Genomic DNA, 70,229 nt, shown 5'->3' with positions numbered 1-70,229 from the left:
CCTCTGAGTGTTGACTCTTCTGAAGAGGCAGACGGAGGGGGCTGTGACCCTCTGCCTGCCCCCCAGCTCTGCCCCTCCAGTTTCTGCACCTCCCTTGGCTTCCACAGCTTCTCCCTGCTCTACCTGCCGCCTCACCCTCCCTCCTTTCCTCCCCAGGCCTCTCCCCTCCTCCTTCTGGCCTCAGCTCAAGGGTGTCCTCAGAGAGGCCTTCTCCAACAGCCCATCCCAAACTGAAAGGAGTTTCCCATGTAGGTATATGCTCTTGGAGCACCTTAGTCTTTCCCTTCACAGGAACTCGAAAAAGTTTTGAATGGAATCTTATATTTATTTGTGAGATTATTTGTTTAAAACGAGTCCATCTCTTCCGTTACAGAAAGCCCCACAAGGCTGCAAACCTGGTCATGGTTGCTTCTTGTCCTTAGTGCCTGCCAGGTGCATGATATATTCAAGGGGCGCCGCCAGAATCCCCAGGATAGGATGAACAAACTGAGCCCCTTGTTCTGTAAATGTGGTCCCAGGACCAGTAGCGACAGCAGCCCTGAACACTTGTCAGAAATGGAAATTATCTGCCCTTGAGTGTGGGACGTAGCAATGGCGGGCTTGAAGCAACTGCCCGGGGCATCGTGGGGCACGGTGAAGTCTGAGAACCACTGGTTAGTCCAGCCCAGGAAGCAAGTCCCCTGCTCTTCCATCGGCGTGCACGTGGCTAGCGGCGGCAGCGGGGACCGCCTGTGAGCGGAACGGGGCCACGTGTTCAAAGGCCGCCCAAGGGGCAGCCCTAGTCAGAGGAGGCGGGCCGCGGGTGGACGCGGGCCCCGCGCGTCGTTCGGCGGGCTGGCCACTGGAGGGCAGTGCGGCCACGTTCACGGCGCCCCCGCGAAGGCTGCGGGCGGGAGCCGGAGCAGCCCTCGGAGGCCAGCCCGGGACCAGCTGGGGCGGCTTCAGCCCAGAGCCGGGGAAAGGCGGCAGGGGAGCCAGCGGCCTCGCTCCCGCCGCCCCCACCGGTGTCCTTTCGAGCGAGGGGCGCAGCCGCGCGCCCCCCTGACCCCTGTCTCCCCGACGGCCCTCCCTGCCTCGCCGTCCAAGGCCGGCCCGGTGGCCAGTCTGGCTCGCCTTGGAGCTGGAAGGTTCGGCGGGACTGCAGGACGCGCAGGGGAGGAGATACCGTCAGGCCGCCTGGGGCACCGCGCCAGAGAGGGCGGCGGGACCTTGACAGCCTCCCCAAGGCAAAGGGCAGCCTCCCGCGTGACCCCTCCGAAGTGCAAAACAAGTCGGCCATCTTGGCGGCCGCTTAACCCCCTCGTGGCCTCGGGCGGTGGCGGTGGCTCAGCCTGGGGTGGGGGGGCGGTGTTCCGGGGTTCGGGGGCTGGGCGGGGCGGGGGAGGGGGGGACCTGGGGGCCGGAGGCCCCCCCCCCCCCCCCCGTGCCAGGGGAAGGGGGAGGGAGACCCTGGCAGCTTCCCCAGGGGTGTTTGGAGTCCCATCCATTAGCTAGAAGGAAAACCCGAGTTTTTGGAAGTGAACCGGGTTTGTTGCCGGGCACCCCCTTTCTTGCCCGGTGCTCCAAGAGCATAGAGTCAGAGGCCGTAAAGTGGCTCCTCCTGGGCATCGGGCGTTGGTCCGGAGTCAGGATCTGAGACGAGTGTGTATCCAAGTGTGGTATCTTGTTTCTCACAGCATGAAGTGCTACTCCTTCCCAGGCCACACCGGTGTCCAAGCCAAGGGTCAAGGACTGGCAGCCAAGCGCTGCGTCTGAGTGGCAGTTTCCTCTCAGTCCTCTTCACCATGAGGACTTTCAGTGCCATTCTGAATGCCACTTGAGGAGCCACAGGCCCGTCAGGCCACACCACGCCTGTTGTAGTCTGTCTGACCTGGTCACATATCCATACTGTCTCTCTGTCATTTGGTACTTTCCAGCTTCTAGAATATTCTTAATATTGCCAGTCCTTCAAGATCCAGCTTAAATATCACCTCCAGCAGTAAGCCTTCCTCAGTTTCCTTCCCTTTGTTGCCAGCAGACTCTGTCTCTCCCCTCCTCTGCTCACCTATGGTACCACTAGCCTTTGCTAACAGGACTCTCCTGTTTTCCTCTGTGTCTTCCCCCACTGACTCGTGCGCACCGGGAGGGGAGGGGCCATGAGATGGTGGTCTTTATTTTCCCATTGGCGCCTCACACATGTAGGTCATTCAGGAAAGGGTTGTTGAGAGTCATGAAATTATCAAATGGGTTTTGGTGTTGGAAACAAAATTCCCAAACATTCTGAACCTTGGGCAAAGGGACAACATATAATGGTGTTTTCTTAAGCCCTGTAATGGAATCCTTTGGTGTTTCTAATTGCTTTAAGTTATTTTTAGTAGAAATGTCAGGGTGCCATAAGAATGAATGCCATGGGTCCGAGCTTGACCAAGAAGACTAACCACTGAGTCCTGGGATGCTGCTCCCTCTGTGTGGCCTTGGGGTGGGAGCCTGTGATGAGGGATGCCAGTCTGCAGAAGAGATCCTAGGGACCAGCCAAGGAAGGTCTAAGCTGGACTTGAGGTCATGATTTCAGGCTGAGATCTCCAGAGGAGGCAGAAAAGAAGGTGCCTGGAGAGTCTTGGAGGAGGCTGGAGCCAAAGGAAGAATCCTTTTTCCTTTTAGAAAGAATAAACCAAAGTGCTTCATGAAGGGCTCCAGAAAACCCCTTTCATGCCTCACCCACAGATGATTTGCTGAATGCTCATTAAGGGGAAAACAAAGAGGTGGTTTTGTTTATTTATTTAAGAGGAAAAATGAATGAGCTGTGACAAAACAATTTGAAACCAGGCCCCTCTGAGACCTGGGCTTTCACTTCCTTGATGGGAAGTAAAACAGAGAATCGAATCCCCCTCCAAATAAAAGTGAAGTTAATAATCAGACAGCTCGAGCCCTGGCCACATCCTGTGTCAGCTCCCTCCCTCCCTTGGCTCACTGTTGATAGCAGAGCACCCTCCCGAAGCCAAGTTGGTTTAACTCTTTCCTTCCCATTCCAGGGAAGCCCAACCCTCTGGCGCAGGTCTGGCCTCGGCAAGGCTGGCTCTCCCCAGGCCTGTCCATGGGGGCCTGTCCCCAACAGGGCAGCCAGCCTGCCTCTTGGGCTCTGGCTGATCAGGTTAACAATCCCTGCCTCGAGGTGACTGATGTCTTCTGCTTGTCCAGCACGGAAGCCCAAGTGGCCGCAGGAGGGCTGCACCCCCAGGCCGCATTCCTTTCCTTCTTTACCCTTCCAGCACAAGGCTAGGTATCATGTCTACTCCAGCCTCAGGGCCTCTGCTCCCTGCAGCCTCTGGAGTCTGGCGGTCTCCAGTAGGCACATTCTGATGGAAGGAAGCACAGACATTTAGGACTTCTGACTGGCGTTGAGAACCATACTCTGTGCATGTCCCAAGCTGCTTTTTATGAAGACTTCAGGCTTCCTTCAAATACCTTCCCACCTCGTATCACAGTTATTTCTTCCAGGGGACGTGGGATTGTTAGTAGTGCCTCCCCAGTGGGCTGAGGAAGAACCCTCGCTAATATTTACTGAGGATGGTTTCTGTTTGGCCATCATTGCAAGCCCCAGCTCTGCCCTAGAGACCCACTTGTTATCCTCATTTCACAGAGAAGACCGAGGCCTGGAAGGCTAAGCACGGTGTCCATTGTTATGGCGCTTGTAAGAAGTGGAGCTGGGATTCGAACTAAGGCATCGTGGCTCTGAAGCCTATGCTCTCAGCCCTGGCCCTCGAGGTCTCCCAATGGAGATTGCTCTTTTCTCTGGAGCAGGGGCACCCTCAGAGAGCTTAGAATAATCCCGTGAACGCATTTCAATATTTCCAAAGCCCAACAATCTTTTGAGAGTGTTCAAATTTTGTGTAGAGATGCCTCCCTCTGTTCTGTTCCTTCTTAGGGGAGAAGGGGCAAAGGACATGCAGCTGGTGGACGCCCGGCGGTGTGAAGGAGAGGTGAGGGCGTGGAGCAGGTTGGGATGGGACAAACACTTCCATCGCTTGGCAAGAGGCATAGAGCAAGAATCTAAACACTTGGGGTGGCTGTTTCTGAGCCACAGGACTGCCTTCTGCTGTGTCCCTGTGAGCCACCAGGCTCTCCTGGGATCCGAGCCTTCGGATGCCATGGCTACTTAGATTTGTCCTTGGGAAGGGGTCAGTGGTCCACTCCCCTTGCCCAGACATTTAGCACCTCATCCCTGTCCCTCTTCACGTGGGAGTGTGTGTTCTGCTGCCCCCTGGGGGTCTGGAGGCCTTTATGACCCCTTGCCTGTAACTCAGCTGGAGAAGGCTCCAGAAGCTCCCTGTAGGGGAGTGCTGCTAAGCACAGGGCCTGCTGTCCATCTGTGCACCCTGAACTCCTTGCCCCTGTCTTTGGGAATGAGAGGATCTGCTGAACATCTGCTTTCTTAGGATGCCGTTTGCCATTCGAAGCCCCGGCCTGAGTGGAGAGTGCCCTATTTCTCATTTTTCAACTCATTCTTCAACTAGAGAGAAAGTGGGGGCTCCATCCAAAGTGGCCTGTTCTTCCCGGAGCAGGGTGGCCCTTCTGGAGAGGGAGAGGACAGTAGTGGCTTCTGTGACACCCAGGAAGATTCCTGGCCCAAAGAGGTCTCAGAGTATGTGTACCTTGACTTTTATCTAATTTCGATGTTTACGTGAGGCTGCTGCCATTCAAACAGAACACCTAAGATGGGGTGCCTCCACTGTGGCCCCGAGAGGCTAAGGGGCTGATGTTTGCCGACAGCCCCTCAACTCAGACCCATCCTTTATCAGCGCTCACTTGTGCTAAAACACTTCATGTACCTTAATCTCATTTAGCCTCACATTCTAGGAAACGGAGCACGTGTGGTAGTCCCCATTTTCCATTTGAGGTTAGAGAGGTTGCCCACTCTGCTATAATCTCTCTCTGCTGGAAAAAATAATTCACTTTACTTCAAAATACACTGGAACCAACTTAAGGATCATTTTCACTGAGTTTAAAAGCAGTGCCAAATGAACACCAGTCTCTTCGACTGTTTCTCCCCAGCCTGTGAGGCCCTGGGGGACGGGATGGCAGGCACTCTTGGTTCTCATGTGTGTGGGGGGAGGAGGGTTTGGGGCACTTTCCTGCCTCCTGGGTGGTGGTCTTCCCGCCTCTTCTCCAGCTCTCCCCACTCCTGGCAGGTGTCCCACAGCTTCGTCTCCTGTCCAAGAGCGCATGTCCTCAGGAAGTAAATATCATGTTATAAGAACAATAAGACGCAAATCTCCGAGTTAAAAACATTTCAGCTTTTATGAACTTCAGACATTTGATTATGGAAAATTTCAAACATATACAGGAGGAGACATAGGAGTACGATGAAGCCTCACGTACCCATCACCAACGTCACCAACTCTTGGCCAAGCTTGTCCACTGACACCACCAACTGCCTCCCCACCTCCCACATCACATTGAAGTAAATCCTGTATCACAGGGCATACCGTCTCATCTGCAGCATTTCATCACGTATCTCTAAGAAAAGGGGGGGAGCTTGTTAAATTTAGCCACACTGTCTTTATTTCACCTAAAAATTAACAATACCCCTTACATGTTAACAAGATTGAGTGTTCCCATTTCTAGAACATTTTTGAACTCTTTGCTTTTCTACTTTAAGAAAGAAAATTGGCCCTGAAATAAGAATTTCTCAGCATTTGGTCATATCCTTACACTCTAGCTCCTAAAAGGACAGATCTCTGAACTTGGATGGAAATGCCCAGTTAGTAAGTTTCTGAGGCTCGTGATCCCCGCGTAAGCTTGCTCCCCCTGCCACCCTCGGCCTGGCCGGGGCTGTGCACGTAGTGGGTGCCAGGTAACTACGTGCTGGGGTTCACGGAAGGATGAACACATGCAAGGGTGGGGATGTAGCCGAGTTGAGCTAATGCGGGAGGACTGGAGCACAGCCCCCTGCGTCCTCCCACCCACGCTGTGAGTGGCTGTCCTTGGCTCTCTGCGCAGTGCTCCACCCGCCAGCTGCCTGGGCCTCCTCTGGGACCCTCTCCTCTCTTGCTCAGGATACTTGACTGTGTTCCAGTGACTCCGTGGAACCCCACTTTGTGGGGCCTCCGGCCTTCTTCCTTGGTCTTGCCAATTTGCTGCTGAACACACAGCAACAGTTGACTAGGGGTGCTTTTAGGGAGGGGGAGCTGGTCACATGTGCCAAGCGCCTTGCTCATCTGTCCTCGTGGCCACAGCCCCAGGAGATGGGGGTTGCTGTCCCTGCCATTTCCTAGCGGAGGAGACCACAGGAGACAGGTAAGTCCCTTGTTTGCCTAGGCAGTGACAGTGCTGGGATTTGACTGCGGTCAACCTTGAACCTGGGCTACTCTTCATTGGTTCCCAAGTGTTAAGACTGGTTTGGCAGACTGCTCAGTTGTGTGGCCCAGGACCAGGCACTTACCCTTTTGAGGGCAAATCTCAACAGGTTGGGACCTTCAATCACCGTGTACTTTTCCCTGCCATGTTCACATCTTCCAGAGATAGAGCCTGACTTCTCACTATACACACCCTTCTCAGGAGATTAGCTCAGTTGAATGGAATAAATTTTAAGTCATTCAGCCTCTAGTTTCCTGGTTTGTCTTTTTTCATGGTTAAATAATAGTTTGAGTCATAGATTGTTTGACTGTGGCAGGTTGGAAGATGAAGAGGGATGAGAAGAAATCGGGTTGAGTTTCCAAGGCTATAACCTAGATGTGATCCCTGCTCTATGTGTGGCCACATCTCTCAGTTTTTGATAGAAGAAAAATGTGACTTTTGGAATGTAGAGAAACCGGGGTCAAGTACTTAAGAATTCTTGGGGAGAAGAGCCAGAGTGGGCATAGTTTCCTTTGGCCCAATCAATCAGAGCTCGGCCAGCGTGGTTTCCCCTTGGCTGAATTTTGGGGGAATCAGTTTTAGGTGGCCTGGTGAGCTCGGGGCCCTGTCCACCAGCAGCCCTCCCCACCCACGGCAGACGGCCTGGACATGCCAACACTGGGCACTGTACCAAACTCACGTTTTTACTTCCTTTACTTCTTGATTTTGCCTTGGTTTGCTTCAGCTCACTCCCCGAGGCCTGCGGCCCTAGGGAAATGGACGTGGGGGCAGAGGTAGGTGTGATTAAGTAAGGGAAATGAACGGCCTAGGCAGACACAGAGGAGAGACACTGGCTGACTCACAGAGAAAAAGAGGGGCAAGAGAAGGCTGAAAGGCCCAGCAGACAAAGGGAGAGGAACCAGCGTCTTCTGCAAGAGTTCCTGGGATTTATAAGGGGAATATAAGGCATTGAAGGTGAACTCAAGAAACTAAGCTGTTTGCCACCCTAGCAATGAGAAAACTGTAGCTATCTTTATGTCCTGTTGGGAATGCCTGGAAACAATTTTAAATCATCTAAGTTGTTTCTAAAAGTTGCATTTGCTGGGACTCCTCGGGCTCTGCACAGAGGCCTGCAAGCCGGCTTCCAGGCACCCCTGCTGTGTCTGAGGGCTGGGTTAGCCCTGGTCCACAGAGAGGTGTCTGGGAAGAGCCCCCCCCCAGGAGAGGAAAAGCTCATGGTACAGCTGCATCACACCCAGTGCTTCTCCGTCACCAGGCTCCTCCTGCTCGGATCCCCCAGTGGGCCCTGCAGAGGGCACCATGATGGAAGCCACCAGACTCAAGCGCGACCTGCAATGGATTTTGGCCTCACCCTGGGAAGACGAGCTCTCCCCATGAAAAAGACCGATGGTGGGGGTGAGCTGGGGAATTGTAGGACAAACAAGAGCCTGCAAGAAAGCTTGCTTTTCTGGGACTGTCCTCCGCTCAGTGTTAGAAGTGTCTGAAGTCACAAAATGCACGAAGGCTCAGAGAGTTACCCAGTGCGGTTGGTTGAGGGTCGAAGCAGTTTTAAACTCATTGCTGCCTCTCTTTCCCTCCTGGGTCTCTATTTTGTTTTTCTGGTGTTGTTTGCTTTCCCATTCTTCTCTTCTCAGAATATTTATAACTGCCCTCCTCTTCTTTTTCCTTCTCAAGTCCCTTCCCCACCCGACTCTGCCTTTTTAGCATAATTTTTCTTTTCTCTTTTGGCTTTCCTTGTTTTACATCTGGATTCCCGGATGGTTTATTTTGTCTGTTTCCTGAGTTCCCCCCCTCTCCTCTTTCTTGTCGCTTTTCCCCTCCTTTTCCTTCAGCGTCCATGCGTTCCCCTCAAGCTTTCCTTGGGCCACACAGGTTTAGGCTTTATTCTTGCTCATTTCTTTCAGCCGAGCTGGCAAGAAGGAGGCCACAGCCGGCAGGCAGAGCCACGGTGGCACAAGATGACCTGAGCATCAGAAGATTCTCCCGCAGCCCTGGTGTCCCTGGAAGAAGAGCCCCCTTCTGGAGGGGGGCGGCGCTGGGGACAGGGTTCCTCTTCCTGCTGCGAGGGTTCACATGGGCTGCCAGGCTGGAGCTGAAGGTTGGGGCAGATGGTGTTTCCTCCACGGTGTGTGGGCCTGGGCCCCATTGCTCAGGGAGGCTGTGGAATCCGTCCCTCTTGGAGTGGACAGGTGGGGGATTCACCAGGATCCCCCTAAAGGTGGGCGCTCTGGGGAGGTGCATGGGGAATGCATTTCTAGCAAAGCTCTGTGCTGTGGGTGGGAAGACTTGCAGTATGGGGGGCTGCCTCTTGGGGGAGTCTGGGTGTCCTTTGATAGTTGCTCTCTGGCTGAAGACCCCCTCCCAACACCACCAGCCCAGCCCAGCCAGGGGGCGTTTTCGGGGCTCCAGGAGAATGGAAGTAGTGGCTGATCATCTCAAGGTGTCTTAAAGGTGGCTGGCCACTGAGGAGCAACACAGACCCCACCTGTGGGAGGCCCTGAGGCTCAGCCTCAAACTGATAGAAGCAGGTGGCACTTCTCGAAGGGTGCGGTGGCAGAGAAACCCTAGAAGTCGCAGCCACACTCCTCCCATGTGGAGTGACAGAGAGGCTCGTCCTTGCTCTGCTCCCCAGCTGTCTGAGGCAGAGCGACTGGAGTCCATCTGGCCATTCCCCACCCTCCCCACCCCCGACCCATGCTTGCCTCCCACCCCGGGCTCTCGATGCCACTGCGGCCTGGCTGAGCTCTGGGGTGGGCCTGGCTGAGAAGCGACTTTGTCAATGCATACCTGGGATGCTGGGGCCCCAGAGCCCCCATTGGATGTCCATCCGGCTGCACCATCCTCTCCTGGACCCCATGGGGATGGTGGCCACGTGCTGCTCCGCGAGTGCCATCAAGGTCTCCCTTGCCTTCTCTACCCCTGGCTCGCCTGCCTGGTCGCCTCCGTGCCTCATCATCCTTATCAATGTCCAACGTTCTGCTACTTTGGACAAATATCATTGATTATATATAGAAGCTGGAGAAAGAGCTTTGCTTATTTTATAGTTTGCTTCTGTTTGCTAAGCCTTCAACCTTAGAGTCCAACTCTTGGCATCCAGCATCCTCTCAGACTCCTAGAACCAGAAGGTCCAGGAGCCCACAAGTCCTCACGCCTGGGCCCCGCGGCCCCACTTTGTCTCTGGTTGAAGGCAGAGCCTCCCTCACTGCAGAGAGGCCCACCCTAGTCCGGAGGGACATTCAGAGGACTTAAAGGAAGGATGGGGAACTTGCTTCTAAGTTCCCCTCTCAACTCTGGCAGGAAGGCTGGGGGCAAAGACCGGCCTCTTGGATGTAGGAATTTGGCGGGGGGGGCGCTGGGAGGGGAGCTAGGGGCCTAGCAGCCTCTCGCCCTTCCCACCTGAGCCCGAAGAGCAGGCCCCCACACCCTGCGGTCTCAGTGCCCCTCATTCCTGCCACCTCCCTCTGTCTTCCCTCTTCCCACATACCACGTTGTATAAATATTTAAACCCCCAGGCTGGCAGGAATCTTTCTCTAGCCGCTTCCACGGTCTCTGGGAGAGCTTGTTCTCTCCCTGAACAGCTGCAGCAGATCTGGTTGCCTTTGGTCAGACGAGGGCAGGCCCTGGTTTGGGGGCCCATGGCCCCCGCAGGGTGGAGGGTTTAGTTGGCAGGAGAAATTCAGCTTGGGAGAAGTCACAGGGTGGTGGCAGAGTTCCATCCTCTCTCCGGCTGCCTATGTGCCGACCCTCCAAGAGTTGTCAGCTCCCTGCTCTGGCTGGGGGGGTGGATCCTGCTTCTCGAGGAAGAGCTCCCCAGGGTGGGGTTGGTCCCTTTCCGGGTTGGGCTTTGCAGGAGAGGCCAGAGGATAATTCCAAAGCAAAGGGGCTGGGGCTAGGACCAAAGAGAAACTTAGTTTACTTGTGAGCACTTCACAGCTTCTAAGTATGCCTGCGTCCTTTATTCTCCCTGAAGCAGCCACCCTAGTTGGGAGCAAGAATTCCCTGGAGAATCTTCCTGTCAGGCCTCTCTGGGCCTCCTGCCCCAGGCCACCTTCCCTCCCACCAGTCCCCGTTCAGTCCTTCTACCCCGGGGGGTGAGGAGTGGAGAGGACGATGCTCCTTTTCCCATCTTCCCTGGTGACCCGGGAAGCAGGAGTTTTGCCAAGGAACAAGACTGGCATTTCCTGGGTTCTCAGGGGCCGAGCAGTGTGTGAGGCACTTCGCCATATTCTCATGTAATTATTGGAGTCATAAGCCCAGCAGATTTTTAGCTTCCTTGTTTGTCTCCTCTTTCTGTCTTCAGAGAGCACCAAGTTCCCAGACACAGGGCCCTGTCTTTCTCTGGTCCTTTCGGGTTTAGTGGGTACCTCTGAGAGCCAGCCGGTGGACACAGAGCTCACACCCCCTTCCTGTGCCTCAGTTTCTCCCACAGAGAGGCGATTAACCTGTGTTCTATAAAGCGTTCCAAATTCAGCACAAGAGCAGGTTTTTAGGAAGCCACATGGTGGTTTCATTTAAACCCTTTTCCTACGTATGGGGGTGTGTGTGACATGAGGGACGGTTCCGGTATTAGGCACAGAGAAAAATGTGTGTTCGGTGCTTGGGGGAGGCTGAGGAGAAGGAAGACAGGATTAAAAAGGCCTAGATTTCATATCCAAAAAACCCCCAAATTCAAACAGTAGAGCCACTGATGATAGGGGTATGGGATGTTCATGGGGCAAGGTACAAAGACACCCACACTTTGTGCTAGAAGGCAAGCAGCCAGGTTCAATCTCTCACTCTCTCGGGAGGCTCAGACCCCTTCCAGGAGTGGGCCAAGAGCAGAGGTCAAAGGTGCCTGGATGAGACTGCTTGGTGTTCAGAGGGTAGAGAGGCCCCCTAAGGGGGCCGGGTGTGGCCTGCCGGGGAAGACACCAGGAGGAAGGTCGGAGAACACAGCTCAGAAGCCGTGCAGCTGCGAGATGCTCCTGCTTGCCGCCTGCGTCACCACCCCCCAAAGGTGAAACAAAACCCAAATAAAAGCCTGCCCCGGCAGACAGTAATACTCCAGAGCCAGGGCTGGTGTGCAAGCAGCCCTCCCCCCCGCACCCGCCTTCCCCCTTGTGTTTCTATAAGCGGCTGAAATAAATTTAGCAAAACAACCCCACCCGTCTGAGGGCCCAAGATTTCAGAGCAGTGTGACTCTTTACCCTGAAAGCCCCTGTTTTTCAGAGCTGAGAGCTTTTTGCTTAAGTTCCCTTTGGGAATGGAATGCTCTCAATCTGGAAGAATCATGGTCCTGCAATCCTCTAGTTCTCATCGATGACTAGGACTTCCCCACACTAGGGCTTGCTAAAAGCCGATCTGCACATGGGCTGCAGCTTCAAGTGGTCAAGGCGATGGGGCTGAGACCTCGTTGGAGCCACTGGGGCATTTATTGTAAGATTATTCTTCATGATGTCTGAATGTTCAGCCAGGTCCCTCTGCTGTCTGGCATAAGGGCAGCGGCTATGGCTGGCTAAGTCATTAAGTAGAGAATCACTTCTGGAGAGCCTACTGTGTGTTTGGTCCTGTTCTAGGCACTGCAGGGGGAGTTGAGAACAGAGAGACTGCTCTCTCATGGAGCATAATCCTCGTGGGAAGGGAGATGTCCAAAAGGGAAGTGACTATTAAAAAAAATAAAAACACTTGCAACTAAGGTTGCACTTAATAGTCAAAGACTGAATGCTTTCCCCTAAGATTGGGATCAGGTGAGGGTATCCACTCCCATTATGCCCATCCAATATTATACCATAAGTTCTGGATGGGGCAATAAGGCAAGAAAAAGAAATGGAATGGATGTGATCGGAGAGGAAGAAATTAAGCTGTTCCTACTTGCGGATAACATAATTGTCTATGTTAAAAAAAAAACAAACACACACATAGGGGCACCTGGATGGCTCAGTCGGTTGGGTGTCCAACTCTTGATTTCTGCTCAATCATGACCTTAAAGCTCTGTGCAGGGTGTGGAGACTGCTTAAGATTCTCTCTATCCCTCTCCCTCTGCCTCAGCCCCCGCTCACGTGCATGCTTTTGCTCTCTCTCTCTCTCAAAACAAACACATAAAAAAGCAAAACTCAAGGTATCTACCAAAAAACCCACAAAACAACCTTACAACTGAAGTGACTTCTCTAAGATCAAAGGATACAAGGCCAATACACACAAAACTGTCTTCCTATAAGCTAGTAATGAAGAATTAGAAACTGAAATTAAGAGAAATATTATAATAGTTTCTCCAAAGGGGGAAATACTAGGTATAAATCTAACAAAACATGTATAGGACTTCTATGTTAAAAACTACAGAACACCAATTAAAGAAATCAAAGACTGCAATAAATAGACATACCATGTATGAGGATTAGAAGACTACACAGAAAAGACATCATTTTTTCCTGAATTGATCTATAGATTTTAACATAATTCTGATAAAATTCCCAGCATGACTTTTTTTGTAGATACAGACAAGCTAATTCTGAAACTTATATGAAAATGCACGCAGCTAGAGTAGGTAAGACAATTTTGAAAAATGCAAATCAACTGGGAGGAATTACATCACCTGATTTTAGGACTTACCATAAAGCTACAATAACCAAGACAGTGTAACACTGGCAAAGGAATGAACACACAGATCAATCGAACAGAATCAAGAGACCCATATAACCATGGCAAATTGATTTTTGGACAGGCACAAACAATTCAATGGAGAAATGATTGTCTCTTTCATAAACAGTGTTGGGATTGGACATGCAAAGGCAAAAAAATGAATCTCAACCTAAATTTCCCATCGTTTATAAAAATTAACTCCAAATAGATCATAGATCTAAGATCTAAGTGTAAAACATAAAACTATTAAACTTCAGAAGACAGACTCTTAATGATATACGATCAGGCAATGAGTCTTGGACGGGCCACTAAAAGCGTCATCCACAAAAGATAAAACTGAAAAACTAAACTTCATTGAAATGAAAAATTTCTGTTCTCTAAAAGATATTTTGCTCAGAGAATGAAAAAATAAGGTGTAGAATAAAGAACATATTTGCAAATCACCTATCCCACAAAGCAACTGATGCCAGAATATATAAAGAACTCTCAAAATTCAACAATAAGAAAACAAATGACCCAGTTAGAAAATGGACAAATGGACTTGAACAGATACTTTACCAAAGAGGAAATACAGATGGCAAATAAACACAGGAAAAGATATTTAACATCCTTAGTCAGGAATGAAATGCAAACTAATACCACTACGTACCTATTGGAATGACTGACACTTAGAAGTGTTGGTGAGGATGCAAACCAATTGGAAACTGTCACGTATTGCTGTTGGAGATGCATAACGTATATCCACTGGCAAACAGTTTGGCAATTGTTTATAAACTTCCACATACACTTACCATTTGGCCCAGCAGTCCCATTCCTACTTATTTACCCTAGAGAAATAGGCACTGTGTTCACACAAAAATCTATACACAAATGTTTCCTGCAGCTCTATTCATAATGGCCCCAAACTGGAAATAATCCAGTGTTCTTCAACAGGTGAATGGATAAACAATGGTGTACCCAAACAGTGAAACAGTAGTCTTCAATAAAATGGAATGAACTCTTGATACATGTGAAAACATGGATAAATCTGGAAGGCATCATGTTGGGTGAAATCGTACATACTATGCGATTGTACTTACATGGCATTCTGGAAGAGATGAAATGACAGTATAGGGAATAGATCAATAGTTGGGGACTAAAGGATGGGGAAGAGCATGACTACAAGGGGATAGCATGAGGGAGGTTTTTGGGGGTGATAGAACTGTTCTGTTTCCTATCACAGTGGTGTTTCCATGAATCTATTGATGCTATAAGTCTGTACACCAAATATAGGTCAGTTTTTCTGAATGTTAAATTAAAAAGTAAAAAAATATATGTTATAGTAATGATTATATACTCATAAACTGATACAACTACTCTGAAGGGAATGAACATGGCAATGAGGACATAAGAGAGAAGATACCTTGCCTTGTTGGGGGCAGGCAGATGTCAAGAATGGTTGAGGAAGTGATGATTGAGCTGGATTCTAAAGGATGATTTAGAACTTACTTGGGCCTAAGGAAGGTCAATTCAGATAGAAGAAATAGCAAGTGTCAAGGCCCTGGGGCAGAAGGAAGTATCTTTCATTTTCATCTGAAACTAACCAGAACATGGGGAGTGCCCTGAGGGGTGGGAGAGGCAGTGATGGGGAGGGAGTGGTATGAAAGCCCAGGCTGGAACCGTAAGGAGGTCAGATTCTGCTAGACTGAGGGTAGTTTTATTTTAAAAGGATGGGCAGCCAAGGGTTTTAGAAAGTGTAACACAAGATTAGATCTAGGTTTTGAAAAAGATCACCAGGGTGCCCTAAGGAGGCGGGGGTGGGGGGGGAGGTTGGAGGGAGAGCAGGGATAGAGCCTAACTAAGTACATAGGAATCTTGGCATTGAAAAGAACCTCTAAAACTAGCTTTCCCAGTTTGGGTACTATTCACATTTTGGGCCAGATACATTTTGTTGGGGGGCTACTGTGTGGATATTTAGCAGGATATCTGAACTTTACCTTCTAGATGCCTTCCTTCCCCCAACAGTGACAACCAAAAATGTATCCAGATACTGCCAAATGTTTACTGGGGTGGGCGAAATCATTCCTGGTTGGGAACTACTGCTCTAAAATAAACAAATCCAGTGTTTCTGGCTTCATAATAGAATCATCAGGGGAGCTTTGAAGATATGGACGCTGGGCCTCACCCCACAACAACTTAGTGGAATCTTCGGAGCTGGGGTGGGATGGGGTGGGACAGGGCTTCTGTATAGTTTTAAAAGCTCCCCAGATAATTCTGCTCAGATTGATGTTTGAACACCACCTGTCCAGTCCAACACCCTCCATCTACAGAGCAGAACAGGGAAGCCCAGAGTAGAGAATGACCTACTGAATGAAGAAAAGGAGCTCTAGAATCCGAGAGTCCTGACTCCTAGACCAGTACTCATTCCATTAGACTCTGTCCCCTCTAAACAGCTGCACAGAACATTCCCTGGGTGAGCTGCAGAAGCCCAGCCTCCCTGAATGACCAGGTCTGGCCATCGGAGCCTCCCAGTGCTAAGGCTGCCGTGTCCCCTTGCGGCGGAGCCCAAGCCATCCCTTTCTGCCACTGCTGGAACCTCTGCAATCCTTCTTCTACTCCCACTGCCAAGTGTCAATAGCAAGGTTCAGTAATGACTGAAAAATGTATTGTGTACCTACTTAGGATCTACTCCTGGGGCCCAAGTAATAGAGCTGCCCTCATCCTCAAGGAGTTTCTAGTCCAGTGGGAATAAATAGATTAATTCCCATAAAATGCAGCTGAAGTCTGAAGTGGCACCACTGGGAGAGAGAGTCACTTTGCCTGCTCAAGGAGCTGCCTGAAGTCCCAGCAGAAGGAACCTCTTGAGCAAAGCCCCAGGGAGAGGTGTGCAGCAACCACCAGCAACTGCCCCAGTTGGGAGGACTCGAGGGCCAGGGGCTGTCTGAGCTAAGCACTGGCTGGGAGAGTGTAGCCTTCCCCACCATCCCAGAGGCTAAGGGACCTGCTCTTGGTTGTGCAACTGGTGACTGGCCAGCATAGTTGGGCTTCCCATCAAAGTTTAGGTGGCTCAGAACTCATGGGCTTGCTTGTGTCCCCAGGCAGGCCCAGGCAAGAGAGCAGGAGGTGAAGCAGTGGTCAAAGGTGTTAGCTGACCATTTCATGGATGTTTATATGGAAGAATTTTTTTTGCAAAGGAAATACTCCCCCAAATGGGTTTTGTGGTGTAGTGAGGAACCAAGAATGGTTTAGTTTACATACAATGGCTAGGCATATAAAAGGGTTCTGGTAGGCCTGAAACTAAGCACTTTATCTGCCAATTTTAGGCAGTATTATTATCCGTATTCTAGAGATGAGAAAACAGAGGATTTGGTCATGGTCTTGAAAAGTCACACAGCTAGAAAATGGCAGAGCCAAGATTTGGATCCAGATGGCCCAACTTCAAAGTCTTGGACCACTGATTCTCAAACCTTAACGTCTGAGTCACTAGCAGGAAATTACTAAAAATGCAGATTCCTGACCCCACCCCAGAGCATCTGATTCACTGGGCCCCGGGCCAAGCCAAGGAATATGCATTCCACAGGTACTACTGGTGAACTCTAAACCAGGTAACTCTCAGGCCACACTTGGCCATGCTCCCTCTCTCTCTAATCCAGAGACCTTGCAACTGTCCCAGGGTTTCAGGCAGCAGAAGCTGGGGGGTGGAGGGCACCCAATCCGATGAATCTGGGGCTTGTACAAATGACCTGAAGCCGAAGGGCTCTAGGATGGCAGGTTCTGTGTTGCAACCAGAGCCAGGAGGGGATCCCAGGGAGCGGTGCCTTGAAGGGCAGTGGTGACAGTGACCAAGGCCTGGCCCACTAGGGGCCCGGTACCCAACTCTCACCTGCTGCGGGGTGTGCCCACTGTCCAGACTGGCCCATGAATATGTCTGTCGCCCTTCCCTCATTCCGAGGACTTTCACTTTTCTCCTTGAACGAAACCTAACACCCCCAAGCCAAAAGTACCTGGCTAGGCCTTCCTCGCGAGGATATCGGCTGCAAGGGAGCCAGGAGGGCCCGGAAGTCGGGCCTGGGACGGAGGACCCGGGCGACCGCCTCCCGGTCGGAAGCGGCAGTGCAGGTGAAGGGGCGGCCTCTCCAGACCCCGCGCAAGTTAGGAACCCGAGCGCCTACTGCCTCGCGAAGGAGGCGGGGAGGGCGGCGCACGGCTCTCGCAGGGCTTCCTGCCGCGGTAGGGGCTGGCAGTCATCCTCGCCGCCTTCGGGCACCTGCAGAGCACGTCCGGCCGGAGCGGGCCGACTCCGGTCCTCGGACTCCCAGCCCACCTCGGCCCGGCTGGACGCGGCTCGTCGGCCCGCCGGGTCAGCGAAGGGTTAAGGAGGCTCGCTCCCTCTCCGCGGCTCCCTCACCCTTGGAAAGTCCCCGAAATGACGTTTCAACCCGACAATTAAAAAAGAGTTTAATTATAGAGACAGGCTCTGGGAGCTGGAACAAACTCGGTGGGTCGGCGGGGCCGGTAAACAACTCCGGAGCGAGCGGGCCAGGCCGCCGCCCCGCCGAGCCCGCGCCCCGGGAGCGGGGGAGGGGAGCGGCGGCCGGGAGTTGGAAAAGCGGAGAAAATTCGAGGAATCGGCGTTTTCTTTGGGGGTGGGATGGGGGTGGGGGGAGAAAAACGAATAAAGACTTTTTCGCTAGCTTGCGGCGCCGGGGCAGCGTGACGATACTTCTGGCTGGTCCTGCAGCCGCGGAAGGACAGCGGGTGCGGGCTGGGCCTGGGGCCGGGAAGACGGCCCCACCGGCTCCGGGGCCCCCTTCTCCCTCGCTTCTCCACCCCTCCTCCGTTCCCCCCAGCAGAGCTTCGCGAACCCTCCAGAGTTAAAGACCAATGGGCCTTTTTTGGTGATGGGAGGGGGAGGGAGATAAAAAGACAAAATAGCTTCACATCAGGACGCAGACTAACCTTGTGGTTTTAACGCGCAGCCTGCTCTGTCCTGAAATCTGGAACTCATTACCTCATCACCAAGAAACTGCACGACGCCCCCCGCCCCGACTTGGAGGGGGAGCATGGGGAAAGGAGCGAGCAAACACTCCTTTAAGAAAGAAACTTACACTTGAATGATTTAAATTAAGGTGGATGGAAGTTATTTCCCTTTCTGGCGCTTGCCAGATTTCAAGAAAAGCTGAAAAATGGGAACGGGGCGGGGTGGGGGGAAGCAACAGGAGGCTGGACAGCAGCAGAAGGAAAGGCGAGGGGCAGCAGCCAGGTTAAAAATGGGGGCCGTCATCAGTTTAAGTCAGAGGGGCCATATAACAGCAGACCGGGCTGGGATCGCGTAGATTCGTGGCTGCAGCAGAAGTTGTGTGTTTCTGAAAGATGAAAAACAACCGGTTCCTTTCGTTGTGATTTGGAAGGTTCCCTGGGTCCGCTCGGAGGTTGACGAATACATCAGAAATGTAATAAAAATGCGTGTGTGGGTGGGTGGGTGGGTGGGTGGTGGTGGTGAGAGCGCGACTCGAGCGCTCTGCTCCGCCCGCCCTGTCCTTTCCAAAGAAACGTGCTCATAATGGGGTGACCTAATTACATCGCAATGGAACCCGCTCTTAGCCACTCAGCGCTCGGGGTTTCATAACAGACCCGGCGGCCTCGAGTGCTGGGAAGAAACGTGCGAGGGCTGAGGAGGCGGCCGGCACGCGGGGAAATAGGAAAGAAACATAGCCCCGCGATTTCCGCCTGGGTCTTCGCTCCAGCACCGGGGAGGGGGCCGTGGGCGACACGTTAACAACTTTGTATTTGGGTGGATGGAGAGGCATGCGAACCTAACAGTAAATATATAACAGTCTTAAAAGGAGTAATCTATTGGGGAGGGGGCTTTCGGTTTCGAGGATCTGCTACCCTCCTCCCCCCACCCCGCCAAAACAGCGCAGCGTGACAAGCCATATGTTCCGTTCCCGTGGGGGCGGGGGAGAAGCAACAAGAAGTTAAAAGTGTTGCCTCCCCCATTTCTTTACCTTCATTCTTGCCAGAGTAACTTTTTTTCATTGTTCAAGTGTCTAGGGGTGTGTGTGTATGTGTGTGCCCCCTAGTTCAGAGCGCGCGTGGAAATTGGTGCGTTATTTTTTTTTAATTGGGCGGGAGGGGGGCGGACTGGAAAGGGCATTCATGAGGGTGCGGGTTTTCTTTATGAAAAACTTTAAGGTTGGGTGCGTGAAATAAATCCCACTCCCAAGCCTGTTAAACAAACAAGCAATCCTCCCGGGTGGTGGGCTTTTCCGCGGCTCCCCCTCCCGCCGTCCTGCTGCAAAGCGCAGGAGAGTGTAGACGCGTGCGGCGCGCGAAATCTTGCGGCGCTCGCCCGGCTGGGCCGGATCCTTCCCCCGGAAAAAGTCTCCCTAGTTTCCCCCACCACTCTACCTCCGCCACGTCCAGCTGAGGACAAAAACAAAACAAAACAAAAAAACCCACCCCGAAACCCCTAGACCTGAATGCTTTGTGCGTCCCAAATTCCCGATCTCCTGGCCCTGCCGGGTTGGGGAAGACAGCCGAATGAGGACGAGAACTCGGGAAACGAGTAAGTTATGGGGGGCACTTGGAGAAGTTTCGGGGGAGATCTGCTCAAGATGGAAACCGCAGCCCGGGCTCTAAGGACGGCCCTTCTGCTCCCGCTTGCAAAAAGAGAAAGTCGAGCCCGCCTTCCTGCCCGACAAAAAAAACAACACAACAACAAGAACCCCGAAGAGGGTGGAATGAGTGATGTCACAGAGCCGCGCTCGCAGCCTGACAAAGGGGGGGCGCGCCCCTCCCCCTCACGCCGCGCGGCCCCAGAGAGGGGCGCCCCAAGCGCGGGGTAGCCGAGCGAGCGGACTCGAAACTTTTCCTCTTTAAGAAAAAAAAGTTGTGTGCGACTCCCAGTCGGGTTTTTTTTTTTTTCCCCCTTGGGCTTCTTTCCTTGATTCCCCTCCCCCTTCTTCCTTTTGAAAGTTTTTTTTTTTTTTTCCCCCGAGTTTGACCGCATGGCTGATTCAACTTCAGTGTCAATCAACTTTTTTTTCCCTCCTCTTCCTCATTTAAATAAGTTTAAAGCTCCTCCTCCCCCGGCCCACCAAATCTGAACTTTATAAATTGGGCTTCGCGCGCCGCGGCGGGGAGAGTCAGAAAGGCGAGGGGCGCCGGGAGCAGGAGTGTGGGACTCCAGACCGGAGAGCCGGAGGCTGCGCCTTCCCCGCACCGAGACCTTCGCGACACACCAGATCCCGTCCCTGCCCCCGTGCGAGCGCCCAGGATGACCACCACCCTCGTGTCTGCCACCATCTTCGACTTGAGCGAAGTTTTATGCAAGGTAGAGTGGGGCGGAGGATTTGCTTCTCAAAGTTTTCTTTTTTCTTTTTTGCTTAAAGAACTCCTAAAAGTTCAGGTCTTGGTAGGCAGGGAAGAGAGGAGGGGAGGCGCGATGGGTCTTTTTTCTGCCTCGTTTCCCCCCCCAGTTTAAAGGAATTTGGCTCTCTCCTTTCCACCTTGAGTTTCATCAGGTCTTCCCGGCGACTGCATAGGAATTTGGAGACCAGAGATTTGGGCGAAGTTGGAGTGGCGGGGCTGCCCGGGGGGCGCGGGGCATTGGCGGACTGGGGCAGTCTTGGGGTGGTTCTGTCGTCCCTAATGGGCTGCTTGAACCGGGTTTCGCTGATCTGCTCGGGTCGCGCTCTGGGTCTCGCCGCCGCCGGAAGGGGGTTCGAGTCTCTCCAGCCACACTGTCAGCCTGTGGGGTCAGCAGGGGCGCCCTTTGGGGAAGTTGAGTCTCGGGAGGACGTTTTGCTGGGAGATTTCCCCCTCTGATGTGGAAGGGCTGGGAATGTGCGAGAAAAAGGCCAAGAGTTGTGATTCAAAAGGATTTTGCAAAACGGGTTTGCAGTGGGGCTTCAGTTTGCCCCAGCGCGGTCAGGCTTCCTTCTGTGATAGCCTTTGGGGTGCTGAAAACTTTGGGGTGAAAATGGGACTGGGGTTGACCCGCTTACCTGTTTTCCGAGGGAGTGGGGGGACTCGACAACAAAATGCCGGCCTGATGAGCTCAAGGGGCTCTGTGAGGAAGGATTTAATGGGGCCTCCTTAAGTGGTATAGCTTGCCAGCCGGTGTGGGGAGGGAAAAATAGCTGGTTTTAAACAGTAAATGTTCCAGGAGTGCGGTTTAAGTGAATATAGCAAAAGCCTATGGATGTTAAATTATTTTTGCCCCCTCTCCCCAATTTGAAAGCAGGGAGCTGCTAGGCTACTTTTAATTGCTAAAGTGTTTTGCCTTCTTTTAAACACGTCGGGTCATGTCGCTCTCTTTTCTCAGCTTGCTTCTCCAGTCGGCCCAGCTGCCAGGGCCCCAGGGCTGCAGGGCTGGGGTGCAGGGACGCCGAGGAGCTGAAGAGCAACATCAAAAAAGTTTGAATTTCAGCTTCCTTCCCTCCTTGCGCTTTCCCAGACTCCAGTTGCCCTGGCGGCTCCCTGAGCTTTCCAGCACTTCCTTCTTTTCCCGGCTTTCTCGCTCTTTGATCTATTTCTTTTTTTTCTCGCCTTTTGCAACCCCCCTCCCCGCAGGACTTTTTAAATGAACCTTATTGTTGGGAACCGGCTCTCAACTTGGTTCCTGTAATCCGCTCGGTGGGGTGGTTGCTGTTACAGATTCCCGATCCCCTGCAGCTGATCCTAAGGGACCAACTTTAGAATTTGTACAATGACACCCACATGGGCTGGGAGCCAAATCCCAGATCCCCAGCTTGCACCCTTTCCAAATCTTGGGTATAGATTGGGCAGGTGACCCGGGGCCCATTGGAACAGAAACCTGTTTGTGGTGGCTCTGCTTCCCTCCCCCCAAATCCACTATTGACTAGGAGGCGGGTGGGGGGATGTGGTGCCTTCCTTTTCCTTCCCACCTGCAGCTTTGCGTTAAAGATTAAACACTGGCGCTCTTATCCACGCCTGCCCTTGCAGCCAGAAGACTAACTGCAAAGGCATCTTCCCAGTGGAGGGGGTGGGGTGGGGTGGGCTGAGAATGGTGGGGAGATCATTGTAGAAGACACCCCTTCCCAAGCATGGGGCAGTGAATTTTGTTTTAGGAAACCCATCGTTCTCCTGGCGGGGACCCCACACCCCTGACCTAGGATTTTTCCTGCCCGCTTCCTCTCCCCCTCCTCTCAGCAAGATAAAGCAAAGGCAGTCTGGAAACCTGTTGCCAAAGGAAGGGAACACTTCTGAAGAAGGAAGTTGAAAGTCTTAGGCCAGGTCGTGTGTGTGTGTGTGTGTGTGTGTGTGTGTGTGTGTGTGTGGTGTAGTGTCTAGTGTCAGTGAAGGAGGGATTGATTAAAAGGGAGGTACTCCTAGTGTCTTGAGGTTTACCTGTTAGGGGGAAGGGGAGTCTAGAGAAGTCTGAGTTGTGTGAGATATTTTGAGCTGAGGAATCTATTTGGGAGGTAAAGAAGTTAGATTTTGTGGATCAGCATGGTACCTTTGTGGACAGGATACGGGGGCACGTTCCAGGGGTGTGCAGGGAGTAGGGTGCGTGTGTAACAATTTCATAGTGGTCGCGATTTTGTGGTTTCTTCTGTATGGGACCAAAGTAAAGGTAGGTGGCTGGTCTGTGGGAGGAAGAGTGGGAGGGGCTTGCTAGGACAGAGTTAGCAATGGTTCCTTAGAGACACTAGGGGCATTTCTGCTGGTGGAGGGTGATGCCCTTAGCGGTCCCTTTCTCGCCCTGGTGGATGGCCTTTGTCACTGACCACACTCTCTCTCCCCTCTCTTCCCTCCAGGGTAACAAGATGCTCAACTACAGTACTCCCAGTGCAGGGGGCTGCCTGCTGGACAGGAAGGCGGTGGGCACCCCTGCCGGCGGGGGCTTCCCCCGGAGGCACTCGGTCACTCTGCCCAGCTCCAAGTTCCACCAGAACCAGCTCCTCAGCAGCCTCAAGGGCGAGCCAGCCCCAGCTCTGAGCTCTCGGGACAGCCGTTTCCGAGACCGCTCTTTCTCAGAAGGGGGCGAGCGGCTGCTGCCCACCCAGAAGCAGCCGGGGAGCGGCCAGGTCAACTCCAGCCGCTACAAGACGGAGCTGTGCCGTCCCTTCGAGGAGAACGGCGCCTGTAAGTACGGGGACAAGTGCCAGTTCGCTCATGGCATCCACGAGCTCCGAAGTCTGACCCGTCACCCCAAGTACAAGACGGAGCTGTGCCGCACCTTCCACACCATCGGCTTTTGCCCATATGGGCCCCGCTGCCACTTCATCCACAACGCCGAGGAGCGCCGCGCCCTGGCCGGGGCCCGGGACCTCTCCGCTGACCGTCCCCGCCTCCAGCATAGCTTTAGCTTTGCTGGGTTTCCCAGTGCCGCTGCCACCGCCGCTGCCACGGGGCTGCTGGACAGCCCCACGTCCATCACCCCACCCCCCATCCTGAGCGCCGATGACCTCCTGGGCTCACCCACCCTGCCAGATGGCACCAATAACCCCTTTGCTTTCTCCAGCCAGGAGCTGGCGAGCCTCTTTGCCCCTAGCATGGGGCTGCCTGGGGGTGGCTCCCCAACCACCTTCCTCTTCCGGCCCATGTCCGAGTCCCCTCACATGTTTGACTCTCCCCCCAGCCCTCAGGATTCTCTCTCGGACCAGGAGGGCTATCAGAGCAGCTCCAGCAGCAGCCACAGTGGCTCTGATTCCCCCACCTTGGACAACTCAAGACGCCTGCCCATTTTCAGCAGACTTTCCATCTCAGATGACTAAACCAGGGTAGGGAGGGACCCCCTGCCTACTCCACCCCGCCCATCCTTCTTCCCATCACCTCCCTACCCATCTGATTCCCTACAACCCCTGCATTAACAAGGTTAAGCTCAACCCCTTTTCCCCAGAACCTTGGAATGCCCCCCTCCCCCACTCCTAACCCTCCCCCCTAACATAAGGACAAGTCAATTTGTCGGTAGCTTCCTCTGGCTTGAAACCCCCCTCTCCTCGATTTTATAGCCCACTTACCACGCATAACAGACAAGTCCCATATTTGTCAGTAGATGCCTTTTCCCCCTCGGCTTAAGCCTTAAGTGCCAAATCACAAAAGAAAAAGCAGTAACAGTTTACAGAAGCAATTTAGTGCCTTGTAATCTAACTTTGTCACTGTGACTACATTACCTCTTCAGCGCCAGAGGGCACCCGTGGGCCTCCCGGAGCCTCTGCCCATGGGGAGGGGGAGGGGACCCAGAACCAGCAGCTCCCTCCACTGGCGGCCCAACTGCACCTTCCCTTACTTCAGCCTCCCACACACTTCCTCCTCCCTCTCCCCATGACCCCCACACCCCTTTTGGGAGAGTTGTTGCCAGACTCGGGTTTTTGGGGAAACCTATCTTGACATTCAAAACCTTTTTCTTCCCGACCTGAACCTCTGTTGACTAATCTTGCCTGGGTTCGTGTAGGTCTACAGGAAGGAAGACTGAAAAAGTGGATGAAGATTGTGATATAAGTGGGACTTTGTGATTTAATTGTTTTCTTTTTTTTTTCTTTTTTTTTTTAAGTGGGGAGGATGGGGAAGCTAGATGGACTATGAGAGACTTGATTTTGGTGCTAAAGTTCCCCAGTTCATATGTGACATCTTTAAACAAAAAAATAACAAAAAAAATGAGAGAAAAGCTAAAAAAACATGTAAGGGGTGAGCAGTTAATGGTATTCATTCCACATACAATATCTGTGTAAAACGATTTCCTGTAGAAGTAGCTTTAATGGTTTTTGCTCTAGAATACCGTAGGTCTATCCTTAGAGCACTCACGCCATGCTTTTTTCCCTGGGTTTTAAACTTCATATAACTTTCAGAAATTGGAGAGCAAAAATTTTGCTTGTCACTGCACATCAATATAAAAAAGCTTATTTAACTTATCAAAACGTATTTATTGCCAAAACTATGCTTTTTTTTTTGTTAATTTTGTTCATATTTATCGGGATGACAAATCCATAGAATATATTCTTTTATGTTAAATTATGATCTTCATATTAATCTTAAAATTTTGTGACGTGTCTTTTTCCTTTTTTTTCCACAGTTTTAATATATTATTCTTCAACGACATTTTTTGTAACTTTACACTTTTTTTGGTTATTTTATTTTAAAAAAATGAAAAATTAATTTAAAAAAATGCAAAAAACTGTTGGATTATTTATTTTAGAAATTTCCCCCCTTTGTGTTGGACTGCAAATTGAGTTTCTTCTTCTTTAGGCCTTTTCACAGCTAGGACTGAGAATGTATGTCAAAGTTCTGTGAACAGTACAGAAGGAAAACAACTTTTAGGTATGGCTTCTAAAAGGGAAAAAAAAAAAAAGAAACCCTTTGACTTCCACGTGCCCATCTCAAGACATTCCGACTGCAGATTTGAGGTTCTGGATTCCAGGTTTGGAGTTTCCAAGGTTAATGCAAACAGAACTGGCACACACATTAAGATGAATGTAATTATTATTCCTCTTGCTGGTCACTACCGTCGCTTTCTATTTCTTTCTTTGTGTGAATTTATTTAAAAGAAAAAAAAACTTTTTGTAACGACTATTTGCAGTTTAAAAATCAATAAACCCCGTTTTTTTTCAAGAAACACGAATGGTGAAGCTGGTTTTACTCTCTGGTTTTACTTTGCCTGTAGGTTTGTCCTATGTATGGGATGCAGGTGCTCGGGAGGAGGAGGGCCCCTGGTTGCTTTTTTTCTTCCTCCTCAGAGCTCAACCTATGCCTGTTGATCCGGGGAGTTTCAGCGGAGAGGGGATGGGAGGGAAATTTATTGCAAAGGAGCCCAAATTTCTCTATTAGTCTCCTGGTGTATTGGTTCTTGACAGGGGCCAGCCTTGGAGGGTTGCATTGGAGGGCCTCAGAAAAGCTTGAGGCCCATGCTTCTCCAGTCTTCACCAGTCTGTGGTCTTCATTCCTTGGGTGGTGCCTGGAGTGCCAAAATGGTGCAGGGGGAACCTAGCACATGGGACTCCAGCCAGTTTGTGTTTGAGTGAGTTCTTTTGAGTGTTTCTAGGCTCATTTCCCCCACATGAAATTGACTCAAGGCTCTCAACACCTATGGGGCGGTGGGGGGGCATGAGGAAGTACTGTGGGCTTGGAGAGGAGCATCTGGGATGGTCGGGGGCCCAAAGCAGAGGCCTGGGGATGGGGGAGGTTCTCCCAGGAGCTGACATGCAATTCTGTATTTGGAGGGGGAAGTGGCTGTTAAACCCATCAATCATAACAGGAAGTCCTCAGGAGTTCCCACCATCTGAGTCTTGTTACACCCCTGATACTGTACAGAATAGGTGGTTTGTCATCTTGGGGAGAGCAGGGTCCCCTTGGCTAGAAGCACTGCAGCCAAGGCCAGAGGACCACGTTGAAGGGGATGTTTTGCCTGCAGCTGGGCTGGATCCTAACGAAGACCCTGAGTCTGGTTCTTATTTTTTTTTTTCTTTTTTTAAAGATTTTATTTATTTGTCAGAGAGAGAGGGAGAGAGAGCGAGCACAGGCAGGCAGAATGGCAGGCAGAGGCAGAGGGAGAAGCAGGCTCCCCGATGAGCAAGGATCCTGATGTGGGACTCGATCCCAGGATGCTGGGATCATGACCTGAGCCGAAGGCAGCTTCTGAGCCACCCAGGCGTCCCCTGAGTCTGGTTCTTAAGAACAGTTCTTTTTGGAGAGGCAGGGATGGATTTTGCTTTTGGAGGCAGCCTTTGGTTCCTTGCACTCAGTAAGTGGTGAGGGTGGGGGAAAGTAAGTTGAATTTCCTCTTTGACCCCACCTGGCCTCTCCCAAAGGCAGTTGGGTCTGCTGCAGACATTGGCTGGGCTGTCCTTGAGGCTTGGGATGACCTACCTTACCTACCCTGTCAACTTTGCTTTCCTGGCGAGCAGGCTCCTGCTGGGGAGCAGATGCATGAGGGAGAAAAAAGGTCAGTTACCTTTCCTAGGGCCCAGGATCCTGGTGGAGGTAGGGGGAAAGCAGCCCTCCTTGGGACTAGAGTGAATCTAGGCTGCTTGTCCCTGAAGGAGGGAACAAGGATATGTGTGTGTGTGTGTTGGGTGGTGATGGTGATGGTTGGGGCATGTGATCTCACTGACTAAAGGCAAAAAGATACTTAATTGTTTACCTTGAACTCATTCCCGGGAGGCATAGATGAGCATATGGCAGACATCTTTCTATTTCTTCAGCTCATGGTGACACTGGTTGGGTTCCCGGGAGCAAAGAATACCCACCAACCTCCCTAGAATGGCTTCTGTTGGAGTCGGTCCCTTAAGTGATACCAGTGGTAGAAGCATTGACTCCTGGAGAGTAAGGATTGTCTGTACAGGAAAGGGGAGGCTCCCAGGGCTTTGGGAAGCACCCCATTCCCAAGACTTGACCCTTTACCCCACCTAAGCGTCTCTGTGGGAAACACACAGTCTGGGATTGCAGCTGCTCAGGCCTATACATGGTTATCACCACAATGTTGGGTGCTTTTTGCCATCTAGGTCTTTAAGGTAGAGGAGGAGATAGGCTCAAATCTATGTGGGAAAGGAACTGTCAGGAACACTTTGGGCCCTTTCTTCCAGGCTGTTAGAAGATGGGGGGGGGCCTTAGCAACAAGCCTGTGCTGTAGGCTGGTGGGGGTCCAGGAAGGTGTGAGCCCAGAGCTGGCATGAGACCTCCATCCCTGAGCTCCTCCACAGCGGGGAGGACAGGAGCCAGGTAGGGGTGGCTGGAGGTAAGGCCTTTGCCAAGGGAAGTGGAGTAGGAAAGGCCAGTCTGCCTTTGTCAGCAAAGTTCTTGAGCACAAGGACTACCTCCCCACCTGCTGTTCCCAACTTTGGGGCATTTCTGGTTTGGGGGCCCACATCAGGGCAGGGCCTCCATGGCTGTTGACCTGGCAACCCATGGTCTGATGCTTGGGTACAGGTCTTCCCTTGGAGCAGCAAAAGGCTGCTGAGCAATGACTTACTTCTCTGGGCCAGGAAGCCTCATTTTCAGGGGGAAGGTTGGGGGGTACATGCAGCTCATCAGCATTCTGCTGAGAGGAGGGCCTTTGAGAGAGCAGGGAGCAGACATGAGAGAGGTTTTACAGCCCATTGGATCATGAAGCCCTGGTTGCCAAGGGGGCAGAGAGAGTCATGGCAGGAGGAAGTTTCCATGGCATGAAGGACGAGAGGAGATGGAAACCTTTAACCTGGGTTTGAATCCAACCTCCCTTGGTGTCAGCTGTGCCTTGGGCGGGTGACTCAACCTTGGATTTCTCATCTGTGCCTCAGAGGTGACTGATGATCAAGTGAACAGGGACAAGTTAGCAGGATCGAGTTAGCAGGGACAGCTCTTCATAAATGTCAGGTAGTCTGAGAATTTCGTGTGTGTGAGCTCATTAAGTGCTCACAGGACCCCATGGAGGAGGCACGTCTCTCATTTTCCATATGGAGAAATTGGGGTGCAGAGAAGTTCGCCAGTTGGTCACACAACTCGCAGCGCTGGGATCTGAACACAGGCAGGCCAGCACCCTGCTTGCCTTTCACCATGTCACCGCCTGCCGTTCCGAGTACGTTTGGCACAGTCCCTGGCACATAGTAACTGCAAATCGACCAGTGTCAGTTCCCATCTCCCCGGGCCCCTGCAGACTCTGTAGAGGCACAAGAAGCATCCAGTCAGATTAGATGACTCTGCACACACCCCTTCAGTGTCATGATCTCATGTCGCACGCGGCCTGGGGTTGGCATGTTTGGAGGACAATGCTTGGGAGGAGAGGCAGGCCACCCCCTTGGACTTTCCCCTTCTCTGCCTGCCATGGGGTGGCTTCTGTTAATGATCAACAGAGCAAAGGGTGCCCTAGGGCCACCTGGGGAGTTGGCCCTGTGCCCTTCTTCCCCTGGGATCTCACTCCCCTGCACGTAGCCAACCATTTAATCACGTCTGGCTGGACTGCCTGAAACAGCACCTGAGTTCAGAAGGGGAGGGGACAGGGGAGACTACCCAGGCTCCTCACTTCCCTGGCTGCCTTGCGGATGGGCCTTCTCAGGCCGGTTTCTGGTCTGCTGGGCACAAGCAGGGACCCCGAGAGTTGGGAAACAGGCCAAAACCTTGGCCTTTTCTTGAGGTCAAGGCAGCACTAGAAGTCCCTGCATTGACCCATGTTTTGATGGGTAAAGCTTGAATTACAGAAAATCTTCTGGCCTAAGGGCCTACCATGCTTTTGGAGGAGTCACAAAGGGTGACATCTGAGTTACTGTCGTGGGAACCTAGTCTCTGAGCAGCCAGGGCAGGGCTGTCCCCATGCCAGGCCAGGTTCCCTCCTCCTGCCCGCGACAGCCAGCTGCTGGTCAGGGGATGAGGATGCTTCCACCACATTTAGCCTGTTTGCAGTTATTCCGACATGTTGGCGAGGGCCAGGTCTCAAGGGACAGAGCTGGGAGTGACAACCGTACCTGCACCATCAGCTCGAAGCACAGTGAAAATAAATATTGGCAATGGCCAAATCTGAGGCAATTTTCTCACCACCTGGGGCCAATCGTGTAGCTGCCCCCTGACTCCCACTTATACCTCAGGGAGAAGGAGCTTATGACCACATGGGACCGAGTTCAAGTCTACCCACCCCTGTGCTGTAGGGGGATGGGAGGCTCTGCTGCCCACCCCCTCTGTGAGGAGCTGGTTTTGGTGTCAGAGGGCCATGGGTTCAAATCCCTGCTCAGAGTCAACCTCACTCTGTGACCTCTGGCTAAAAACAGAGCAAGCAGCTTAGAGACCCAGCTTCCTCATTTGCAAGATGGGATGAGGACAATGAGATGATGGTAATAACATCCAGTTCAACGGGTGAGCTGTGGTGTAGTCACACAACAGAATACTTTACAGCTGCATAAAAAACAAATGACTCATAAACACAGCAACAAACATGAATGACAAAAACATAAAGTTAAGTTGGGGGGCACCTGGGTGGCTCAGTCAGTTAAGCATCCAACTCTGGATTTCGGCTCAGGTCACCATCTCAAGGTCGTGGGATCAAGCCCTGTGTCTTAATCTGCTTGTCCCCCTCCCTCTGCTTGCTCTATCTCTCTCTCTCTCTCTCTCTCAAAAAGAAAGAAAGAAAGAAAGAAAATCTCTTATTAAAAAAAATGTAAAAACCCCATAAGGTTAAGAGAAAGAAGTTAGTCCAAAAGAGGGCATGTGGTGTAAGCCCATTTATATGAAGTCATAAGCAGGTGAAAGTGATCTACAATGGTGAAGATTCCATTAGAAGGCAGACTGCATACACACCGGAGCTCAAGGAGCTGCGTGCTGAAGATCTACACACTTCACTGTGTGTACGTCACACGTAAATGTCAACACCTATAGCATTGCTCTAAGTGTTCCTACAGATTCGGGAAAAGTGAAATTCACCAAAAAAATGAAAAAAAAAAAAAAGAGAAATGAAATGAACACCTGGCCCATTACAGGCACTCAGTCTGTTGCGGCTGGGTTTTGTAATAGCCACGACCTGAGGACATCAGTCTGGTTCCCGTTTCCTTTTCATAGAAGGAGGGAATGGGTTTTGGAGCAGTTGAGCAACTTGCCTGCGTGAAGTGGGATTTGGACTCGGGCACATGGGCTATTAAGCCCACACACCTGCCCGCTACCCCGGACGCCCCTCAGGGCACAGATATCCCTTCCTGAGAAAAGCTTGATACACAATCATCCAGACACAAGCAAGTGAATGAGTAAATTTAAAAACTTTAATTAGTAAATATAATCATCTGCATTTAAGAATGAGTTTCTCACACCACATATTCCAAAATTAATCTCCTGTGGCTAACTGGTACCTCCCACACTTTGTGTGAGGAGGAGGGAGACCAAGTTGGAGCCTGGCTAAGCTCTGTCAGAGGGGCTGAAGAGAGGAGAGCATGGCTGGGCAGGCCAGCATCCCTGTCCTGGGATTCACCCACGTGGCCTGCTTGTCCAGGCCCATCTCTCCCTAAGGCTGATGGGGGCTGTGAGGCCTCCGAGGGGCCTGCCTGGCCCAGCCGGTCTTCCCTGGCCCTCAGGCTCAAGGGTGCCTGGAAGCCTCACGTGGCCATCAGGGCACCACCTTTGACCTCTGTTCCATTCCACTCTTTTGGGACTTGGTTCCAGTATTAAGGCTTTGGGAGAATGTTCTTGGGTCCTGCTTGAGGGAGCTACCCAGCTCGGCCAACAGATCTGTCCCCCCGAACCTCTGGCGGCAGGTTCTCTAAGGGCAGGTTCTCAGTGCTCTGGGAAGGGCCCAAGGCGTGGTGGGCTCAGGCAGCTGGACAGAATGTCAGAAGTTCACTCAGGGTGGTCCAAGTGAGCACCTCCTTAAACCTGGCACTCTTGGCACCTCACTCGCCTTCCTCTCATTGTAGCCCTGTCCGGCAAGGCCTGAATGTGGAGCCCTGCTCAGGCACATACAAGTTGTGTGACCTTGGGCAAGTCACAACCTCTCTGGGACTCATTTTCCTCCTCTAACCATGGGTCTGGAGACACCCTGCCCACTTTATGGGGCCGCGCTGAGGATCAGATGCGGTGGAGAGGAAGGAGTTTTAGGGATGCAAGCCGCTGGACAAAGGCAGCATTGAGAGTGTGGCGTAGCTTGTGGCCCTCTGGAGGGAAAAATCCCCTCCTCCCCGGGTGTTTTCATGTCATAACTGGGTGCACCTTATGGATGGGGCCCACTTTCTAGGGGTTCTGCCTTGAATTCATGTGCGGTGTGTCTGTTGTAAGTGATTCTTCAAAATGTACACAATAAACATAAGAACACTGCTCAGGGTTTGTGGAGACGTACTATGCACCCCAAGTGCTGGCTTCGGCTCTCCCTCACACGGTCTCACTTGACAGTATGTATCAGCAAGCACCATTACTAGACCCATTTTCCAGATGGGGAAAGCCGGGCTCAGGAAGATGTCAGCATTCCGTACATGACTGAGCTGCAACTGGCCTCCACCCCACCACACAAGCTCTCAGCCCCCACACTCCAATGCAGAGACAGACGTTAGATATTAGATCTGGGTTCTAATATTCACTCTCCCCTGGGGACCCACAGGCATGGAAGATAATGTCTCCCCTCAGCCTGTCCTTTCTTGAGATGTTGCCCATCCCATCTGGTTACTCTCTCCACAGCCCAGGGAGTCAGGGTGGGGAGCTGAGAGTGGGCTTATTTTCTGCCTCTTCTATAAATGGGGGAACTGAGGCGGGGAGTAGAGGCGGGGAGTGCCCTGGGATCATCCTCAGGTGCAGCAGCTGTCTTGAAAACCAAGTGCCCATGTCGGCTGTGCTGCAGCCTGGCTGGTGGTGGTGGGGAAATATTTCACTGCTCAGAGTGGGGGTGTCGTCCTGCCTAATGAGTGATAGGGGAATCCTGGCTCCTCCTGGAGCCTCCTCAGGGCTAAGGTGATGACTCTAAGCGGCCTCACTGTCCACCTGAACGTGGGACCTGGGGGGCGTCCTCTAGAAGGCAGTGGCTGGTTGCTGGAGTTCCGTTCCATCTTCTGGTGCTTTCTCTTCTGAGAGCTGCTGCCTGTAATCATTTAGTCGCATTCCAGCATTCCCCATCCACCCAAGAAAGTAATTTATTCCTGCTAATGCAGGGCTCAGACGGGGAAAACGGTAGGTTCTTGAGCTGCAGCCAGTCCCTGAAGCTGGTGAGGGCAAGGGAAGGAAGCCCTGCTCACCAGCGCCCGGGCCCTCCTCCTAACCTCTCCCATCCGCTGCAAGCTGGGGGCAGGAGGGCAGGGCTCGGGGCTCTTCACGGATTGGCTCCAAAAGGCCTTGTTTCCGCAGGCCGCTTTCTTCCTGTGTTCCTGACCATTTTACTGCCCAGCCTGGAGTGCCCTGAGGCATTGTGGGCAGCCAGGCAGCTGGTTTGGACTCGAGCAAAAGCCAAAATATTTTTGGTTTCTGTGTTGTCCTTGCCTCTGCTTCTTTTCCTTCTCTCTTGCAGCTTTGGGTTTGGTCTGGAGCTGGAGCTGAGTCTCCCTGCACGGTGGACGGCCCCTCGTGAACCGAATGATGCGCATCAAAGCCGAATAGGAGGCCTGGCCTCTTCGGTGCCTCGTCAGATGTACATGAGGATTCCTGGACTGCAGGTCCTCACGCGGTGGGGGTTAGGGAGCTGGGCTTTCTCTTCTTAAACTCAATGTTAAAAATCACCAGAGGATCGGAAGCCCACGCCAGCATGAAAGCGAACCTGGGATTGTGTATTAGTACCACTGCCCAATTGTGCCGCGTCTGGCTGGGAGGCTGGAGGGGACAAGTCCCACCCTGGCCATCATTTGCTGATGAACCTGAGTGGCCACTTCTTATTTCCAGCCTTGTCTTTGAAATAAGGGAGTTGGACCATTTGAGTTCTTAGTTTTGTGATTCCGTGAATATCTTAGAAAGCAAAACGCACAGAGCCAAACTTCCTTCGCCATGCCGAGTGATGGGACAATGGAGCCAGCACTGTCAGCCCTCGACCCTCAAAAGCCCCAGAGAGAGTTCTAGACAGAAGGGAGTTGCTGTGGCATGTGAATGATGTCAGGTGACTCACGTGGACGAGTCTGGCCCTCTAGAAGTTGATTGTCTGAACCTCCTTTGAAGTGGTGGTTTGAAGCACTTTTACGAACTGGAGGTTGAATGAGAACATGTAAGTCATCTCCTTGGTATGTTGTATTTTCCCAAACACACCATTTAAAATCAAAACATTGAAACAACTGTCTTATTTTAGGATTCTGCTTTGCATTTGAACACACTGCTTAACATCGTTAGCTGACCGGTTTCTGCGACTCGGAGAATGAGTGGCTCCTCCCAGGGAGGTAGATTTCAGCTCATTTCAGGAAAGAGCTTTTTAACAAGCCCAGCTGGCCTTTCAAGGTAGGGAATTTCCCATCTCTGGTAATGTTCAAACCAACGCTAGGGGCTTACCAGTCTCTCTCCCAGGCTCTCCATGCTCTCCCGCCCACCAGTCAGGGGATGGCAGAGTGATTCCCTGACACCTTCCCCAAAGTGGTCCCCTCCTCCTTACCCTTTTGCACCATTCTGGTTTACTTTTTAGTACTTATCAGTCTCTGAAAGTGTCACGCTCATTCATTATTTTTTTTCTAGGTCACCATCTTGCCAAACTCCAAGGTCAATCTGGAGACGCAGGCAGCCGGACCCTTGTTCCCTGTTCTGTCCCCAGTACTCCTTCTCTTGGCACTTAGCAGATGCCCAGCACGTACTGAATGGGTACAATTTTGCTCTTGGTATAGGCTTTCTAGCATCTGAGGCTCTGAGCCCCTCATCCTCCAGGATTAGGCCCCTCAGGAGTGCGGTTGCAGATGCTGGAAGGAGCTGAGGGAGAGTAGAGCGAGCCCTGGGGATCAGGCGGGCAGAGACGCTCTCGCTCGCCATATTCTTGGGGATGTCCCCCAACCATTTTGGGTCTTGGTTGCTTCATCTGTAAAAGGAGAGGGCTGGATTCAGTTGTCTCAAGGCTCTTTCCAGCTGGACCACCTTGTGATTTGTATGTTTGTACTCACTCCTCTGTTCCCAAACTGTTTGTTCAACTTCCTTTTATTGGGGGTTCTAGGACTATTAAAACAGGAGAAAAAAAAAACCCAACCCCAACTAAGTAGCCTTGAAAAGTGAAGGGTAAACACAAGTGTAAATGGATTATTTTATTCCACAGGACAAATTACAAGGACCGCAGGTAGTCCCCAAGGTAACTACTAAATTAAATAATCCCCAGGTTAAATATAGATAGTCCAACCCGGTCACAGATTAACGACTGAGGATGTTTTCCCTTGATACACTTTAGCCATCTAACAATGCGCTCAGCTTCAACACACCTAATAATCTCTGATTTGAAATATACTTTATAAAGAGGTTTGTACATTCTTCCTTCTCTTTGGTCTCTCTAGGAGATGGTGAGTACACTTGGATGATTCCATTTTACTGGTGAGAAAATTAAAAATAAGCTTTTAAAAAAATTATTTATTTATTTGAGAGAGAGAGACAGAGATAGCGAAAGAGAGCATAAGCAGGGAGGAGAGGGAAAAGCAGGCTCCTTACTGAGCAGGAAGCCCCACACAGGGCTTGATCCCAGGACCCTGAGATCATGACCTGAGCTGAAGACAGACACTTTATTGACTGAGCCACCCAGGCACCCCAAAAATAAGATACTCTTCACGACACCATGAAAGCAGCCCCCTGAGGCTATTACTGGCTGCTAGCGTGTGCTGACAAGCAAGGCCAGGGATGCTAATTTTTTGTTGGTAGATAAATTTGGGTCTGGCCACTGTATATTCCTCTTTCTTCCCTACATAGTCCTCTTTCTTTGTGTTTCTGGCAGAGCTTTCTTCTGTATCCTGAAGTGTTAGCCCACATGCTGCCCACAACAGCCACGAATTCAGAATTACATCTGTGCCAAATTTGTCACCACACAGATAGGTACTGGGCATTAACACAGTGTGAAAGGTGCTCAGGTGCTCTAATGGTTCGAAAAGACAGAAAGTGTGATCTTTGTTCATAAAGAGTTTGCATTTCATTTGGCTCGTGATACTCTGCAGATTGGGTGGGACACTGGGTGCCAATGAGTCAGAGGAGGGAGAAGCTGGCAAGGACCAGTGTCTGTCTGCACCACACTGGCCTGGCTTTAGGGGTCCTGGAGGGACCCTACAACTTCTCCAAGCCATCCATCTCAGGGAACTGAGTGTGAATGGTGCCCCCTGGAACGATGTATCATCATGGCCCTGTATGATGAGCAGCTCACACGGCAGAGACATAGTCAAAGGATGGAGAGCTCTCGAGGTCCCTGTCCACGGTTCGAGTCAGCCCTTGGGCCGGGAAAATGTACTGTGCCTTATACAATATTTCTAAATATTTTGAGCCCACATTTAAAAATCAAGAGATTTAAAAAAATAATAACCCAGTTTTCCAGCATCTTTTGAAACCTTGGTGTATCGATTGACGTGTCAGTCACAGATCTAAGTAGTGTCCTTTAAGACAGGGCCTGTGCTGTCTGGCTTGTCCCTGTCCCCACCCCTCCCCATAAATCCCCAGGACCTTCTACACCTTTTTCTCCAATGGCACTCACATCTCTATTAAGAGTATGAAAAATAAAAGCCCAAGAGGGCTGTGTGGTTTAAAAAAAAAAAAAAAAGGAATAGGGAAAAGCCCAGGTCTTCATAGAAACGAAGAAACGTGCAAAGGGCAGTGCTGTTGGAGGAACTTAGCCCACCGGGCTCACTCCTGTATGTTACTGCTGGGCCCTGTGCCAGCGGCGTTTGTGGGAACCATGGCAGATTGTATAACAGAAGGTACCGCCTTGAGAATAGCCCTAATAGCTGAGGTTTATTAAGGGCTTATAGATGTCGGGGGTTACCTCATTTAACCTTTCCAGCAGCCCTGCGAGATAGGTACTGCCGCTACCCCCGTCTCAGAGTGGGGAAACAGAGAGGTTCACCAACGTGCCCAAGGTCACACAGCTACTTGAGGGTGGAGACAAGATCTGGATACAGGTCCGCCTGACCCCAGAGCCATTCCTGCTTCTGCTTCCTCTGTGCTAGGGGGCTCTAAGGCAGATACCACCCTGCCCCTGCCCTCCTGCCCGGGGTGATAGAGACCTGGCATGCACGTGCTTATACGCATGCGCTGTATCTCAGCGCCCTGAGCCGTCTTGGCAGCTAAGAGGTTCTCGCTAAATATGTTTGAATGTGTGCTCTGGGCAGTCAGCCTCTGAGTACCGGCGACTAAACTTCTTCTTCTGAGTACGACATACTGCTGGGGGCTCAGCTGGGGCCTTTTGCCAGATCTGGGCAAGGTAAGCCAGGCGGGATAGCCCCGCCTGCTCCACACCTTTCTGTTCGAAGACTGGCTCTTCCTCATCTCTGTCTCCCGGTCTTTCCTCCTCCGCCCACCCTCACCCTGTAGACCTCGAGATGAGACAGTTGGTGGCTGGCGGAGTGAAGGGCAGAGCAGCAACTGTTGGCAAAGGCAGCTGGTACAGGAGATGGTTCTTCAAGCCACGAAGGCCCTGTGAGGGGCTGTCCCCGAGTGTGTGTGCACAGGGGCCGTGGGGGTGAGGGCGGGGGCAGTGTCTATGCAGCTGGCTCCCCGACTGGAGTGCGGGAAGCAGTGGGAGCAGAGGTAAGAGGCTGAGGGCCCCGGTGAGTCTGTGTGGAAGCCCCAGCTCGGTGCCCACTGGTCTCAGTGGCTTAGTAGTAAACGCCAAGATAAGGATCTGAGTGCTGGTCGCTAATTTGAGAGGTAATCCCAGGAAGCCCCAATAGGAGAGTGGGGAAGTGAGTCGGAGAAGGCAAGGCAGCCAGTAAAGGGTTTGTTTTCAAGTTAGTTATCCCAGGGTCAGCTGGACCTTGATCTTGTTGGGTCAGTCTAGGAACCAGTAAAGGACACAGGCCTTACAGAAGCACCCAAGGGTTAAGGGAGATGGGTCTTCATACACCAATCCCTCAGTCACGGGTTGAGGGTCACTTGGGCCTTCTGGCCTGCTGTGAGGGTGGGCAGGTGGGGCGCTCTAGTGGCCAAAGAGAGCCCCCAGGCGGAGATACAGGTGCTATAGTGGGCTGTTGGACAAGGATGCACTGAAATGGGGAGGGCGGGGTGGCAGATGAACCCTCCCCACGCCCCTCCTGTCCATGTAGGTGGAGCATTATGTCTGGAGCTTGGGATGTTCACAGAGGCTCTACACCTGTCCCCTATCAATTAGCTTTTGCTACATAATAGACCTCCCCCTAACTCAGTGGCTTAAAATAGCAATCATTTATTCAACTCACAACTGGGTGGGTGGGCAATTTGGGCTGGGCTTAGTGGGGTCATCCTGGTCTCAGCTGTGCTCAGTTGTGTCTCTGTGGCCAGCTGGAGGATGGGTTGGGGGCTGGCCGGTCCAAGACAGTGTCTCGTCCCATGGCAGGCTAGCTGCGGCTTGCTCTCACGGCTGTGGCATCACTCCAAGAGAATGAGCGTAGGCAGGCCAGGGCTCTGGAAGCCCAGGCTTGGAACAGACATAGCATCACTTCCACCGCATTCTGTGGGCCAGAGCAAGTCATCAGGCTTGCCCCGATTCAAGGGATTGGCCAAAAGACTCTGCCTCTCGGTGGGAGGAGCCGCAAAGTCACGTTGAGGAGGATAGGAACATTTGTAGCCCTTTTTACAAATGATCTATCACATGTCCCATGCCTGTAGGCATCTTGTGGTCTGGTGGACAATCAAAACCAGTGTTTGTTCTACTCTTTCAGACATAGTAGGAGTCAGAAGCTGTCTGGATCAAGTGTGGGAACGTCTCTGTCCTATAATATCTCCTCCACTGATGCTTTCTATTAAGCGATGTCCTTTCTTTGGTTATCTTTAAGAAAGCAATGATTTCTGAGGGATAGCACATTAAGCCTCTGTTTACAGAGGCAGTGGTGCTATGTGGGTGAGGGAAGCAGCTGAGTGGCGGTAGAGAATGTAAACCACGTTTGCTTCTCTTTTGGCCACTGTCTGAAGATTTCCCCATTCAGGAGCGCCTACCTTCCTAGTCCTACGGGGTGGCAGCAGAGCCCGCCCCTTTAGAAGATGGAGTACCGTGTCTTCCCTCTCCTAGGTTCCCTTTGCAGCCAGGCTGTGGGCGAATGACCCGGGCTTTGCCCATCCAACTTGCTTGCCCCTGTGTTCAGCATAGGAGCTGGAGATGCGAAGAAGTGGGGGTCAGTAAAGTCTGCCTGGAAATGGTGGGAGTTCCGGGAGCGGCTCTGGCTGTGGGGCTGGGAGCCGGGTCCGGTGCCCGTGGCAGCAGTGTCCTCAGTAGACAAGTCCTGGGGTGTGTGTTGGGGGACAGATTCTGGCTGTCGAGTCTCCAACTTGGTTCTTTAGCTCTTCCCCATATTATGTGAAGTATGAAGTATCCTTTTAGTGAATTTCTGTTTTGCTGGAATCAGCCAGAACCTATTTCTGTTGCTTGCAGATAAGAAACTCTAACTTATATGGTGGGGGTGGGGAGGGAGGAATACAGAAAGAGCAGGGTTGGGGGGGAAGTTGACAGAAAGAAGAAACGGGTTCTATGTCACAATTTTGCCTGATGAGGTCCCGTTAGGAACTGAAAAAGAAAACCAGCTGTTTTTGAAAACATATGATAGTTTATTAGTTTAAAAAAATTTTTGGAAGATAAAAGATTTGCCCCTTTAAGAAGCCCCTTGAGGGGTGGGTGCCTGGGTGGCTCAGTTGGTTAAGCATCTGCCTTCAGCTCAGGTCATGATCCCAGGGTCTTGGGATCAAACCTTGCATGGGGCTTCTTGCTCAGCAGGGAGCCTGCTTCTCACTCTCCCTCTGCTGCTCCCCCTGCTTGTGCTCGCTCGCTCTCTCTCTCAAACAAATAAATAAAATCTTAAAAAAAAAAAAAAAAAGAATATGTATTTTTTAAGGACTGGTACTTGCTTGGCTAATAAGCAAAATGTTTTCCTTAATAGAAGATACTTTCGTAGAAAAGACATAGGTGAGTGGATCATGTAGGGTGTTGCTGCTTCTTTTGGTTTACCATCCCTTAAGGAAAGTTTACTTTTGAGCTTGGGGAAATTTGGCAGCTACTTCAAACGTAGGTGACATCACCAGGCAGTATGAATTCCCCTCCCTACGTAAAATGCAGAAGAAATACAAGTCCAAAAGGCAAGTCAAAGAGCATCTGAACAGTGCACAACACAGCTCTGCTGTTTCTCTTGAGTGGTTGATAGTTCTTGTCCAGTCATGGTGGGGTGGGGGTGCAGAGGACAGGTGCCTAACAGGAGTATTTCTTGGGCTGTCTGGGGTCATACCGTCACCTTTGGGTGCCCACCTCCCTACCATCGCACAGCTAAAGTGCCTCCCGCAGGCCCCTGGCTGCTTCTCTCCACCACACTGCTCTTCCTAAATTTACCTGAGCTGCCATGTAGAACCCTGTTGTGTTCCTGCAGCACCATCTAGCTCAGAAGAGAGCAAATTCAGGTGTTGTCCCAAGGGCTGGGTCCACAGAACTGAGTGGGCAGGGAGGAGAGAGACCGCAGGCCAACTCCCCTTGAGAAGGAGACGATCCAGCCTGGAGAGCTAGACTTCTGTGTGAAGAAAGGTTGAGAGGCTCTGGCCCATCCCTGTTCACGGGTGGTGGGGGTCTGCTGAAGGGTGTGGAACATCTTCGATATTAAGACATCTGATCTAGGGCACCTGGGTGGCTCAGAGAGTTAAGCCTCTGCCTTCGGCTCAGGTAATGGTCTCAGGGTCCTGGGATCGAGCCCCGCATCGGGCTCTCTGCTCAGCAGGGAGCCTGCTTCCCCCCTCCCTCTGCCTGCCTCTCTGCCTACTTGTGATCTCTCTCTCTCTGTCAAATAAATAAATAAAATCTTAAAAAAGAAAAAAAAAAGACATCTGATCTGCAGTAGTTCTAGTGGAAGCCCCTCCTTCTACCCCAGGAAGCCGGACTGTTCTGACAATATCTCCACGCTGGACCAGCCAGGGGGTGCTGGGTGTGACCTGAGCATGCTCAGTTCAAATACTCATGGGTCAGGAGAGTCCGTGAGTGGTTCTCACCTGCAGTTCTCACTGTGCCTCCTGGAAGCTGAAGAAGACCTTCTTCTTGGCCCTTGGTGCCACTGACTGGGGATACTCAGTCAACCAGCTGTAGCCTTTGCGGACAGTTACGGAGAAACTCTCCGCCTTGACGGGCTCTCCTTCCACCTGTTCTTCACCTCAGCCCAAGTTTTACGGAGACTGTAAAACAGGTTTCTAGGGATCAAATGGTTTGCCTGTATACGAAGGTAGTCAGGAGTGGAAATCAAGTCATTTAATTTCAAATACAATGCTCTTAATACCGCTCTATTAATCTTGAATTTGCACTGAAGAGAAAGGCTTTAAAGTAGAGCTTAGTTAGTAGTCTTCCTTCGGATGTAACACACTTTAGGAATGTTCCAGTCACCTTTTTATGGCATCACCTCTGTGGGGATTAATTTTATGTGTCAGCTTGACTGGGCTAAGAGATGCTCACACAGCTGGGAAAACATGATTTCTGAGTGTGTCTGTGTGGGTGTTTCTCGAAGAGATTCGTATTTGAATTGGTAGACCCAGGAAAGAAGAGTGCCCTCCGCAGAGCTGGTGCCCATCATGATTTTCAGTGATGGCCTGATCAGAACAAAAGGTGGAGGAAGGGAGAATTTGCTCTTTGAGTTGGACTGGCCATCTTCTCTTGCCCTTAGACGTCGGTGCTCCTGCTCTCAGGCCTTCAGATTAGCGCTGGGATTTACACGATTGGCTCCCCAGTCCTCAGGCCTTTGGACTCTGACTAGGACCAGAACTTCCACTATAGGCTCCCCTGGTTCAGACCTTTGGGATGGACTAGAACTACACCACTGACTTTCCTGGCCTTATGCTTGCAGGTGACAGATGGTGGGACTTCTCAGACTCCATAATCCTGTGAGCCAATCCCTGATAATAAATCCCTTTCTATGTGTCTCCATGTATCCTATTGATTCTGTTTCTCTGGAGACCCTCAACAAACCTCAGTTCCCCTTCCCCACATGCTCTGCAAACACACTCTTCTCATTGCCTCCCGCCCACACTGCCTTTCCTTCTTCTGATGGGTACGGCCAGTGTCTCAGTACCTTCCCTCATCCCATGGCTGGCTCTAGGTAGTTGGTACACAGTGGGGTGTCAAAGACCTTGGTAGACCATGGGTCAATAGGCCTGTCTTCCACTGATGTCAACTTTACTGGAAAAGTGTTGGGGGGGAATAACACTACCACATGTATCTACCTAGGCAGGAGGAAGTATACTTTGAGGAAGAGCATTTTTTTATCATTCTAATTAAGGCAAAGAAATTCTTGCTTGCGGCAACTGTTTCCAGAGATAGCCCTGGACCTTCTCGAGACAGCTCAGTCTCCTCAGCAGGCCATGGGCGTTATTTGCTGAAATACCACCCTCATTATCTGAAAGGCTTGTTGGGTGTCTACCATATGCCCCAGGACGATGTACTGAGTTCTTGTGTTTCTCGTGTGTTGTTGGATGACTCTTTCAGTCCACTTTGAAGCTTTTGTAGTAGTAAGAGCGAGTCCCTACTATGTGCAAGAGTAGGGTTGGGACGAGGGAGAGGCGAGCAAGGCACCTAGGACATAAAACTTAAGGGTGCACCTGATGCCAACCTTGCATTAGCATAACCCAGAGAGAGAGAGAGAGAGAGAGAGAGAGAGAGAGACAGAGCGCCTTGTTGAATTTTGCACCATACACTCCTCCCCTCTCCTCGGTCCTGCCCTGGTTCTTCAAATCTGTTTTCTCATATGCTTTGTCACAACAGCCTCATTTAATGGGTGGGGAAAATCCGAAGCCCACGGTGGTTAAGAAACTTGCCCGGGATCCCACAGCTGGTCCCAGCACACTGTTGCCTGATGTGACGTTACCTCCTTTACTCTTCCCACAGCCCTGAGACGTAATGGGCACAGATAGTATTGGTTCAAAAGGACGGGCTGCTAAATTTCCAGGAATTCTATGAGTCAGCTGTTAAACACAGCCATTATTAAGTAACAAACGAGACAACCGTAAGTAATGAAATAAATTCTATCAGAAGTGAGTGTACTAAGTAACCTCAACCCATCACTTTCTAGTTCTGGTTCCCGAGGGTCAGGAGGGACTCCTGCCTCTGTGAAGACGATGGAGTGAGGGGCTCTCCGGAGAGTGGAAGGGGAGCGGGGAGAATGAGACCCTTGGATTCAAGTTTCAGCTTCCTTCATTCCAGCTCTCAGTGTCCGTTTTCTCATCCACCGTTCGGAAGCAACGGACAGATGTCACATTGCCGCCAGTGGCGATGTCTGTGGTGTCTGTCACATGCTGTTGAACACAGCTCTTAAATGCTTTCTGACCACTCGGTATGTGCCAAGCATTGTTCTAAGGCCCTTGCTTATATTTTCTTATTAGTGTTCCAGCAACCCACTGAGATAAGGATTGTTTTTCTCCCGTTTTTAGATGGGGAAATAGCCTCGGCACAATGGAGTACCTTTCCCAAGGTCACACAGCTGGTACGTGGCAAAGGCAGGAGTCCCTCTTGGACAATCCCTGGGACCTAGGAGATGCTCAGTGACCCTCACTGATCAGCTCCCGTGGCCCCCCATCCAGGAGATGTCTTGGGCCCCAGGGTCATTTTCCCTGGGAGCTTCCAGGTCAAGTGTCAGAAAGCATAAAGAAAGGCCCATCATCTTTTCAGATGGTGGGTCCCAAAGCTGGCCCAACCCCCGAGCAGGCAGGGGACAGAATCCAGCCCTCTGCACCCAAACCCTCCTGTCCTCCCTGTCCAAGGGCACCTCCAAGGCAGCTGCAGCTGCTGCTTTGGAGCAAAAAATCCCTCCTCTGTAGGGCGGGAAGAGGCCGGCTCCTCCCTGAGCTAGCCGGATGCCACTTCTTCCGGTCATTCTCCAGGGCGGATCCATTGTAGGAATCAGCCAGGCTGGCCACAAGGAAGAAAAACACCCGCTTCCCATACTCCCAGCACCAGTGGTGGAAAGCTCCAGGCTTGAGCTCCCTGAGACCTCTCCCTGGGTCCCGGGAGAAGTCATCAGCCCCACTGGGGTGACATGCCTCCGTAGCCCACAGGCCAGGAGGGGCTGACAACAGAGGCTGAGGAAGCCGTGGGCCTCAGTGAAGGAGCGTGGCTCTGCGTACCAGGCAAGCCTGGGTTTGAATCTCGCCTCTGCCTCTTACAAGCTGGGTGTCCCTGGCTAACTTCTCTGAACTTCAGTTTTTCCTTCCACAAAATGGGAGAATACCCAACTTAGGGCGTCTTACAGAGTTATGGTTTAAAAGTCAAAGAAATGTGTACCGAGTACCTGAGACATGAATGGTAGAAGGAATGGAATAAATGGTAAGTGAGCGAATCCTCGCAGCAGTTGCATGCCAGGCGCTGCGCTAGGCAAGGAAAGTCCACACAGGCGCAGACACAAGCACAGGACAGACAGAGAAACCAGGAAAGAAGGTGCCAGGGTGGTGGAGTTGGGGAAGGGCAGGGAACACAGGTGGGGCCTAACTTGCCCCGTCCAGGAGCTCCCTGAGTTATTGCTGTGGCCTCCTATGTGCCTGGGGGTATCATGGGGAATCCCTCTATGGGTACAACCCAGCCCTTCCCTCTCAGACACAACACTCACATGCACAGAAAATTCAAGGACAGTACAGGCGATAAAAGTCTTAGAGACTGGGGCTCTCGGCCGGCTCAGTCGGAGGAGTGTGCAACTCTTGGTCTTGGAGTCATGAGTTCGAGTCCCACATTGGGTGTAGAGATTACTTATGAAAATTAAATAAATGAGAAAAGCCTGAGAGACCAAGGTGCGAGGAATCAGAGTGAGAAATGCCGTGCACCTGAGAGGGATGAAGGACCCTTGTTCAGACTTGCAGAAGAGACCTGCCCGTGAGGGGAGGCCTGAGTTCTACCCTATCTTGTTTAACAAGGTGCAGGACAGAGGAGGGCCCTGGCCAGAGCTTGCTTTCCTCTGCTCCAGCAGTCCTTCCCCCAGTGCCCCTGCTCTGCCTCTACTGCTTGGGCCCAGGGCTGAAGCACCGCAGGAACTGTCTCTATGGGACCTCGAAGCCAAGCTGGGAACCTGACTCGCTAGCCTGTCCCCACTCACATCCTGCAGGAGTACTGGTGCCACGCAGGGAGAGGGAGTGTGGAGCTCAGGAAACAAAGCCACTTGCAAGTCCCTTGTGGGCTGGGGAGATTGGGATCGGAGCTGGCCCCTTGTCCCGGATCTGTTTCTCCCTCTTTGGCTCCTTCTTGTACGACTTGGTCTCGGCTGAGTTCAGTGGACCTTCCTGGATTGAAGAGACAGTTCCAGAAAGAGTATGGAGGTCATGCGAGGGAGGCAAGTTGGAAGATGAGGCCCTCCCCAAACTTCCCCTGCCAGACCCCAGCAGGCGTGGCCTCCTCCCTTTCCTGGAGGCCCAAGTGTGCTCCTGCAGCTCCCTGCCCTCCTTTTGTCGGAGGTGAGTTTTCTCTTATAGCACACTGTCTTTGCGACAGCATGCTGGTGTCTGGGGACACAGCCTCCTAGTATGTGCGTGCCCTTGTGTTTTACCAAGAGGCTGCCTTTCTCCTCACCCAGTAACAGTGAACCCTTAATAAGCACTAAAGAAGACAGCGTGGTGATAGCCCACTCCGTGCTCCATGCCCATGTGACATTAAAAAGGGATCTGTTTTTAAAAATTAGGGGAGCAGATGAAATGCCGAGTCCACTTAATCGTGTGGGGCGCGGGGCTGCCCGGTGTCTGTGCTAGCCGAGCTCGCACCTGTGTCGGCGGCAGCACTGTCCTGTGACGCCTGCCAGGGTGTGTGTGTTTCCCCCAAGTGCATTTTCGTGTTCCAGATCACATTACTCTCAGAGAAGGTGACTCTTTTTGGAAGAAATAGGCTGTCTCTCTGCTCCTTATGTGGGGGGTGGGAAGGGAGGCCGTAAGAATCGGTGATTACAAGAGTGGGCTCCGGGGGCGCCTGGGTGGCTCAGTCGGTTCAGAGTCTGCCTTTGGCTCAGGTCATGATCCCGGGGTCCTGGATAGGGTTAGGGAATCCAGCCCCTGCCCAGGGGAGAGCCTGCCTCTCCCTCTTCCCCACTTCCTGCTCCTGCTTTCTTTTGCTATCTCACTCTCTCTCAAATAAATAAAACCTTTCAAAAACAAAACAAACAAACAAAAACCACAAGTGGGCTCAGAAGATGGAAAGCCAGGAGTCTGGTCCTGACTTTGGTCTCTTGCTCCTTGTGTAACCTTAGGGAAGGCGCTTGACCTCTTGGAGCCTCAGTATCCTCATCAGTGCAGAGCCCAAGAGTGTCCTCACAGAGAGCTCGGGTGCATTAGGTGGGGTCCTGTGGGAGTGACTGTGCAGGAGGTCCATGTCAGGGCTTTGGGGCCACTTCTTGCTGTGTGATTCCGGGAAGAGCACCAGCGTCCTGAGGTTTGCTCACGTCTGCAGTGGGGGCTACGTGTCTGACCCATTTTACACAGTTGCTGTGAGTTAGGGGAGGGTCAGATGAGGTCTCTACACCGTGAGGGGCATGCGGTAAGTGCTCAGTAAACAATGGCCTGTGACAGGCTGGCGTGAGGGGCTAGGAAAGGACAGGAAGATGACATCCTTTCCCACTTGGCTCTTTCTGTGTTTCTCTTCGGAAGCCCGGTTCTGGGCCTTGGGGCAGTGAGCAGCCAGCCGCTGCCCAGCAGGGGGGAGGGGCACCCTCCCTGCTCCTTTGCTTGCCCCGGCCTGGCTTTCGGTGGCTCTGGGTAGGTCCACGTCCGGCCACGACAAGAACCACGCTCATTTGCAGCGTCCTTACTGTGGAGGCTTAAATTCAATGGCTCTGGGACCGCGGGGCCGCCATCTCCTCCTACGACTGGGCCATGTTTTCATTCCTAACCATCCTCCCTCACCCAGAACACTTGGGATTCTCTTGTCTCCAGCAGAACCCCAAACACCTCCCACCCTCTCATTGGGATAGCGGTTAATTAAGTGTCTGTCAGTCACAGAAACCGGAGGCAGATATCAGATGACTGTTCCCTCAGCCTTTTCCCGAAAGGCCCACGTGGGCTGGTTTCCTCAGCTCAGCAACATCGGCGCTCCTTGACTGCCAGTCTTCTCGGCCACTAAGGGCGATGTCCCTGGGGCTGGTGAGCAGCTGTTGTCCATCTCCTGGAGCCAAGTGGGGAGCTTAGCCTGCAGTAGACAGCCGTATCTGGTAGGGGCCGAAAGCAAAACAGCCTGCTGGTTATTGGGCTGCCGTGAAAACTTCAGCCCTGGAGGTCTCTCACAAACAGGATAGAGTTTCATCTCTCTGGAATGTGTTAGGGCAGCAAGGCCTACCCGTCCTCTCTGCCCAGATGAAATCCATCTTCCATGAAGGACTGGGCCCCACGTCTGAGCTGCACAGAACTACACAGATCTCCACGAATAGAACATAGAGCTCCACTCATGGCCGCCAAGGCCTTGAATGACTATCTTTTTCCAGGTAACGTGTTTATTTCTTTAACTCCCTTGAAGGTGAGGATTCCATCCCACGTGATCTCCACACATCACTTAGCATGGCGCTGGATACTTCTAAGCATCCACTGAGGCCCCGTGTAGTTAGGTGGCTGCCCCTGAGAGGGGAGCAGAGCTTAAGAGGATTGGTAGGTTTGGAGGAAGCCAATGAAGGGCTGGAGTTTGGGGAGCTGCCTGAGGAAAGTGGGCTCCACAGGGCAGGGCTGTGGAGCTCAGTGCTGGGGACAGCCAGAGAAGGTAGTAACCTGGGGGAAAAGGGCTGGGGCCTAAAGACAAGGAAGACCACTGATGGCCTTTAGAGCTTTGTTGAGAACCATCCCTGGAATCCCCCACATGGCACCTCTCTTTGTGTCAGCATGGGGTTCAGACCTGACTGCTGACCTCCAGCTGACCTCCAGTTGACCTCCAGCTGACCTCCAGCTGGACAGGAAGGGGTGCAGGAGAAGTGTGAATGAGATGTGGTTTCAGGAGAAATGGGGACTTGGGTGGGCAGAACCGAAGGATGAGCCTCCAGGCCAGGAGTGATACAGGGAGGCAAGGACTCAGAATGGCCCAGACCACAGGGCTCCCTGCAAGCCTGGGGATGTGGCCGCACCCTGTGTCCTTAGGGAGGGATGGAGCTCTGGGGTTGACCGACCTGGGCTGACCCTGGGGTAAGAGGGAGAATGACCAACAATGGTGGCCATGGCAATGTTTCACACGTGTGGGGTTTCACAGTTTACAGAGGGCTTTCGTACCTGTTAGCTCAGGAACAGGGAGAGGGTGGAGACATTTAGTTGCCTCTACCGCATCTGCTTCCTGGAGGGCCTTAACCCTGACCCTCCCATTTCCCCTCCCTCTTTCCCGGACTGAGCACTTGTGATGGGCTGTGCGGCCTTGCACAGATCTAGAGCCGGGGTGACAGCAGGGACAGGCTCTGGAAGCGTGCTCCTCAGAGCAGCTCTGCCTCCTCTCCCTTAATCCTGCCCCCCTCCCTCCCAGAGGCGTGGTCCTACACCTGGCTTCCCTGGGTTCCCAGGAAGGCCGGGGAGGCAGAACCCCTCTTTCTGTGTCTCCCAGAAGGGAGGAGCTCTGGGCTAGGAGGAGAGCTGAGCTTCTGGTACCTATTAGCATCACAATAATCTGTTTCTTTCCTCACCTGTTCTACCTGCTGGCCACACCCCCAGCTTTTCCATCTTGCTCTGCCAAGGGCACTGTGGGTCCACCAGCCACCTCCTTCCTGACAAATGGCACACGGGGCAACACCAGTCCTGGCCTTGGTAAATTGCCCCGATGTTCCTCCACCAGCCCGTGAGAATCTTTCCAACTTGGGGATTCTAGCTGCAGAAACTGCACCCAGCCTCTGCAGCCTGCCCTGGGCTGGCCAGGGATGTGACAGAGGCAGAGGAAAAGTATGTGGAAGCCCAGAAGACCATGTTTTTGACAAGAAATAGGGGCATGTATCAAAGATCAAGAGCAGCGGGCCACAGGGGAGAACTGCCTCTCGTGGAGAGATGGGACAAAGGGGCCAATAGGAGACACTGTGGACCTCAAGTGTAGGGTGAGAAAGGGGAAAGTCAGCTGAGCCCAGGTGTGTGGATCTGGTCTGGCTACCTGGAAAGCACAATTAAGTTTGATGTATGTGATTCTGAACTAATGAGACTGGCAGATCAGGACACAGATGTAGCTTTTGTATGTTGGGTGGACTCACCTAGAATTTTCAGGCTAGGACATAAAAGTGTGAGTTAGATGGTCCCACCTATTTGAAACAATGTCCTATTACAACCCAGACCCACAAGACATTGTCCCTTAGGAGTCACAGAAAGAAGTATGGGGTACTGTGAGAGTAACAGTCCAGCATCATGAGAAGTCTGTCTTTAATTAATTAATTAAGAGAGCATGACGGGGAGAAAGGGCAGAGGGGGAGGGAGACAGAGAATCTTAAGCAGTTTCCATGCTCAGGATGGAGCCTGACACGGAGCCTAATGTGGGGCTCGATGAGGGGCGGGGGAGCTCGATTTCGTGACCCTGAGATCATGACCTGAGTCAAAATCAAGAGTCGGACGCTTAACTGACCGAGCCCTGCGGGTGCCCCACGCGAAATGAGAAGTGTTATGGGGAGGGCTGCACGGTACAGGAAGAGTGGTAGAAGGTACTGCAGTCTGGAGAATTTGATGTCATCCCCTGGCATCAGGTGACCGTTTGCCTGGAGAGTCAGTGGGGAACCAGAAGAAAAACATATAGTCAGCTTGGCTGGGGCACATCCAGGGTGCAGAAACGAAGTCAGGGTAGGTGTGGTTATGCTGTGGTAATAACCACAAAATCTTGGTGGCTCACGATAACAAAGGTTATTTTTCATTTATATCACGTGTCTGTTGTGTGTTGGCTGTAGGTCTGCTCAGCGGTTTTCACTCCTGGGCTGATGGACAAATGCTGGGACTTTTTGATCTGGGACTCTGACGGTGTCATAGCAGAGGGAATAGAGATGCCATGACTCACTCACTGATCCTCAGCACTTTTGTCTGGAAGTGACACCTGTCACTTCTGCTCACGTTTCATTGGCCAATGCAAGTCCTCTGGCTGAGCCTAAACTCTCCTGGGAGAGCAAAGGATAATTCTCCCCTGATGACCAAAAATAAAGTTTACCACAGAAAAGGTCCTAAAAGTCAGTTTCTGCTTTAAGCCATAATCTAGCCACGAAGCTGGCTTCTCAAGCTATTGCTTTCCCTGGGTCGGGGTGTGGGGGTGTGTGTGTGTGTGTGTGTGTGTCCTTTTCAGGACCATGTTTGAGGCATAAATATTTCTCTTGTCTCCAAAAAATGAAGTGCCACAAAATTGTAGTTTTGAAACGTCCTGTTGTCTGGTTGGGGGTGTTTAGGGCTGTGGTTTATTTTTGTCCAGGGAGCAGTCCATCCCCAAACTCCCTGACCTGGCCAGGTTTTGGCTCTCACTGTGCTGTTGTAAATCCCAGGGGCTCCCTTCCATCGGTATCCGCATCTGCCTTGCTTTTAGGGTGTGTACCCACCCTCCCTGTTTGACTTGCTCCAGGGACCCCCAGACTGCCAAGGGGGGGAAGGGAAGGGCACATGCCTGGCAGGGGAGGAGGACCTCACCCCTCTCCTCACAGTTCAGTTGGTCTGAGAAGTATAGAAATCTGTTTACTTTGGGATGTGGCTCAGATATTTTCATTTCATGGAAGCTGATGCCTCCAAATCCCAGATTTTTTTTTTTTTTTTTCTTTCCAGACTGGAGTGCCTCTGGTATGAAGTGACAGTCTGGAGAGTATTAGCAGCCACCCCTTCTTTCTGGGTCAGGATCAGGCTTATGTAATTAGAAGTCTGAAGAGGAGATGGGGAGACAGTCAGACTCACCCTGGCCAACAACCTTCCCCCACAGCCTTCTGGCTGGTTGTCACAGAATTCTAGAGCAGGAAGAGACCTTGTACCTAACGACCTCTCCTCCATCTCCTCCCAACTAGACATTTGAACATCATGAGGACCAAAATGCAACCCACTTGTCCTAGGTGTCAAAGGCGGGGCTTCACATGACCCCATGGGCACCCCATATCCTATCCTTCAACTAACTTCCAGATTGCTTCCCTCCACCCCTCCCCATCTCCTCCAACAAGATAAACACATCTGTGACCCCATCCTGAGGGGACCTGGGGGAAGGAAGGAGGGAGGAGGGATCCTCCCCAGTGCAGACAATCACGGACTCGGCCTTGACTTGGGTTGTTATGATAGGACTTGCCTCTCTTCTCCAGCTGGTGGGAGTACTGACCCCGGGGAACTCAAGTCCTGGGGGAGGGAGAAGCTGGCCAGGGAGAAAAGATAAGAGAGAGAAGGGGAGGAGTCTGGCCAGCTCCCACCTCCTGGTTGCTGTTCCAGCCAAGTGGCTGAGCTGGAGAAAGAAAACTGATAACAGATAAGGATGCTTGCTTTCCTGTGGCCTTGTTTACCTAAGCTTGAGTTCTTGCTGGTCCCTGGGGGTGGGGTGAAGGAGCTTTGTGGGTAGAAGGCAGTGTGGGGTTCCTGGACTGAAACTTGGTTTCAGCCGCCTGAGGTCTGAATGGTTCAAGAATCTTCTCTTACCTCCCAGCACCCCCTCCGCCCAGACTTCCTGTGCGAAGCCAGCTAGACAATGGCTCAAGTTGAAATACGAGGCTTTCCACGCTTGGAGTAGGGCCTTTCACCCCAAAAGCAGTGGGCTTGGTGACTCTGTCTCTCACCTGGCCTCCTGGGTGTCTGGGCCCCTGGGTAAAGATCTCCAGCCCCAACAAGCCTTATGGTAACCTCCTTGAGCTAATCTAAATATTCTCTGCCTTGCTTTTTCTGCACGGCATTCCTCAGCCTCCCTGAAAGAAATGGAGTCTGAACTATTATCTGAGGAGCTGAAAACCATCAAAGGGCAGTCACTATGTGCTGGGGAATAGGCACAGAGTAATGAAAAAAAAAAAAAAAAAAAAAAAAAAACAGACCCAGCCCATGCCCGCATGGAGATTCAAAGCACTTAAATGATTCTGTGAAACATGGGCCAAGGCAGGATGTGCTGTGGAAGAACCTAGAAGACACCTCACCTTCCTGATGGTTGGGAAAGACTTTCTGAAGGATGAGCAGGATTGTCTCGACAGCTGAGAGAGACAGGGAAAGAGCATCCCAGGCAGATGGAAGCACTGGGGAGGAGAAAGAAAGTGGGGTATGCGGGGGTTGGGGGGAAGAAAGTAGTGGTGTTTCGTGAGACCCAGAGTGGGAAGGAAGCAGTAGTGAGAGATGAGGCTGCAGAGGCAGGCAAGGGTGAGTAATGGCAGGCAGAGAGAAGGAAGAAGGGGGACCTGGGGGGAGGAGGAGAATGGGAGCAATGGCGGACTGGTTGGGGTGGGAGATGGAAAGACTCTAGGAGACTTTCCTCTACAGAGAAATGATAACCACAGTCATTTCTGAGATACTCTTAGCTGGTAACTCTTGGGGCAGAGCCCTTGCCAGGCTCAGCTGGTGGCCTTCCTGCGTCAATGCTCCCCAAACACTTGTGGGTTTGGGGCTGCCTCCCGAGGATTCCTCTTGGCCTCAGCCTCACTGTGGTAAGCATCTTTCTGGTCCCTCAGCCCAGCCCTGGGTGGTGTGACAGGACACCAGACTGGTGATGTTGTCCTGAGTGGTCAGCATCCCTGAAGCAGCTCACCCAGGTAGGAACCAATTCCTTTGAAGCTGTCTGCATCTGCCCACCATCCCCATCTTGCCCTCATAGAGCAGTAGTTAGAAGGATCCAGAATACCTTTCTAACCGAGCTGAAATACGAGGCTTGAGTCACCCCCCAAGACCCATCAGCAACTCTTTCATTTGCTCCCTACTCATCCCTTCTTTCCTTCCTTCCCTTCCCTTCGATAGTTATTGAGGGCTTATCGACTCTCTGGAACTAGCACACACTAGGTACCTTCATTGGCTCGAGCTCTATTTTTAATCCAGGAAGTCCCAGAGCTGGTAACACTAAGTTTAGTGGGTCAGGGTACAGGTTCCAACATCACATCATGGAGGTTCAAATTTTCTAACCACCTCAGTGACCTGGAGGAAATCTCTTTTACACCTCAGTTTCCTGATCTGTAAAACAGGTAACAACAGGACCTATTGTGTAGGCTTTTGGTGGATTAAAGGAGAGATTCCTGTATAAGGTTTTGTGTACAGTAAGTCACTGAATATTAGTCACTACTATTTATATACGTCAGCTGCTTACTTTGGAACAGGAAATTGTTAGGGAATCTTTTTGGAGTTTTTTACTGAGATGGTAACACAACAGAGTTAAAGCTATCTGTGCTAACAGCAACTATTTTTGTATTCACTTCCAATATTTATTATGATGATCATGATAATAAAAATCCAGAAGTGCATAGAACTTTAGGCTTTCTTTTCATCTACTCCAGCAAACTGCTATATATAGATTCAGGAAATGACCGTGGTGTATGCAATTCTCGCCCATATCCATGCCGAGATATGAGAATGCTGGATTTACATTCCGTTCCATCCCTTCCATCTTGTGTGATTGTGGATAACATCTTGGAAGCCGTTTCTCCTCATCTGTTTGACGGAGATGATAATATCCTTTCTGGGTTATGGAAAGTAGCCCTAATATGGGCAAATGCCCAACACATAACAGAGAATTAGTAAATGCTAATTCCTGTCCCTCCCCGATGTAGTGTGGGGTTCAGAAAATGGGAGGTACCAAGGGTTTTTTTGTCCCCAGGCTGGCCCAAGTCCTCTCCAGCCTTCCCATAGGAAGCCCCCAACCTACCTGAGAGGACCAGAAACTCTGCTTTAAAGAAGTAGAGGGGGCCAGCCACCCTCTTGTTCTTTCTCTGAGGCCAGTGCAGGGAAGGGTCGGGGGCCATGTCAGCTTCCCCAGCTGGCCCAGTGGAAGGGACCTGGGAGTGGGAGAAAGCAAGGAGGAAACACTGTCCTGGGAGCACTCTTGGGGGCTCTGTCCTCTGTTGTCAGTGTGGCCTGACAGCAGCTGGGGAGAAGAACTGTGGCATGGGCTGGTGGGTAAGCTGGGGATCTCGGTGCTCCCGAAGAGCCGATGGAACAAACCAGACACAATGAGAGAGAATCATCGATGACTGGGGTTTTGCGGCTCCTTAAATCAGGCTGATGGGAGCAACCTGGCTGAGTTGCCTAAATCCCCCTCCACTTCCCCCACAAAGGGACTTTCTCAGACAATAGGAGAATATTATGTTAATAATGAATGATTTTATGGGGTGCCAGGTTGGCTCGGTTGGTTAAGTGTCAGACTCTTGATTTTGGTTTTGGTCACGATCTCAGGGTTGTGAGATCGAGCCCCTGTTGGGCTCCGTTTCCATGATGCATGTGGAGCCTGCTTAAGATTCTCTCTCTCGCTCTGCCCTTGCTCTCCTCTTTAAAAAAAAAAAAAAATAAGTTTTTGTTTGTACCTTTTAGAAATCACAACATTCTTTTATATCTGTTTTCTAATTTTTTTTAAAGATTTTATTTATTTATTTAAGAGAGCGAGAGAGAGCGAGAGACTGAGAGAGAGCATGAGACGGGAGAAGGTCAGAGGGAGAAGGAGACTCCGGGATCATGACCTGAGCCAAAGACTGTTGCTTAACCAGCTGAGCCACCTAGGCACCCTGTTTTCTAATTTCAATCTTACAAAGAGGCAGAAAGGAAGGTAATATTCCTATTTGACAGGTGAGAAAACTGAGGCTCAAGGGGGCTAAGCCGCCTGACCCAGAGCACACAGTTCCTGAGCTGGGATGGCAAGCCAGGCCTTCTAGTGCCAACGTACTCACAACTGAACAATGAACAGGAGTTCTACAGGTAACTAGTGATTGGCCACTCAAATGATGCAGAACTTTCTTCATTAAAATTTTTAAAAGATGAAAGTACTATCCGGCTCTTAGTCCTTTTCAGACTCATCGACTTCTTCTGGGCTTGGGAACTGCGTGCCCATGGGAAACGCTCTCCGGGGACAGAGAGACATACAGCACTGCACAGCTGGAGGGATTTGTGGCAGCTCGCCCTGCGGAGGGATTTTCAGAGCTGCTTGTTAATAGGTGACTAATTGAGGTTACAAAATCATGCTGTCTGGACATCAGCTGTCACCAACAGGATTAGGAGCCTCTCATCCATTTAGTCTGTCTCTAAGAGATGACACGAGCAGTGGGAATGTGGGGCCTTGGGAAGCCCCATTTTCCTCTCTGGGCCTCAGTGTCCCCATCTGTAAATGGCTAAACCTTGTTCTCCACTCACCCCTCCCCCCACCTGCCATCCCAATTACCTTAATTTGATTTTCTGTGTGCAGGTTGGTGGAACAAACATTTCTGGAATTCCTGGAAACCAGTCTGGCTCTGCTATTACCAAAAGGAGGCTCTGGACCCGTCATTTAGCCTCTCTGGGTCACGGTTTCCACATACAGGAAAGACCGATGGTGGCTCTTTGGGGTCCTTCCAGTTCTAGTGTTCTCTACGGAAGCCAACCACCAGGGGTGGGCTGGGAAGCCCAAGAGGAAAGTGAGGCCTAGGGGTTGCCTGGATGGGCCCGAATGAAAGGACCCAGTGGCTGGGCAGGGGCTCATAGAAGCCAGTGGAGGGAAAGGAGGCCGGGGAGAGGGCCTGGAAGGGCAGAGTTAGGAGCTGGGGCTGGGAAAAGGGGCTCGGAATACCTGGCTACCTCCTCAGGCCTTGCTCGTCCTGCCAGGCTATCTCAAAGGAGGTTCTAAGGCCCAGACACAGGCTGGGGAGATGCTGTAAGGAGGCTGGAGCCAGTTAGAGTGAGACGGGCCTCTCTGCCTCTGCAGGCCTGTCTGCCCGGCTGAGCCGGTCTGTCTGAGGCAGGCAAGGAGCAGAGAAATCCCGCAGCTGGAGCTTGCTGGGAAGGCCAGAACTGCCAGGCAAGCACAGGGTTAAAACCATAGGACTCCCCCCTCTCCCCCCCCCCGCCCCTCCTCCCCATGCTGTTATGTGGAGGCAGGGCAGTTAAGAGGGATGGGGGAGGCAGGAGGGCTTACAGGATCATGGCCTAGTAGTTCCCTGCAGCCCTCTGGCCTCTTTCCCATGAGGGCCACTGCCCTTCTTTAAAAAAGGGCCCTGGAACCACGTCGAATCCAGCTGCTTTGAGAGACCTAGAAACTCAATCAGGGCGCAGAGCAGAGAGGTCTGAGGGCTATATTCTCTTCCCAGCTAATGGGACCTGAGTTTCAGCTCTTGCTACTCCCTCCTAGCAAACTCGATCTCCCCTCCGTGCCATCATCTTTTAAAGAAGGAGAAGTGTCTCTTTGGCCACCGCTCTCCCTCTGGCTCATATCATGGGAATACATGAGGTCCTGTGGGTCCTTTGTGAGGCCCTAGGAAACTATGGAGGTTTGAGGCTCAAGAAGAGCCCAATGGTGTTATCAGGACTCCTTGGGTCCTGGCCACCATGCTGGTCCCAGGTGGGACGTGGTTAGCTGGGCTCAGGCTGAGCAGGAAGCCAAGTGCACTTCCTTTTCCTCTTAGTACAACTTCAGAAACCTGGAGCCCTCAGTGCTTGGAGTCAGCTGATTCTCCTTGCTCAGCAGCTAGGAGAGAGTGAGGGTCTTGGTTTCTGCACGGGAGCCCCTGAGTCTTCTTAGAAAATGACACATGTCTAAACCAGCCTCGTAGGCCATGAGCAACTGAAAGAATGTGACTGCAGGGTCCTTGGCCCTGAGAGGTCAGCACCCTCTGTGATGAGAGGGGAAAAGTTAGGGGGCTTGTGTAAGATGTCTCCTATGAGCTGGAGATAGGTGTCCCAACCCCGGAGCCTGAAGGCTGATCCCAGGGGGCTGCACCCCAACCATGTGACCTTTGTCACACAAAAGCTCTCTGCCTCAGGTTTCACATCTGTAAAACCAGCACTATAGTAATAATATGTGCCTTGCAGGATTGTTGCAAGAACTAAACACGATCTAGAATGTTAGTGGTCCCCGTGGAAGCTTTAGCAAGTTGAAAAAGCTGGATCACTGTTGGAGAGGAGAGAGAGGACAGAGCGGAGGGCAAGAGGGGTGGGCAGATGAACTTTCCTAACCTTGAGATGATGTGAACTTGGGTAGAAGTCCAGTGGAGACCCAAAGACACTAGTCTTGGGGTGCAGGTCTGGCCCAGGCAACAGCATTCTTTGGATAAAGTTGTTTGGATTAAAGGGATGGAGGTTGTAGAATAAGCAGGTTCTGGGGCGCCTGGGTGGCTCAGTGGATTAAGCCACTGCCTTCGGCTCAGGTCGTGGTCTCAGGGTCCTGGGATCGAGCCCCGCATCTGCCTCATCATCCCTGCTGGGATCTCTAAGAGATGTCTTACTTGTGATCTCTCTCTCTGTCAAATAAATAAATAAAATCTTAAAATCTTAAATCTTAAAAAAAAAAAAAAAAAAAAAAAGAATAAACAGGTTCTTCCAGGCATCCACCCTCCTTCCCTCAGCCTGCGAACAGCTCATCACTGAAATGCTCAGAGCCCAAAGGCCTTTGGAGGCAAGTACGGAGAGGGAGGGCGGGTTCTGTGGTCAGAGTCTAACCCCGAGCATGGGGACTTCTGTTCTCCTGGAAGCTGCTTGTTACATTAACTGGAACAAATTTCTTAACCAGTCATCTCTGGGCAAAGGGTGAGGCAAATAGGTCTTGCTGCTTCTGAGCTGGGTGACCTTGAGCATGTCATTTGACCTCTCAGCCAGGGTTGCTCATCTGTGACAAGGATCATAATCAAGCCTCCTGAGGAATGCTGGTGAGGACGGAAATGCGATCACCGTGTGCTTTGGTCCTGCATGGTGACTGGAAGGAGTGGTCGCGAGCGGCAGCCTTCACTCGCTCATGTCAAGGGGCAGGCCTGGCCACCACCTGGAGTGAGCAGAGGGAGATTCTAGGATCTTCTCCATCTCAAACATGGCCACTGGGGAGCTTCAGTTCAAGGTACGTAGGGCCACCAGTTCAGAGGGCAAGGCTGAACAACAGGGAGGAATGTTCTCTGTCCAAGTGTCTGATAACTTTGTGGTGCCACCTTAAGAGAAATCGGTTTGGAGCCTCAGTTCTGTAAACTGTGCAAGTCCTGCCCCCTTCCGAACAGAAGGAACAAATGAGAATTAATTAGTAAACGTGGCTGTCAAACGTGGTCGGTGTTGTTATTAACTTAATGTGTTTGTTTAAAAGGGGAGCGGGCCTGCCCCTGCCTGGGCATGGGAGCTGCCAGCCAGCCAGGTTTGATGGGAAACCCTGTAGATTGTTTCCACATGCGACTTTACAGCACAGATAATTAGTTGCAGCGGCAGAAGGCCTTGGAGGCAAGGACCCAGGGGCTCGGGTGATGGATTTTGCAGTCCTTCATATAAAGCGCAGAGGCAGTCCCTCAGGGAAGTTTGGTACCAGGGAGAGGGTGCCCCAGTCTGAGCACCGCTGTCTGGGCCAGCAGGCGGGGTGACGGAAGGTGTGGGGTGGGTAGGAGAAGATGATGCCGAAAGGCTTGTTTGTAATGAACAACCTGAGTTTTCTAGAATGGGTTGGCGTGTGAGGGTCGGCAGAAGGCTTCTCTGTTCGGAATGCTGCTTTAGTTGACTCTGGCTTTCTTTGGCTTTATTCACTGCTCCTTCTTTCTGTGTGCTGGGCTCCCGAGTATCTTGGTCCTGTCTCCCAAGGCAGAATGGAGTAGTGGCCGAAAGAAAGAGCTCTGGAATCAGACTGCTTGGATTTAAATCCTGGCTCTATGACTTCCTAGCTGTGTGACTTAGGGCAAGTTACGTAACCTCTCTGTGTCTCGGTTTCTTTCATCTGCAGAGTGAGCGTGATGATATTTTATAGACTTGATTGCAGGGATTGAATAAGTTAACATTTGTAAAGCTTTTAGACGGATGCCTCCCTAGCACATGGTAAATGCTATGTAAAGGCTGGTTAAACGAATGAACGGGTTCTCATTGCCCTGATCTAGTGGCAGAGCGGGCTGCTTGGGTTGCCCATGTATTTATACGATTTCCTCTCCCCCACACCATTTCAACACACCGTCTAAAAACAGTATGTTTTCCATGTGCTTTTGACATTTCATTGCATGGCTCTTTCTGACCCCTTGGCGGCTTGCAAGCTACCTACCCTGAACCCATCATGATTCTGTGCACCGATGGTCTTCCTCGGGATCCCCAGATCTTGCCAGCTGCTGTGTTCTTTGTTCTTTGCAAGGTGATTCCTCATCAGGGAGGGTGAACCGGGCCTCTCTCTACACCATCCTCACTGTGCATCTGCCTTGAGTGTTGGGCATTGCCTGGACCCCAGCAGAGCACTGTTCTTGAGATGTGTGAGCCACGGGTGTGCTGGGGCATTGAGGTGTCTGTTTGGGGTGTGGTCAGTGCCTGGAATCCTTAGAGTGCCACGGATATCTGCTGTGATGGTTTGTCATGGGGCCGAGCCAGAGTCTTGTACACCTTCATGAGGGGTATTTTATGGATCATCTGCTCAGTTTTTGCCTACTTTGGTGTGACCTAACTCAATATTTTCAATAGCAAAGATGGAACACTATTGAAAAGAGAGCTGGAAAATAAAAGCTAGTGTAAACCACAAATATAGATAAGTAATCAGCAACTATTTCACCCGGAAACCTGGGCAGACTGTGTGGTTGGTTAAAGGTGTGTATAGGCGTGTTGTGTGTCTTTCAAGAATCTTTAAAATGTTCATGTCTTGGGCACGTGGGTGGTTCAGTTGGTTGAGCAACAGCCTTCGGCCCAGGTCATGATCCCGGAATCCAGGGATTGAGTCCCGCATCGGGCTCCCAGCTCCATGGGGAGTCTGCTACTCCCTCTGACCTTCTCCCCTCTCATGCTCTCTCTCACTCTTTCTCTCTCAAATAAATAAATAAAATCTTTAAACAAAATGTCCACATCTTTCAAAATAATATCAACCTCTGGGAAGCCATCCTCAGGAAACACTACAAAATTTACAAAATGCTTTCTGCACAAAGATGTTCTTTGTGTAGCTGTTTATAAAATTGCAAATAACCAAAACATCCAGCGTTTGGGGTAAGGTGATGGAAAACTATGGCTACACCAGTTCCAGTGGTTTTCAAATTTTTGTAGCTTTGAGTTGCTTGAGAAACCTACTAGAGTGAGGATTCCCAGCCTCCACCCCTGGAGGTTGATGGAATGGGTCTGGGATAAGATCCAGAAATCTGCATTTTGAACATACCCCGTATAATTCCAATGAGATGTTCTACAGTTCACATTTGAGAAAAGTGATCGGCGTAATGGGATATTTTGCAGTTATTTAAAATGATGTTTATAGAGAGATTGTAATAACACGGAGGAATGTTTTAAAATAAAAAAAGTATGTAAGATTGTATATATAACTCTGCATCCAATTATGAAATAACACTATGTAAAACAAAGCAAAAATGTATAAAAACGTAAACAGAGGCAAAACCTCAGGGTGGCTAGGTTATGGTGATGTTCTTTTTTTGTTGTTTTTTTATATTTTCCAAAATTTCTGAAACTGAGTATTATTTTTATGATAAACACCATAAACGTATATGTTTAAAGCAGAAATTGTTCTTTTCGCAACAAATTAAGAGGCTCCCTGTTTTGGGGAACTCATACTCTGAGGGGTTTCATTTTGTCCGTAAACAGACTAGGACCCTGAGGCAAAGCAATGCTGGGTTCTTCATCTTCTGGGGGGCCCGGACCCTTCTTGGAAGCGCTCACCGCCGGGCTTCCCCTACAGTTAATAAACTTCTAGAGTTATCCAGCGCACAGTTGTCCCCTCCCCCCACCCCAGTCATTGTTAAGAGCTTCCGCCTAAAGAATTCTTAGCATGGGATGGGATGGTGGGTTATTTTGTGGAGCGGGACCATTTCAATGCAGGTCTCTTGAGAATATTTTCACTGAGATCACGGTTCATGCAGGACGGTGAAGTCCTTTCTCAGGGAGTTGGAGATGGAGGGAGCACAGCTGTTTTCTGAGAGACTCATGCATGAGCGTGCTATCGGCACCCGCTGTAAGAAGCACCACCGACCACGTAGCTGAAACCATAGAAATTTCTTGTCTCTGTCCTGGAGGTTGGAAGTCCGATTCTGAGGGTCAGTAGAGTTGCTTCCTTCTGAGGGGCCCGAGGCGAGGGTCTGTTCTGGGCCATTCTCCTGGGCTCATAGACATCTTCTTTCTCGGTCTTCACATCATCTTTCTTCTGTCCAGGTTTGTGTTCAAATTCCCTCTTCTTAGAAGGACACCAATCATATTGTATTAGAATCCACTCTCATGACCTCATTTTAACGTAATCAACCTCTTTAAAGATCCTATCTCCAACTGTGATCACATTCTGAGGTGAGGGGAGGTGAGTCAGAACTTCAGTATATGAGTTCGGGGCTGGAGAGACACACAGCTCAGCCCAGAGGGAAGCTTTACTGAGCAGAAGATGGTAGAAGGTAGCAGGAGTCCAATGGGTCCCCAACAAGTCAGACTGAACTGTTGGAATGTGTCCGGTAGCTTGAAAATGGAAGGTTCGAGGCAACGTGAGCTGTTTTTCACTGAGCCCAGGCCAGAGAGAGCGTGCTCAGGCCTGGCTTGCTACATGTCTGGTGCTGCTGGTAGGTATGTGCCCCTGCCATGGAGACAGAGCCTCAGCTTAACCCGATTCTCTCCCTGTCTGGTTGTTGGACTTTCCAATCACATGACCAGGGTTGGGGGGTGTTGGGGCAGGAACCTGTCCAAGCCTCCCCTGCAGAAACGGGAATAAAAATTCCTGTCCTGTCTATCTCACAGGCTGTTGGAGATAAGGAAGGTGCTGTGTCAACTCCAGAGCTCTTTCTGTCCCCACTAGTTAGGTAGTGCAGGGAACATCCTGTCTCACTGGGAGCCGGTGGGCATGAGCCTCTGAAGGCTTTCGGTTCACTCCTGCTCAGAAACCGCGTTCAGGAAGGTGAGGCAGCTTGGCCTCTGATTGTGCCATATGTTTGTTGATAAAGCGCCATCGTAAGGCCTCCTGACAAAGGCCTCTGGACATTGTTAAAAAAAAAACAAAAAAAAACCCCACCTTATTGTGAAAGTCACATATGTTCCTTATATGAACATTTATAAATGGGACATAAAAAAAAATAAATAAAAATTCCCCATTCCCTACCCTTCTACCTCCTTCCTACCATCTGAAGACACCCCCTCGGCCCCTGCCCTCATGACTTCGTATCTTCCTCTGTTTCCTATGCATATACGAATCTGTATGTACATACTTTAAAAAAATGATAATTTGGTTCATACTGTTTGAAAACTTGTGTTTTTAACCTAATGAGTACCTGTAGCCTTCTTTTCCACATCATTTCATGTAGATGGATCTCGAACCTTATTTTTTAAGTGCTGTATAGTATTCCATAAAATAGATACACTAACGTGTTATTTAACTGTTCCTTCTCTAATGGACTTTTAAGTTATTTCCAGTTTTAAAAAACATGATGAAAATGACTGTGGTGAATATCTGTGAGCACTTTGGTGAACGGCCCTCTGTAGGATGAAACTCTAGACTTGAAGTAAGTGACTCAAAGGGGATATTGACACATTTAAAATGTCCATAGGTTTTGTAAATTGCTCTCCAAAACAAAACAAAACAAACAAGGATTGTATCAATTTACAGTTTCTCCAACAGTTTCTGAGAATCTGTCTTTCCCGATATCCTTGCCAGCAATGGACGTTATGCTCTTTTTTTGCCATGCATTTTCTAGAATGTCAAGGCTGCCTATTTTTTTGAGATTATGTTCTTTCATTATCTTCCCAGAGGTACTCAAAATCATGATCACAAGGCCTATTGGAGAGAAGCAGCAGGGTCTAAGACCACAAGGACTTGTCAACAATTTACTTCTCAAGGAGTCCTTTGAGCACTGGGAGCTTATCCAAGGGGGACCGGGATTTTCAGCCTGAACTGGGTTATGGCACAGACCCACAGAGAAGCTCCTGTCTATCTTTCTTTTCCTGTGAGAGAGGAAAAAAGAAATGAAGGCGAGTTTGAGCATCCAACCAGACCCACTGACCTTGAAACAGTTCTCTAGCTATCTGTCTCTCATCTGATTGGTTTTTCTGCTTCTCTAAATAGTGCTTATGGCGGGGGTGCCCCTATGAAATGCTTAGAGTCAATCAACTCCTTATCAGCAGGGAAAGCTGGCCTTGCCTAAGCTCATTCACCCCTGATCGTGTGAGGACACAGCGGACACTGGCCGCTGCCCAACCCGGGGCGGGGGCGGCGGGGGGGGGGGGGGAGGCCAAATGCCTCGTTAGGATACCAGTCATCCTGGGGCCCCAAAGCAATGAGGGAAAAAAAATGCAGTTCTGATAAAGTTATCCAGAATATTGTGTTTGGAAACACATAGAAAGAAGCAGTTTTTGTAACTGAATAGATGCAGGTTTTTCATAGTGTTTTTCTCTTGAATCCCACCACAGATGGTGCCATATGTCTGGGGCTTAGGATTCGGTCTGAATCGGCTCCTCTGGTATTTTCTCCCAGCCCCAAGTCATGGCAGATTAAGTGTGCTCTGAGGCTATGGGATTTTCCAGTCTTTCATGGAGGCCCTGCCCGCTGCGATCCTTGAAATGGGGCTTCGTTGTTTCAGTGATTGGTTCAGAATAACTACATCACAGGGCAGTGGTGGGGATTTCACTGAAAAGCATGTGAAGGCACCTGACAGTGTCGGTACTCAGGCAATGTTAATTTCCTCCCCTCTTAGAAGCTTGTTCCATCTGAATCATGGGATTGACAGGGCAGGACTTTGAAGACTTTCAGAAGTCCTTTATTGCTTTAGATGCAAAGTTCTAGAAAAACAAAAAGGGAGAGGTGTGAAATTGGCATTTTACTACCTTCGCTTGAGGCCGTAGCCTGTATGGTGCCCACCACAGGGTCCTCATAAGCAGTTTTTCATTGAGATGAGCTGAATCGAATCAAATCACGCTTGTCTTCACTCTGTCCAAGGTGAAATATGTGTGATTCATGGGGCAAAAGCTTTCCTCCTTCCTGGAGCTTCTGAACTTCTGCATTTTCACAACCTATGGAAACTTGCATTCCATGTTGGAGGGAGAGAAGTCAAATTGTGCATCTCCACAATGGGCTAAGCTCGGGGCTGCGTGTTATCTTCCCAACAGCACTAGGAGTATGTTACTTTCTGATCAGAGTGCCAGAGTTCCAAGCATTTCTTCCCAGGGTCACACAGGTGATCGGGGCAGAGCCGGGACTCAGTGGCAGGTCTGCCTGACAGCATTCTGCTCACCACCTCCCTGGCCTCGGGCTGGCCGGAGGGAGTCCATGTCAGGAACAGCAGCTGATTTTTGAGTTTAAGGTCCAAGTAGACAGAGAATCCCCAGCTCCCACACCTTCCTGGTTAGATGGAATGTCAGGCGGCTCAGAAGCACCACTGCTGTGGGATAAAGCTGTGTCATCCCGGGTCCAGGAGTTGGACAGTGAGGGACAGCGAGGGCTCTGTAGGGGTCTCAGTGAGGTGAGTTTGCAGCCTCCTCCACCGCCCAGGCCTTTCCGTGTGTCCTGATCAAGACCCTTCCATAGCAACTTTCTTAGGAGAGGCCCACCCTTTCACTCAGCCCCAAGGGACCACAGTGGCCACTTTAGAACACATCCATTCATGCGTTCTGTCATTCACTCCTTCACCTAGTGGCTGTTCATCGGAGCCCCACGTGTGGGCCTCCCCCCATCACTCTGGGTGCTGGGGGTAAAGCAGTAACAAAGGAAGACACTGTCCTTGCTCTCCAGAGGCTAGCTGGGCAGCAGAGAGATAGCTGAAGTCATCAGTCACAGAGGAAAGGCATGGATCACACTTTCTTAAGTGTGACAAGGAGAAGAAGGTGCCCAGAAATCTAGAAATAACATTTACACTGAGACCTAAAGGGCAAGCTGAATTTGGCCAGGCAGAGAGGTAGACAGAGCATTTACATAAACCCACCAGGCTTGTTTTAGTGCTTTACAAGTACTAACTCACTTAATCCTCCTAACAACCCTATGAATAGGTGCTATTATCATCCCCATTTTACAGATCAAGAGCCTCAGGCTCAGAGAGGTTCAATGACTTGTCCAAGGTCACCTACCTAGGGAAAGATCTGAGCCAGGATGGACCCTCATCAGCATATGGGTGGTTCTCAAAACAGGGTCAGGATGGGGTCTCCTGGGTGTGAGCACAGCCCTAGAGCAATAGAACCCTTAGATGGAGCCTGGAGTTAAGGAAGACCTGGCCCAGCGGACTGAAAACAGTACTCAGGAGGGTGGGATCAGAGGCAGGCAGGTGGGAGGCATGGAAGGAAGTATTTCTAGAAGGAAGGAGCGTCACCTGGCCAAATACTGCCGACAGGTCGGGGGTGAATGAGGACTGAGAAGTAACTGGTAGGTACCCTTGTAACCCTTGGCAAGAGGCGAATGGTGAGAGCAAAGCCCAATGGTAAAGGGTTCAAGAAAAAAGAGGGGAGGAGAGGAATTTTAAATTTTGAGGAATTTTACTCTAAAAGGAAGAAGATAAATATGGTGGTGCCTGAAGAGTGACCTAATCCCAAAAGATTTTTTTTTTCTTTTTCCAAGATGGTGGTAGTACAACATGTGTGCACATGGGGAAGGGCTAGCGCACCCAGCACCCAGTGACACCCCTGGAGAACACAAGGGGTTGGAGTCCAGGGGGAGCGCACAGCTGGCCTTGGGCCGGGCTGCTTCACAGGGGTCTCTGCAGGTGGGCTGACGGCCCCTGCCCCCTGCAGCCTTCCCGAGAGTCTACAGCGGCAGCCCTCGGAGCAGCAGGGCTCCCTCCCCGGGTGTCACCAGCCTTTTGCTGATGGTGCAGGTTGAGGGGAGAGGAGCTGACAGTGGGGGTGGGGTTCAGGCTCAGCTGCATCCTTGCGGAGCTGCGAGCTGAGTGAGTCAGAGAGGTTTAGCTGCACCAACCAAAGGGAGTTTTCTAGACTTGGGCAGCCCTTGCTTTTCAGGGGCGCTGGGAATCCCTGCTGTCACGTAATAGTCTTGGGAACCACATAGCATCAGCTCATTGGCCCAACAAGATAGCCGTGAACCCTATTCCCGCAAGTTTACTTAAACTTACAGTAGAGTTTCTAATGCATAAAATTGGCCAGTCGGTGTCCTGGGGTGATGGACTCCTCTTCAGGGTCTGAACGGTCGAAATGCCCAGCCCACAGGAAGCGCTGCAGGTTCCAGCCCAGCACCCCGCCCCCCAATGGGTACCTTCTTAGCCTGGCTGCGTCTGACGGAGAAATACACAAGACAAAGAGAGGGGAGGAACTACATTGGGAAAGCTTTGAATGCAAAATCAGGGGATTCCCCATTAGGGAAAAATTCCTCTGGTTAAAAAAAAAAAAGAATTGGGTAAATGAGGCAGAAACGCGGCGCTGTAAGACACCAGGCACACCACAGGCCTGCTCACTTCATTAACCACTTTCTCATGTAAAAAAAAAAGAAAAAGTCTCAAAAATAATACATAGGTAGATAGCCCCCACCCTCCACCCAGGAGAACGTGTGTCGATTTCTCTTTGCCCCAATTTATTGTAGGTTGTATTGTAAGTCGTCTTCCTACAAAGTAATAAAATGTAAATGTGGGTTTTAGGTATGCTAATGTTTCCGGCTGGCTGAGCTTGAATTCCCAGCCGGTTACGGGGTGAGGGGCCTACGAGGAAGCTGTGGGAACCGAGTTGGGGGTGGGTAGTAGAAGGGAAAACAGAAGTTCCCCATTGTTTCAGTTTGAGAAAACCGGGATTTGGGAAACCGTGTGATTTGATGTGAGCAGGAGACCTCAGAAGGGAATGTATCCATTAACTGTCCAGAGGCAAGTGGGCTTTCAAAGAGCTGAGAGCAGTGAGCAGCCCCTTCGGATAGTCTGTCCAGCCACACAGTAGGAGAAGAGAAAAGACCTGCTTCACCTCCAGGCAGGGGCTGGTGCTCTGCCTCTGGGAGGCTGAGCTTGATTCCTCTTGAAGCACCCCCAGCCCCGGAAATGGAGCCCAAAAGGGGCCCTCCAGGTCACTGGGAGAAGGTCCCATGGTTGCCTCAGCAGAAGGCTGGGAGGCCTTCTGTGAGCTCATTTATTTCCTTCCTTCCTTCCTTTTTCTTTTTCTTTTTCTTTTTTAAAGTTTCATTTTTAATTCCAGTTAACATCCAGGGTTCTGTGAGTTTCAGGTGTACACTGGAGTGATCGTGAGCTCATGTTTTCTCAAATCAGTCTTCCAGTTTATAATGGAAATGGGTGGTGAGGGAGGATTCATGTATAGAAATCGGTTAAATTCAAGTTGATTTGGTAAAATAGGAAGTCCGTATCACTCCAGAGTGGAATCCATCTGGAAAGAAGTCACAAAAGCACGTGACTTGGGTTTCTCCTTTCTGGATGGAAAATCCAACGTTTGCTATACTTTGAGGGCAGGCTGGGCCCCACAGGAACACTCCAGGGCAGCTGGGGAGACCCCAGGGTGGAGGCATGGAGGGCCAGGGAGGGGAGTGTGAGGGTGCCTGGGTGTGCTTAGGGGGCCAGACAGTAAAGAGAGGCCGGAAATCTACAAGTGGCGAGTTGAAGTTTATTAACAGCTGTGAGCTTCCAAGAGCTTCAGGGAAAGTGATTTGATTCAAAGAGGTTTTGAGGCAGATAGAGAGGATGGAGCAGGGGAAGTCTGAGAAGGAGCTTTGAACTCTGTTTCAGAGATGATGGGCAAGGGGGACCGATGCTGGGGAAGGGTCATCCAATTGGTGGAGAGCCACAGAGGGGACCAGAAGGGGTTACCAGGTGAGGAGAATTAAATGCAGTTATAGGCTGGGTGGCAACATGTGCATTTGTAACTGTTGCCAGTCCCTGGGGACCTACTATGTGCTGCCAGACTGTGGCCTCCCTGTGTATTGCTGGAAACTAGCATGGTGCCCGCACCTAAACGACACTCTTCCGTTGTGTGTCTGATGAATGAATGGATGAAGAAATATAATAACTAAAATGTCTTGAAGCCACTGTAGAAAACAGAGTGGTAGTTCTTCAAAAAAATTAAACATATGGTCCAACAATTCCACCCCTGGGTCTGTACCCCAAAGACTTGAAGTGGGGATTTGAGCAGATCTTGATATCCTTACACCACGTCCTCTCTTCTGGTGCCAAGACAAGACCAGAAGGAGAATCAGAGTAATCAGCAGAGTTCATGCAGGTACATGTATTAAGCACCAGCTGTATACTCAACTCTGTACTCATTACTAAGAAGATCAGATAAGTAGAAACACTATTCCTGCCCTCAAAGAGATGACTTAGTTATGTGGGACTATGCAGCAGATATTGATCTCAAAGGACCTCAGACTGGACAGGACCAACCCCGTGGGCTATGAGATACAGAGGGAGCAACTCAGGGTCGGGGTGAGATAGTGAAAGACTTCTGGAGCCAGGGTATCCTGGGAAGGAGTCGTCTGCACATATTACATTATGACAGAAAAACCCAAACGTGTAAATATAAACAACATTTGTACAAAGTCACAATCCCTAAATTGCAAGGCTAGGATTCAAAGATCTCAAAGAAAAAAGTTGTGGTTTTTTGGAAGATTTTATTTAATTTTTTGAGAGAGAAGGCGTGCACGTGAGGCTCACGCGAGCTTGGGTTGGGGGAGGGGCAAAGGGAGAGGGAGAAGCAGACTGCCCTGTGAGCCCTGCTCCATCCCAGGACCACTGACTGAATCATGACATGAGCCAAAGGCAGATGCTTAACGGACTGAGCCACCCAGGCACCCCCACCCCCAAAAGTTTTACTTTGTTTTTTTGCTGTTATTATTTTGGGCCAAATATTATCTGGCAGCAGAACTTGGCCAGAACTGGAGAGGCTCTTTACTGTTCTTACTTAAGCCCCTCCGAGTGAATATTGATGGGTTCACTGCAGAATACTGAGTGCATCCTGATGGTGGGGCACTGCCCCGGGGGCCCACCGAGGATGGTATGTTAAAGATGGTTATGGATCATGACTTCCTAAAATAAGAAAAAAATAAGTGAGGGGCACCTGGGTAGCTGAGTCATTGGCTCAGGTCATAATCCCAGTGTCCTGGGACCAAGCCCCGCATTGGGCTCTCTGCTTGGCAGGAAGCCTGCTTCTCCCTCTCCCACTCCCCCTGCTTGTGTTCCCTCTCTCACTGTCTCTCTCTCTGTCAAATAAATAAATAAAATCTTGAAAAAAAAAAAAAGAAAAAAAATAAGTGAACTAAGAGAGACAAAGAAAGACAAATACTGTATGATCTTACTTACACGTGGAATCTAAAAAAACCAAACACAGAAAAACCAACCAAATTCATAGATGCAGAGAGGAGACTTGTGGTTGCCAGAGGTATAGGTTCAGACAGAATGGGGGAAGGTAGTCAAAAGATACAAACTTCCAGTTATAAGATAAACAAATCCTGGGGCTATAAGGCACAGCAAGGCAACTATAGTTAACGATAATATGCTGTACATTTGAACGTTGCCAAGGGGCACCTGGGTGGCTAAGTGGGTTAAGCCTCTGCCTTCGGCTCAGGTCATGACCTCAGGGTCCTGGAATGGAGCCCCGCATCAGGCTTTTTGCTCAGTGGGGAGTCTGCTTTCCCCTCTCCCTCTCCCTGCCTCTCTGCCTACTTGTGATCTCTCTCTGTCAAAAAAAAAAAAAAAAAAAAAAATTTGCCAAGAGAGAAGATCTTAAAAGCTCTCAACACAAGAAAAAAAAGTTGTAATTATGTGTGGAGATGGATGTTCACTGAACTTTACTGTAGCAATCATTTCACAGTATATACATCTATCAAATGATGAAATTGTATACCTGAAACTAATACTATGTTATATGTCAATTATATTTTAACTAAAAAAAAAAAAAAAAAAAAAAATCTTTGGACCAAGAGTTCACAGGTCAGATCATGCGATCAAAGCATTTTGCCAAATGCTTTTCCCACATTACCTCACTTCATCCTTATAGCAGCCTTATGAGACAGGTCCTATTACTATTGCCATTTTGCAGATGAGAAAACTGAAACCAGAGAAAGTAAATAGCTTGCTCAAGGTCACAAATTTGTGAGTGATGGGTCCTGGTTGGAAGCAAAGGTTGTTAGTTTCCAGTAGCCTCTTAGTATGGCCTTGGTGGGAAGAGTTTCAGAGTCAAAGTGAAGAAGGACCAGATTACGGAGGCCCACGGAGGAAAAAGCTGGAGGGGAAAGGGAACCCCAGATCTGGGCTATCCATCTGGGTATTGATAAGGAGGGGAGTACAGGTGAGGGTCTGAAGTGACCCCCAGATCAGGTAGGACAGGGTTTGGCGTGTTAGAATAGCTGGACCTCTTAGGGGAGTCTGGGCTCCCTGTGGCTAAGGCTGCCATTTGGAGAGCACAGGACACCAGAAAGCCTGGGTCCCCAACCTTGGCTTTAACTCCCAGACATAAAGGGCCCCCCTTAGGCCTGCAGCCATTCCACTTTCTGTTGAAAGAGGAAGCAGCCCTAGAATATCCCCTTTACCCACTCTCTGTGGTGTGAAGAAGAGGAACCTGGATCTGATTTGGATTTTTTGAAGAAATCTTGCCTTAATGTGGACCAATCCAACTTCTTCATTTGCTGTCCCAACAAGGACCGTGGTAGCTGTGCCTCCTCAGGGACTGGCCAAGGGGACTCTCGCAGCCAGGGACCCCTGAGGGTGGAGTTTCCCAGCCCTGGTTCTGTGACTCCTTGGGATGCCTCTAGTTATCTCTGGGGCTACTGGAAGATTCTTAAGGCAAAACTAAATATTGAAATAAATTGACTGCAAAAATAGACCTATGATAAGAAATAAGCCTATTCCAACCAGTATTTCCTTGAAAAGGAAAGGGGAGAGAGACTTATAATATTTTTTAAAAGATGCCAGTATTCCAGGGATGCATGGCTGGCTCAGTCGGTGGAG

The 70,229-nt window shown here is 50.9% G+C and overlaps 1 protein-coding gene across 2 annotated transcripts; it reads left to right on the top strand.

Moving 5' to 3' along the window:
- Positions 1-16,443: 16,443 nt before the first annotated feature.
- On the top strand, positions 16,444-25,516 carry LOC111148655 (ZFP36 ring finger protein like 1). Of its 2 annotated transcripts, none has more exons than XM_022505415.1 (3): positions 16,444-16,522; positions 20,007-20,269; positions 22,719-25,516. In XM_022505415.1, the coding sequence occupies exons 2-3, from the start codon at positions 20,213-20,215 to the stop codon at positions 23,676-23,678; spliced, it is 1,017 nt and encodes a 338-aa protein (XP_022361123.1). In that variant the 5' UTR covers positions 16,444-16,522; positions 20,007-20,212; the 3' UTR covers positions 23,679-25,516. The 2 variants fall into 2 exon arrangements, with proteins under 2 accessions (XP_022361123.1, XP_022361124.1); XM_022505416.1 differs by lacking the exon at positions 16,444-16,522 and having other exon boundaries at positions 19,865-20,269; positions 22,719-23,684; positions 24,359-25,516.
- The last annotated feature ends 44,713 nt before the right edge of the window (positions 25,517-70,229 follow it).

This window comes from Enhydra lutris, unplaced genomic scaffold (genome assembly GCF_002288905.1).
Source record: "Enhydra lutris kenyoni isolate GAN:26980312 unplaced genomic scaffold, ASM228890v2 scaffoldscaffold20, whole genome shotgun sequence".
Taxonomy (NCBI): Eukaryota; Metazoa; Chordata; class Mammalia; order Carnivora; family Mustelidae; genus Enhydra; species Enhydra lutris.
Note: the sequence above shows the minus strand (reverse complement) of the source record. Positions and strands in the feature narration are given on the sequence as shown.

Bases quoted from the DNA above. Each gene is read 5' to 3' on its own strand.
- LOC111148655 (XM_022505415.1), top strand. From the start codon at position 20,213: ATGACCACCACCCTCGTGTCTGCCACCATCTTCGACTTGAGCGAAGTT. The intron at 20,270-22,718 runs GTAGAGTGGGGC...TCTTCCCTCCAG, and splicing joins TGAGCGAAGTTTTATGCAAG to GGTAACAAGATGCTCAACTA.